The sequence below is a fragment of the Pinus tabuliformis genome, chromosome X, assembly GCF_031772625.1.
Source record: "Pinus tabuliformis cultivar Carrire ecotype Pingquan chromosome X, CPIR1, whole genome shotgun sequence".
Classification (NCBI taxonomy): Eukaryota; Viridiplantae; Streptophyta; class Pinopsida; order Pinales; family Pinaceae; genus Pinus; species Pinus tabuliformis.
The window spans coordinates 467,763,345-467,835,433 of NC_142308.1; the positions used below are offsets into that span (position 1 = coordinate 467,763,345).

Here is a 72,089-nt window from a genome sequence, read left to right on the forward strand (position 1 = left end):
GAATAGCATGATCAAGATCACAAATATGTGGGAGACATTTGGAAGTCTTAAATACCTTGGAATGACTTTCTACGACTCTTCAAAGATATATAGAAATGGATGATTTTTATGTGTGAACATCCAGTGAGCATAATTTATAAATTACACCTCATTGTCCTTTCTTAAAATTATTTTCATTCCATTAGAGTTTATTATCTTCCCTAGTTTCCCTACAATACTCCTTAAATCAATTTACTTTCTTTCCTAGAAAAATTTCAAGAAACTTTCTTGAGAATTAAATGTTATACTCCACGAATATTGTAACCATTGGACTCCTAATACAACATCAACACCACCCATTGGAATGGAAAGCATTGGACTATTCAATATATATTCCCCCTTGGTTAGCTTAATATTATGGCACTTCCCTACACAAGTTATAGTTCCTCCATTTGAAACCATCACTTAACACTCTAGTGCTATATATAAAAATAAAGTCAATTCCTTGGTTATGTTACAATGAATAAAGTTATGGGTATTATCTGAATCAATCAACACTATTACCTTTTTGTTCTTCCTATGTCCTTCCATATTGAGAGTTTGAGGAGTGGTGATTCCCACTAATGAATTACAAGGTACTGTTGAACTAGTTTCTTCTTTATCTGGGGTTGGTTCCTTGTGTATATCATCTTCTTTTGATTTTCCTTATTCCTTTCCTTCCTCCTCTTCACAATCCATTTATTCTCAGCATACTTATGACCTTTAGTGTATTTACTATCACAACTATAACAAAGAATTTTTTCTCTTTCTTCCTCCATTTTTTATGGTTTCACCCTTGTAGGTTGTGGGAGGTTAGGAGTAGCAACAATTTCATCATTATAGTTGTGACTCGTAGACCTCCTTGTTGCCATAATTTTTCTTTCAACTTTTCTTGCCACCCTGAATGAATTTTGTAATGAACTTGGTTCCTAAAGACGAACCTCATGTTGGATATTATCCTTTAAATTCCCCATGAAGACATCAATAATATGATCCTTTGGAATATTAGTTACATTGATATTCCATCTTAGGAAGTCATCAATGTGCTTCGCCATTAAACCCCTTTGTTTAAGAGTTATCAATTGGATAAACAAGGTATTTCTCTTTTTATCCTCATAATTTGCTACCAAATTTTCAATAAAAATGATCCAAGTGATAATTGATTTATGATAACAAATCCATCGATACCATACAAACTGATGGGATTTCAAATATAAATATGCAATGTGCACCTATTGTTTGTGTGGCACATCATTTTAGATCAAAGAATTTCTCCATCTGTAATCCATTTTACCAAATCCTCGCCTTCAAAAATATTCATATCAATATTTGGAATATGGTGTGCCTTCAACTGAAATTTATAATCTCTAAAATCATGATTCACATTTCTTCTATTCTCCTCATGATTTTCATGGACTAACTTATCACCATTAGGAAGCATTTCTTGTAGCAACTTTGCCAAACCTGCCTTCAATCCTTCTAATTCCACTTTTAAAGCACCCCTCAAACCTTCCATGTCTACTTTTATTTTTCTTCTAAACCATCTATTTTAACATTCATCATTTCTTCTAATTCATTTTTGTTTTCTCTTTGTGAGAGTGAAAATTGTGCACTTGTTCCTTTAATTTTGATATATCATGTTGCATTTATTCTTCATGCGTTATAATAGAGATTTCTGACAGATTAGTGGGTGTATACGTTTTTTTCTTGGGAGGAATTTGGGAATCAATTAATGGTATCTATGCTTCACTATTCCATTTGAATCACTTCAAATTTATTTTTCAAACAAAATTTATGCGAGTTTATTAATACATACCTTTTAAGAGTTAGATTTGAGCTTGATGATAAGGCTAACATTGCAATTATTCTATACATATGAATTTTTCTCTCTGAAGTCTAAAATTGCATTATGTGTTATCCCTCTATGTCTTCCTTTCAACCCCACTAGTTAGACCAAGATTGGATTTTTCAAAATAAATCTATGCCAATTCTCCCAAGATCGTCTGATTATGGACTGGTTTAGTAGAGAAAAGTTGTATGGGATGCCACGTGTTACTGTTCCAAACTTAGACATTGATAATTATACAAGAGAAAGTACAGCCTATGAAATTTCATTCACTTTTTATGAAATTTAATTCCAATTGATGAAGCAGAAGTTATGACGATTTTCCTTGGAACACATGGTTGAGACAAAATTCTAGACCATGTAGAAACCCCAGCTTCGTTGGACCATATCTGTGAAAATGTAGGGAACCAAGCTATAAATGTTGTACATGATGTTTAGCAATATTGTTTCTCCATATGGTCAAAATTTCAACTTTTGAAGCCTCGCAAAAAGAAATTATAGAGAAAGTTCCAAGATGACATGTTTGAAGAAGAGGAACCCTAGTGTCCAGAGCTCTAATACCAGATGTTACGTAACCATATCCCAAAACACAATAAAATATACATCAAAAGCTTGAAAATAAGCTTATTCTAGGGGGAAACCTCCTTTTGCATCTCGTAAGTGAAGAATTCTTGGATGATAGAAATGACAAGACCTCCTTGGTATATATAATGGTTTAAAGGGTCACATTCTAATCAGGGCCTACATAAAAATAATAATGTAAGGGAACAAGAAAATAATTGTGGGCTTCCATGGGGAATAACGATAATAATATGGGGGTTGCATGGGGCAAAAAAGTAACAATATGGGAGCTACACTAGTATTATAGGGACCAAACAATTGATTTGTTGGGGTGTTTTCCTCTCAGAACATCTAACTAATTGACCTCAACCTTTTGACCATGCTCCTTGGCTCAATAAATTTCCATATTGTTTCCTTCAAGTTCATTTTTTTAAGCATTCAATTATTCATCTTGAGTTATGAGCAAGGCTTGTAACTACTTCACATCTTTAGACATTGTTAGGGATTCTACCCGCCCTATTAATATATCAGAGTTTGTTGAGACTTAATGGTCTCATATTCCTTCTCTTTTAGCCCTTTGATATGCATTTCTAGTAGAGTGATACAATCCTGATATTCTTTCTTCCTCGTGAGGACCTAATGTAGTTTTACTTTTAATTCTTGAATTTTCTTTTCTATTGCTACTAGCTCTACCATTTGCACACGACATGTTTATGGGATATAAAGTTGATTTTTCATTGAGGAAATTTTGCATTTTATTTTCTTCTATTAGCTCCTTATATTTTAAAAAATATTTAGGATATATGGCCAAATGTATGATTTTATCTTCCATGTGATTTATCTTTATAGTATTATCCTTATCAATTGTATTACAATATTTCAGTTGAGCACTAGCCGTGGTATACATATCTTGGAGCTTCTTTATTGTGTCATTTATTTACTGCATCTACCCCTCCATGAAGTGTGTCACTTGTAGATTCAAGTTTGTGACGTCAGTATATGTGATATTGTCTGCATGTAAAGACATATGATGTACCTGGTAATATTCCATTCACATTGTGTTCTCTACTTTGGATTGTAACACTGCCATATTGAAAATTCCCTTCTCATAATCCAAAGAGCTCTTGACTTGTGTGGGAGGGAGAGGTTGATTTTCTGCTATCCTACTATCCTTTTCCCTTTTATTAGAGGCTTGTTTGGCTATCCTTATAAATTTGTCTACAATTGACACGTTTCCAAGCTTCAACACCTCTCTTGATTTTGTTGCCTCCTATTCTAAAATGGTGGAAGGTTAGGTTTCCACTGTAAATGTTTGTTTCAATGGGTGGCTAGTTGGTTGTTATATAAAATTAAAGTTTGGGACTATTTTTCTTCAACATCTTCATTTTTTCATCCCCAAGTGCATTACCTATGCTGGATTTCTTTAAGCCTAGCTCTTCTCCTCCATCCACCTCCATGGGCTTGGAAGTGCCTCGCTTCTATAGAGAGAGATGAGAAAAATACTAATCAATAAAATGTATAATTTCCTTTACCTCTTCCCATGTTTCCTTGTTCGCACAATCTTGTACCATAGGATTTGGATCATTCTTATGAATTTCTCGATCCTTATCGTTTCTCAACTCATAGATAATTTTCAACTTTCGGGAAGTTGAAAATTTTTAATATATTCTTGATGGTCTCTAGATCATTTGTTGAATTCACACAAAAAGGTCCCTCATTTAAAAAAATGGAATGTAACACCACTTTATTTGAGAAGAAGTGCACCTTGTTGCTGGTCAATATCTGTTGGATGTATTCCAAATCAAAGATGAGAGCTATGAGGAATGCAGTAATTTGATATGATTTTCCTTCAAATCCATATACTCTAATGGTTGTGTAGTCCTTGAAAAGGTACTAGCCACCAACTTTAGTATTTGGGGTGAACTGCAACATCTCCCTAAGGAAGGGAGAGACTATAATCATAGTTTGACCATGTGGAAGGGTGTATACAAATTACATGAAGAGATGTAGTAAAAGTGGCCTTGGTTACCTTCCATATTACGGACCATGGGTAACCATTCATGAGTTTGTTATATGGATTTATGTTCATCAACCATCTTGGGCTTAAGATGTTCAAGGTATGGATATTTCCAATGAATTTATAGGTGGACTAAGTAGGTTTAGTAATGGAAGGATTTCCCTTATAGCATGAGCTCTATCATTTGGGAATGTATTTCTTTCGAAAAGAACTAAGGAAACTCAAATTGGGTAGAAGCCTTTGTAGATAGGTGATCCAAGGTTACCAAGAGACCTATGCTTGCTTCAATCACAAATATATCAATATAGAGACCCAAAAAATGGGAAATCATGTAGAAAGATACTACAAACATAGGTTAAAAATTTGAGATGTAATAAAGAGGTTGACTAGAAGGAGACACCATTCTTGGGACAATTAATGGCCACTTGTCGCTGGACATCTCATGCTAAGCTAGTATGTTTCTCTTCTATCTCTCATCTATTTAACCTTTGTAACTCAGTCATGTTAAGAAATGATAACATAGCCAAAATGGATTTAAGAGTCACTCTAATTATTTCTTTTCCATCTTGGGATGAAGCATTAATTATCCTTTTGTATGGTATCTTTTAGCACACAAGGTCACCATTTCTGTGAAACGGAAAAAGTATCGAAGAAGGATGAAGAATAAACTAGATGCATCCATGTTTTTGGCATCTTCTAACACTTCACTGGTGCTCAAAACTACCTAAATAATACCCTTCATATCCTGTGTGGTTAATAGTGGATCCTGAAAATTTACTTGTTCATCCATGAGGTATGGTTCTTTGGCTTTCGCTTTAGCCAGGATATCAACAAAACGTTTGGTTGATGATGATGACATTGGAAAAGATGAAATTAATAAAACAATTCACAGACTAAAAAGGGATGGAAAGGCTAAATGCAATACCCTTAGGTGATTTTAAAATCCATCAAGGGTGGGCCACATGGAAGAAGGGGATTGGATAGTGATTGCAAGGAGTACCTTTCAAATTTATGGAGGTTTAGAGAAGCCAACACATATAGGGAGTGTCATTTAGGGTTGCGTAGATAAATTTGAGCTCAAATTATAAGTATTTAAATGGGATTCCACTCCACAATCACAAAAGAATAATGAATTTGGAATAAACATGGAATTTAACCACTATAATTTGGGTTTTACAAATCAAAGGTACGCGTTTTTGGAAGGACACAATGGGTTGACCATGAGTGCCAAAATCTAGAATTTCACAAGACGAATGGCTTCAAAGAGTTTAATATGCCACAGATAATCAAACAATGGCATAAATTATGAAATTTATCTACAAAAATTGGTCAAATTGAGTAGGGTAATTAAATGGGAATGCAAAGGAACTATAGAGTGACCAGAGAAGAATAATGAGAAAATGGATTCTTTGGATTTTTTATAATATTTTGGCTTGGACACTTGGTGTAGTTTCATTGTGCAATGTATGGGCCATGTAATGCAAACACCAATAAGACGTGTGACTAACTACATGAAGAGATAACTGGGACTAATGGGATGATGTGTCAGATAGATAGATAGATGGGGTAGGCGTAGCAATTATGCATGTGTAGCTTACGTGGAGGGACACATGACACTCTTCTACACATTTGAGAGGCTACTCTTTGAAAATGCCAGTGACATACAAAGTGTAGAAGGAAGGGATATGTAGGACCTGTTGCACCCCTACATTGTGTTAATCTTTGTTCAACTCCATAGCATGGAGCTCCCGCAACCATTGAATGACATGCCTTCATTGTCCTTGGATCTGTTATTTTGCAAGTTGGTAAAGATATTCAATGATCTCATTCTGGCATCAACAAGAGGTGGTGCCAAACACATGGAGGTTCACTAGGCATATGTTGCAGACATGTGGCACATGACCGAGAGGGGGATTTCACTACATGTGGAGTTGATGACTCTATAACTAACTAGTTATTAGGATGCAATTAATGTGGCATGGCGATGTGGGTGGCTTACGTGAGGTAGAGGTCACGTGGAAACGTTTTTTTTTTGTTAGGGCTACAAAATTTGAACCTTGCAGAGTGGTGTGGAGGGCATGAGCGGTTGACATGTAGACCCTTCTACACCCCTCCATTGGGTTGTCTACCAATAAACTTTATGTAATAGAGGGATATACACTATCATATGATTAGTCCTCCCAAATGTTGGATCTACCATTGTGTAGGTTCTAAATGTTGGTGCCTCTATCACCCTTAGTGTGGTGCGTTGGCACCATTGTGCTAGTGGTTTTGCACCTGTGACACCATGTCTATGCACATATCGCAATGTTAGTAGCATATTGTGGTGCAATGATCTGATATGGTGACAAGAACCTATTATGGAACCCTCCCATTAGCTAATGAATTTTGAAGACACTTGCTATTTAATGGTGTGGGCATTATTTTATGGAGAAGATTTGAGCCTTACATCCCACCATTGCTAATTATAGATGGACCCTTTAGAGAAAATGGAAGGAATTCTAGAGGTGTCATGATCTGGTGTTAACATCACCTCCATGGGGGACAACACACCCTTGCCATCTGTTGAGAATTTGAAATTCCATTTCCTTCTTCCATTGGGTTATGGAGTTTGATCAAAAGGTGTATGCCACTTCTTATGATTTTATTGAAAACTAAAAACTATTATAGTACTAGAAAATAAGACTTCATAAAATTTCCTCTGAAAAAAAAAAAGAAAAAAGAAAAACAATTATCATTCCTTACTTTTCCTTTTTTCCATGGAAATACAAAATTCAGTTGAATAACTTCTTTAGAAACGTGTCACTGACAGGGTGCTCGAGTGTTAGAAAGTTATATATTACAGAGCAATGTAACACATAAAATATTGCAAAAATATAAACAAAGAAAACAAATAAAACAAGAGAGACACATATATACATGATTCACCCAATTTGGGCTACGTCTATGGATAAACAACCAGTCTTTCCTTTTATATTATGCAGGAAAATGAAGAGATATAACCTACAACAGATCCGTTGTAATTTCCTCTTCGCTCTCACACAATCTCCTCTCTCTTTCTTGCTCAGAATACACATACACATATCTACAATACAATTCCCTCATATAGAGTGACAGGTTGTCTTCTAGGGAAAAAAATCGTAAATTAAAAATAAATTCTACTGTCAGATCATTCGCCTAATGAACGACTCAGACTGACTACAAAATTACAGTATTTTACAAGGAAATTTTACATCTATTTTTAGCTTTGGGGGGTGCTACCCTCGAACCCCCGTCATGGGGGGATCATAAAAATCACCTTCCCCCCACTTGGTCCCCTCTAGTGGAGAACAAAGAGGTGGAATTTCCACCCTATTATGAACTGGGGTCCAATGTGGAAATACCTCTGAATAAAGAAGATAATCAGCATTTACACCCAACATCGAGGAATCTCCATGAAGTCTTTGTATATGATATGTATTATTATCCAGAAACTCATAGACCTAGAATGGGCCAATCCAAAGACCTGTTATGATTTCCTTTATCGGCTCAGATTGAATCCTATTTTAGTACCAAATCCACAGCTCACAGGTCACATTTCTTTGCTCTTTTACCAAAGATAACTATCATCTTCTACTGGTGGGATTTGCTTTTACTCAAAGCCTCTTCCCTTTTCTAATAAACTTCTATCACCTGATAAATTCTCCTCTAAATTGGGCTAATATATGATGCCTCCTATTATAGTAGCTTCATCACTATCAAGGTAAGATTCATAGGACAAACAACATCCGTACCATACACCAACTGATAAGGTAAGGTGTCGATAGCTCTTTTGGTGTTAATTTTATCTACCCATAATGCATATATGAGATTTTCATCTTAGCACTTTTTGTTTTCGTCCAACATCCTCTTGATGATTCTCATCAGGTTCTTGTTTGATGATTCCACCAATTCATTTCCTAAGGATAGTATGACATGGAATGTACCAAATCTACGTTGTCATCTTGACAAAACTACATCATCTTAAAAGACTTGAATTCTTGAGAATTATCTATGATTTCTTCATGGGGCATCAATATCGGGAGAGAATATTATATTCTAGGAAGTCTATGACAAATTTATCATTGGCCTTGCAGGTTGGAATGAATTCTACCCGCTTAGTGAAATAGTTAGTGGTTCTGAGATGTATTTGTGTTTCCCACATGAGATCAGTAGTATCCCTCCAATGAAATCAGATCTCCATTTTTGAAAGGGATCTTGATTCTTGATTGGTTATAATGGTAAAGATATGATTTTTTTTTTCCTGCAAACATATGACATTTTGGGAAAGCCTTGATGTAAACATTTGTGTCTCTGAATAGGAAAGGCCAATAATGTCCTTGTTTAAATATTTTGTAGGCCATGGCCTTCAATGTTTGATGTCCTCCACGTATGCCTCGATGGAACTTTGTGGTGATTTCTTGCACTTGACATTTACACAAGTAAAAAATGACTAATTAATTATTAGCAAAACAACTAAAATTTGCATATAAATAACCATTGTTCAATCGGTGACCAATAATGGTTAATTTAAAGTATCTTATAACACAACCAACTTTTAGTCGTATTTGGATTAATCATTAATTGGTTGTCTCAATTTTATCATCTAGTAGTATATTTAGTCATAAATTTGGTCATTAATTTAGTCATTAATTGCCACAATCAATGACCAAATACAAAACAAAATATATTATTACATGAACTCCCAAGAAAACCAATTATTGACCAAAGATATATGACAAAAATATTGGTCACATTATAAGATACTATAAATTAACTACTAATAATAATATATATGCAAATTTTACTCATCGTTTGAAACCAATTAATGACCAAAGAAATATGACTAGATTTTAGTCATGTTATAAGATACTGTAAATTAGCTATTAATAGTTGTATATACGCAAAATTTAGTCATAATTTGTAATAAAAAAAATTATCATTTACAATAGTCATTTATCTTTTTTTGGTAGTTTCATATTCCTTATATAAATGATTGATTTAATAGTTTATATTCATTTCATTTACTTTATTTAATAACCAATAAAAATGACTAATTTAGTCATTGTATATTCATTTTATTTATGTCCATAATTTATCAATATAAACTACTAATTTAATAGTTTTAGATTAATTTTGTGTGTTCACTATTAATCTACATAAATTAATTAGTATGATTTTTCAACTATATTAGAAAATTGTCATACAATGTGCATGCTCATCTAATATGAAAATGCAATGTTACATATGTTAATTACAATACTAAATAATACCAAGTACAACTATTAATAATTTCAACCATAAAAATTATATTATATGAAATCTCAAACATTACAATATGAGTTTCTAGCTTAATATTGGTTGGACTACAATTTACACATGAAATATTGTTTCATCACTTCAAAACATTATCACTATTTTTCCAAGGCACTGTGTGAATTCACCAACTCTAAATATACAAACCACATTTACTAAGGAAGATCTCATCCAATCAAGCAAAACTCAATTTCCATTCAACATTAAGACTGAAATAGCAAAATTGAAAATATCAATTCCTTTGACTGAGCTAGTAAAAAATGAATCATATAGAGGATAAATCGCTGAAACATTAAATAGAGGTGAAGGAGAGGATGTTGTAAACTCGAATGATGATAAAATTGAGTTATTTTTTGGTCCTGAAGTAAATGGCACACATTAGCAAGGGGGTATCCCTCCTTTCTACATTAGCTTGAATGTTCATGACAAAATTTTGCGTAATTCTATGCTAGACTCAGGGGCATCCCATAACTTAATGTCAAAAGCAATCATGGAGAGACTAAACTTAGATATCACTAGACCATACAAGGACCTATTTTCATTTGATTCTAGCCAAGTTAAATGCCTAGGCCTGATTAAAGCTTTGTGTGTAACTCTAGTCTAGTGTCTAATAAAGATTATTGTCATTGACATATTAGCTGTTGATATCCCACCCAAGTATGGAATGCTGTTGTCTCGCTCATGGGGAGCAGAATTACAAGGATCTTTACAGTTAGATATGTCATATTCCACTATTTTTATTTTTGGTCAACAAAGAAAACTTTATAGAGAAACATTGATGAAATACATGGTGAGTAGTGTAGAAAAACCAAATAATTTCCGTATATACCCATGCATTCTGATATGGACTCTTTTATCTTGTACAATTCAGAACATGACAAAAATTAAATCACAACTGTCGAAAAAAAATACAAAACACCTAATAGTGAAAACATTTTTCATGAGTCCCTATGGCATCTAGATTTTGATGGCTTTGTGAATAGATTAGGAACAGGTGCGGGAGTTTGGATTCACAACATGGAAAACAATAATTCTGAAGGTCATGCCTTTAGATTAAACTTACAATGCACAAATAACATGGAAAAATATGAAGCTCTAATTTGAGGACTATAAATGGTTAGAAAACTTGGAGCCAAGAGAGTTTCTATCATGGGAGACTCATAATTGATTATAAAACAAATCAAAGGTGAATACTCTGTAAATAATCCTAGACTTATCCAATATAGAGAGATTGTCCTAGATTTGATCAAGGACCTTCTAGAAACTGACTTTGTTGTCATTCCTAGGAAACAGAATATGCAAGCTCACAGTCTTGCCACTTTTGCTAGTACCTGCAAATTTCCTTTTCAGCCCAACCACCAGTACACTGCAGAAGTGAGACATAGGCCTGTTATACCTGAAAATTTGAAATATTGGCAAATTTTCTCACAAGATTCTCAAATTTATGATTTCATGAATGTTGAAGGTGAGTTTCAAAACTGTAATATAGATACAGATTGTGCAATAGACAATGACATAGATAGTGAAATAGATATAAATTCTTTAAATCTGAATAAACCCACTAATTTCATTAAAGTAGAAATAGATAACTTAGAAAATGTAGAAATAGAAGAAATAATGATTGAAGATCCTGAAATTTTAAACCTTAAAGATAACTTTTTGCCCAAGGGATTAGTCCCAGTAGAAGACTTGTTTGATTCAAATGATGTAGCTAGGAAACAAAAAATGGAGCCTTTATGAGCAGAGATAGAAGAATTTAACATAGGAACTGAAGAAGAACCTAAGCTCATTAAAATATCAAAAGCCTTACCTCTAGATGAAAAGGTTAAATATATAAATCTGTTCAAAGAATTTCAAGATGTCTTTGCCTGGAGTTATGAAGACCTTAAGTCTTATGACGCCAGCATAATTCAACATAAGATACCTATCAAAGAAGACCATAAACCCTTTAAACATAAGCTTAGGAGAATTAATCCAGTTCTTATGCAACTCATTGAAAAGGAATTAAAAAGGATGTATGATGCACAGATCATAGCACCCATTAGATATTCAGATTAGGTCTCAAACTTAGTCACTACTAGGAAAAAAACAGGAGAAATAAGACTCTGTGTTGATTTCAGAAATTTGAACAAAGTCTCATTAAAAAACAACTATCCTCTCCCAAAAATGGACCATATTCTTTAGAGGGTAGTAGGCTCATCAATAATTTCATAACTTGATGGATTCTCTGGATATAACCAGATCTTAGAGGATCAAGCAAAAACTACATTTAATACTCCTTGGGTTACTTTCATGTATTTGAAAATGCCTTTTGGATTAATGAATGCAGGTGCTACATTCCAAAGAGCTATGGATATATCCTTTCCCAAATAAATTCATGAATTTCTAGTAGTCTACCAGGAAGATATTATAGTGTTTTCAAAATTAGATAATGAACATCTGGATCACCTAAGAAGAGTTTTCATTAAATGCAGAAAATTTGGTATTCCTTTAAATCCCAAAAAGGCACTCTTTGGTCTAGAAGAAGGTAAACTCTTGGGACACATAATATACAAATATGGAATTAGAATAGATCCAGTAAGAATAGAGGAAATCCTGACCATCTCTCATCCTAGAAACATCAAAGAATTACAATCATTTTTAGGCAAAATAAATTTTCTTAGGAGATTCATTTCAAACTTGGCAGAATTAATTAGAGAACTAAACAACATGTTAAAGAAAGATTCAATACTTAAGTGAATAGTAGAGGCTAAACAATCTTTTGAAGCCATTATAGAAGCCCTTACCAAAACTCTAGTACTCATAAGTCCAGATTTCCAAAAAGATTTTATAATTTTTTCTTTTGCTTTAGAACATACTATTGCAGCAGTCTTGTTGCAAAAGAATGATCAAGGTTATGAGCAACCAACCGTATTTTTCAACAAATCTTTGAGAGATGCTACACTAAAGTACAAAATAATGGAAAAATAAGCACTTCCTTTAGTGAAAGCTATTAAATATTTCAGGGCATACATCTTGTATTCACACATCATTGCTTATGTTCCAAATTCAGTAGTAAAGGACATTTTGAGACAAAATGGGTATGCAGGAAAGAGAGGCAAACAGATTGCCACAATTTTGGAATATGACATAGAAATAAAGCCTACAAAACCTATCAAAGGCCAAGGTTTAGCTAAACTCATGGTTGAATCAAACTATGAGGCCTTAGATATAAATTTCATTGGTGCCCTAAATGATCAGGAAGAAATGGCAACTCCACAGATCAATGAACCTTTTACAGATTCACCTTGGTATGAAGATATCATATTTGTCTTACTAAACTTACAAGCTCCTCCTGGTTTATCTAGAACTAAAGCTAGATTTTTAAAAATGAAATCAATGAAATATTGTATCATAGATAATGCTTTATTTTGGAAAGATAATGGTGACATTCTATTAAATTTCTTATTGAAAGATGAAGCTCACAAAATTATGCAAGAATTTCATGCACGAGATTGTGGAGGACACCTATATTGGAAAACAACTACTGACAAGATTGCGAGGGCAGGTTTTTACTGGCCCACCCTTTTGCAGATGTTAAGAAACATGTGACCTCCTGTCACAAGTGCCAGATATTTGAGGGCAAAGGGAAGATCTTACCTTTACATCTCAAACCCTTATCCACAGAAGTGCCATTTCAACAATGGGGTTTAGACTTCATTGGGGAAATTCACCCATCCTCCTCAGCCCAACATAAATGGATTTTGACAGCCACTGATTACTTTACTAAATGGATAGAATCCATCCCTTCTAGACAAGCCATAGATTCTATCATTATCTCATTCCTTGAAAACAATATCCTATCAATATTTGGATGCCCCTAAAAGCTCATTACTGATAATGCAACTGATTTTAAATCCAAGAAAATGGTAGACTTTTGTAACAAATATCACATTACCCTTGGCCATTCCACTACCTATTACCCTCAAGGTAATGGATTTGCAGAATCCTCAAACAAAAGCCTTGTCAATAGCATCAAGAAACTGCTAGAAGACAACAAGAAGACATGGAACAAAAATTTGGTCAATGCCTTATCGGCAAACAGACTAACTACGAAAAAGCCCATTGATACATCTCCTTATCAACTACTATATGGTATGGATGTTGTTTTTCCATCATCTTTAGGAGTACGAGTGATGAAGATCATCCAAGAGTTGTGGGTAGAACCAAATGATATCCAAAGAAGGATAAATCAAACAATACACTTGCAACAAACCAGAGAAGAAGTCTATGTCAAATCATAAGTGATCTAGGATAAAATCAAAAATATTTTTGATGATTTTTACATAGGTGATAAAGTTCTCAAATGGGATTCTAGAAGAGAAGACAAAGGTAAACATGGAAAATGTGATTTCGTATGGCAAGGCCCTTATATCATTTATGGTTACAGAGGTAATAATGCATTTTTCTTGAAATAGTTAGATGGAACAGATCTACCAGGAGGACTAGTCAATGGTAGGATGTTGAAGCATTACTTATCCATAAATTAACAGTAGTTCATTTTAATTTGCTCATTGTATATAACATTGCAGAGTTTAGATTGGATTGGATTGTAATCTTTTGAGGTTGAATCCTGGAGAGAAGGCCCTAAGCTTTGAAAGGTTTACCATCATAAGTAGGAATAAAGTAGAATCACAGAAGAGAAGTTTACAAGATAATTACAGTCACAATTTCAAAGGCTATTGATCTTAAAGTTCTTGACATTTCACCAGGAAATGCCATCCCCATGTGGAGCCACTATTAGGGTCCTATAATAATAGGATTCATAATTTTGAATTGGCTATGGTCAGTCTTGTAATATTGTACATACTTTTTCTTTCTGCAAAATGTTTTCCATATTAAAAATTAAAAAATGTAAAGAGGGTATGTCCTAAAAGAATAAACAAAGGACAAAAAGAAAAGAAAAAAAGATAAAAAAAAAAGAAGTGAAAAATATGAACCCCAAAAAGAAATAAACAGATCATGAAAGTGTGCAGATTCAAATGCCACTGCTTTTTACTTTACTATGAAAATAAGGTTGTGTGCAACTTGTCAAAAATGCCACAATCCATGATGGTCAAATAGCTTAATCTTGATCCATTCATGTTTTAAATTTCATGTTAGTAGATAGAGAATAAAGATCTAGCCAAACAATTTAACCTTGGCAGATCAGTAGTCAGGTAGAGAATAAAAATGACCTCATCAGTTGTAATCTGAGTCATTGGAAGTTATAAGGTTAGAATTAGATAGTTTGCTTGTCAAAAGAAAAGGAAATAAAGGGTTAGCAAGCATAAATGCACCCAATAAGTGAAGAGAAAATGTTAGGATAAATAAAGGGTAGGTAGAAGAAAGGTTGCAAATACACAAGGTTACTAAGTCAAAAGCACATTTATCATGCTTAATCATATGTCTCATGTGCAAGAGGATTTATGAGAAAGCAAAGGATATCCACCAAGCTTGTTTAACTAATTTCCCCTCATTTCACTATACCCCCACATACTTATTTTCTAATTTCCCCATTATCCCTTCATTACTTATAAAATACCCTTTTTCCCTTCATTTTGATCTTTACCCCTTGGTTTCACACATTCCCTAGAAATTACCCTTCAAAACTCATCCTCCCTTCCTGAAACCCCTTTCCCTAGTGTGAAACGCATTCCCCATTACAAATATCACTTTCTCCCTTGTTAATTTCCATTCTTTCCCCTGAAAAACACATAAAAACCCCCTTATCCTAAGTTTTTATGCCCCCGCTTTATCTAATTAACTTCCTCGCTTCATATTTCGCCAACAAACCCTTTTTAACCCACCAACCCTTGGTGCAGTTAGAAAACCCCCACCACATAACCCATGGTCCCACTTTATTAACCCGCTGCTTATATTAAAAAACACGACAATTATGCGCTAATTAATTACATTTCTATGTAATTAAACCTCGGGCCCTGCAAATCACTTTCTCGATTCCCTTCGTGCAACTCAACTGCACGATAGCCCTCCAATCTGCTAACCCCAAATCCAACAGTGTACATCCATATCGCGTGGGTTCATCGTTCGATTGATAACAACCCGAGAGCACGTGAGATTCACATTTTGCCTGGGCACTGTTTTTCTATGTGGTGATACCAGGGTAGATCACGTGCTCATGAAAAATACTACCCACCCTCCAAAAGCGGTGAGATGGACCAGAAAACCACCTCCCTGCCCAAACCAAAAACTGCCCACTGTTCATTGATTATTTCCACACCAAAATGTGACCGTTACCCGTTAAAAGGCCGAAAATGCCCCAATTCGCTCTTTTCTTGCATTTTCACTATAAACTGTTGTTGAGCCATTTGCGACACCCTGATCCTTTACGACCAATTTGACCACCCTCTGCCACCTAAAGAAGTTTCGGATACCAATTGAAGCAACTAGTTGATAGTTGAAAGCTGCAGTACCTTCTGCATTCACCACTGAACCCAGTCTGCACGTCAAACCATCAATTTCCAGGTATTCTTGGAAAAAACCAGAATGACCTTTGAAATTAGAAAACATACAGTTTAAATTGAAAGGTTAATTGACTAAATTAATTAAACAAACTTTCCTGAATTGAGAAGAAAAACTTATTTGTATACCCCAAACCCTTCTTTTACAGACTGTAACTACCCTCCCACTACCAGAGCTTCTAAACCTCACTCCTGAATCTACTACAAGCCTAATTCATATCTGTATACCCAATTATGGCTTCCTAAACCTCTCTAGACGTGAGACCTATAGAAACCCCTCACCTGGACATTGACCACCTTGCATTAGTAGACATAGATTCCAAAAAAAGGACACAACTTCCCTTGCCTACCTTATAAAGCTCCACTGCTGGAGTAAGGACAAATTCTTTGACCAGAATGATGGCATTCACCTTTGGGAATCTAATTTGCCCAAGTATTTGTTCCCAAAAGTGCACCCATTCCCAGAAATCATCCACTTTTGTTATGCTTGCTACATTCTCAGCCAAAGAGCCATTGTCACCCCTAACTGGCAAGTTTTATTCACCATCACTGCAGAATCCATTAACCAAATTCTGCAAGTCCAACCAAGCCCAAATCAGACCCCCCTTTCTATTAAAGGCTTGCTTGACCTCTATACCAAGTTAGACCGTCCTAGGATAGCCCACATCTTTCAAACTTTCATCATAGAGGAGTTTCATACTCCTACAGAAACTCCTCCATATGTTGCCACCATTTTTTAGAGAGAGGTAGACAAATCATAACCATGCTCTCCTGCATTCTAGGATACACTACAGATGAACATGTGGATGAGTTTTTCCTTGCTTTCCATTCCATATTTAGCCCAAGTAAGCCTCCTGCTGTAATTTAAAACTATGCTCAGTTCATAGCAGATAGGATGCATGAACAATTCACCAGAATACCAACTGAGAGAGTTTTCAAGTATTCTTTAGTTTTATTTCATATGTTCTTATACTACCAATGAAATAAATTCCCTGTCAACATTCAGAAGTTGGATACCAAAGGAAACCCAAGATCAGTTATATATTGGACACCCTTGATCCAAAAGTACTCCACTATATTCACTTACAAGGACTTCATTGATTCATTTGTCCATCCAGTTATGAATATGCTAACCAGTAGCCCTCAACCTAGAATCAGTCAAGAGATCAAAAGGGTGTTACAGTTGGCAAAGAACAGTAAGGTGGGAGACTGGTATTTGTACCAGAACCACACAAAGATAAGAATATATGGATGCCAACTTTCCCCTTACAAACTGCCCAAATACCTCCCCATGAGGATATTTGCACTAGAATACTTTAGGCAGATTATAAATTTTGATGAAGTAAATTTCCTATCAGCTAGGAAGAAGACCCAATTCAAAATAAAAAATCAATTGGGCCCCTTCATTTGTAATACTAGAGAAGCTAGACCAGAGGTAGATAGGATTTTGCAAGAAATGAATTTCAAGAACAACTTTATGTGGTAGTATGACCCTCATGGAGTCATAAACAAGCTAAGGATAAAGGTCAAATTGGGACCTTTCATCCATCATCCCAGACCAGACATTGAGAGGTTTTCCAACCAATCAGAATGGTTGGAAAACACTCTAATAGACATGGAAAATATTGTAGTTTATGTAGAAAATACATTTATTGTTGTAGAGAAACAAATTGATACAAGTTCCTTCCTGAAGGTTCCAAAACTAGGAGAACCAATGACTCGTATTTTACAGACTCCAGCAAATGAGGATAGAAACGAAAAGAGAACCAGGGAGGAGGGTTCCAATTCAGCCATGGAAACCATGGGTGAATAGTTTGAGATCAGTTACAGGAGGAGGCCAAGCTTAATCATGTAACTAAATAGGAAGATACCATTGACTCAGTGGAAATCACTGACACTGATACAATGGTGGAAAGAATCAAAGGCATGGCAGCTTCGGGAGAAACTCACTAGCCCTCAACATCAAACACTTAACTTATTAAGAGACAGCTCAGTGTTGAGGTTTCTTCATTCACTAGGCCTGTGGATAAAGAAAAGGATATCAAGGACAGATACAAGGAAATCAAGTTTAGGAATGAGAAGTTGAAGGCTGAAACTTATGCCTAATACATCAAGCAGACACCATCAAATCAAAGCAAGTTGATGTCAGCCTTTGACATCAAAACAGGAAAAATGTAGATGTCATTCATGCAACCTACAGTCCAGTAGCTGAAAACATCAACTGACTATAGGAAAATGGATTTTGAGGTTTTGGCCAGGGATGTTCATCCCATTGACCAAATTGAGTTCCAGAAGCAGGCAGGTGAGATGATCTATTCCACCTTGACAGGTAAAGCTATGGTTGCACATAATCTGCAAAGTTCATTGGAAACATAGTACAAATTGGAGAAGGCCTCCTCACGGGCCAAGGACAAAAGGATCAAGTCACTAGAATACTTGGTGATTGAGTTGGGACATGATCCCAATGATATCAAGGCTACTCAGAAGTTAATAAAGAAAAAGAATGAGGACATTGCTGTTCTCAAAAAACAACTGAAACTTCCTCATTTAGAGCATCCATATACAGAAGGGGCCCTTGAGATCTAAACTCATCGGGAGGAGATGATGGACCTTCTTCTCCAACTTAATGGTCAACTAAAGGAAATGGAGAAGGAGTTAGACAACTTGATATAGTTAAAACAAGCTAGTCTTGAGACTTCCCCTGCCACTGTCATTCCAACAGTTACCACAGCAGTACCATCCACTTTGGCAGCATCATTGGCTCCTACAACTCCAATGGCTATAGCACTACCAGCTGCCACAAATCTGCATCAGCAATAGGTTTGAAAATAGCAGCAGCTCAGCCAGGTGATGGGGCAAGTAAGTTGGTCAAGGAAATGGAAGACATGTCCATTCAGACCACATAAATAAACAAGCTTAAGGAAAAGATAACCAGTCTAGAGAATGATAACAAGCTTGCCCAGATTATGCACAAAGAAGAAGTACAAAAGTAAACAAAAATGAATGAAAGGATAAAGAGATTAGAGAAAGAGTTGACATTAAAGGAGCCACTTGGCCAAGCCAAGGAATAGTTATGGGCCAATATCATTGACTCTGTCAATGATATTTGTCCATCCATTCAAGTAATCTTTGAGTAAAAAGACTTAGTGAAATAGGTTATAGAAGCCATACAGAGAGTTAAAGCAGAACTGGGATATATGCCAGAGGAAGCCACTAGAATAATTCATTTCCTCAACTCCAAGAACAAATATGAATTACAGGAGATCGAAATCCCTGATAGGACTGGCACAATACTAGAGGTAAAAAAGGTCCTCACCAAGATGAATTTAATGATGAACCTTGAAGATAAATGCCAAACCATGCATCTGGCTATAGACAAGTTCATGGTTAAGTTTGATGTTTTAAGGAAGAAAGGTCTGCCAAATCCCTTGGTAATAAATGACAAATTGATGCCACATGAAGACTACAACAGAAGAATTAGAGAAGTGGCAAGGGATGGGGTAAACACTTCCTCTATGAAGGGGATTCCTACTGGAAAGGTCCTATATCAGACCTTTGAAAACTTGTTTTACCTCCAACATGAGGTAAAACACCTTTTTGTAAATAAACCCACTTTTTCCAAATACACTGAAGCAGAAGAAATATACAGGAAAATGGTAAATATCCAACTACCAAATGTAGACACATGGGATAAATTGAATGACTTACTTTAAAGATACACAATCAAAATGTAAAAATGTACAGTAAGGGTGAAAATGACACAGTAAAAGGAAAATGACAGATCAGCCAGGTAAAAGAGTATCAGTTGGAAGGTCAAAGTAAAAAGAAGAGCCAGCATGAAGACAAACAACAAGGCAGAGAATAAAAAACAAAATATCAGAGCATAAAGAAAAACACAACCTAATAAACAGGGACAACATACAACAATTGAACATTTGTCTCTATCTTCTTGCATGAAGATATTTCTTTCTCCTAGATTAATTCCCAAGATAGTTTGGGATATTTTGTAAACTACTTTAGTATAAATACTTCATAATTCGAAGTATTGAGTGTGGATTGCTATACATTTGTAGAGTTGTATTGATCATAAACCTGAGGGTTAATGTACCAATTTTTCAAGTCAGCAAACTAGACTGAGGAATAAAAATATTGCATTACAGAATTCATGTGTTGAGATATTACAGTGAAGTATTTTCTTTGTCAAATTTTTTATCTTCTTATGTATTTCAAAAACATACATGTTATCTAAAGTAAATGAATTAACTGGAAATTTATCTCAGAAGTTGTTTAAGTACACTATGTTTTGAAAAGTTGATCATTTCTATGTTTTCTTCTAATATCTGGATCTGAGAATCCTTAATTTCTCTCCCATCCCGGTTAACCTCTTTCACTTTTTTCATAGTCCGGCCTAAGGAACCCTTAATTTCTCTTTGGATCCGATTGAAACCAACTTCACCATCCAACCTTAAGATCTGAAATAACTCAACTACCTTGACCTATAGACACTATTTTTAGAACTTGATCCAGACTTGTTTGCTTGACATTTGACCCCATAACCCAATGGTAAACAACATCCCTCTATCCATCTAAGTAAGTTTTTGGGTTGTGTTATATTCTTTCCACAACTAGCCCACATAGTTAACTGGGGGGTTAGAGGGGGGGTCACAGGGGGTTTGAGGGGTACCTGTAACCCCACTCTATGGGATCCAGGGTAGCGCCCCAGAAAATTTTGGTTTTGGACCCTATGTTAGGTTGGGCGGACCCACCTTTGGTTTTGTGCATGATTTTCACACATGGTTTTGGACGCAATGGTTTTCGGTCCATGGTTTTAAATGCGATGTTTTTTCGGTCCATGGTATTGGATGCTTCAGCATGTATGAATATGTATCGTAACATTGAAAGGAATATAATGAAAAAATTGAGCTGGTAGTCCCAGTTTTGGGATCCAGGGAAAATCTCTATGTATATGTGTTCTATGTGTTATGCTCTCGCATTGTTTATTTTCTGTGTTTTAGAATTCATATGCAGGTAATTTTTGTACGGGGTTAAAACCTACATTTGGTATCAGAGCTATTTTGGCTTCAAGGGGACGCCTTTGTTGCTGAGGGTTTTCGCTTGGGCCTGTGGTAGATCTTGTTCAGTGGGAGATCTGCGAGATCAATTATGTTGGTGAAAGAAGATGGCGAGCAGTGGAAAGATAGAGATCGAGAAATTTAATGGTCAAAGTTTTGAGTTGTGGAAACTCAAGATGGAGGATCTGTTGGTGGATAAAGATCAGTGGATCGTTGTAGATCTGAGTACTAAACCAATGGGAGTGTCCGATGAAGAATGGAAGAAGTTGGAACGGAAGGCAAAGAGCACAATAAGATAGTGTGTTTCAAATTCCGTATTGTTGAATGTATTAGGGGAAGCTACGATGAAGGCTTTGTGGGACAAGTTAGGGACTTTGTACCAATCTAAGTCTCTGGTGAATAAATTGTTCCTGGGGAAAAAGATGTATAACCTGAGGATGAAAGATGGAGACTTGGTGACAGAGCATCTAAATGCATTTAATACTATGGTAAGTTAGTTAGCATCTGTTGATATTAAAATTTCAGATGAAGATAAGTGCATCAGTTTGTTGTGTTCTCTACAAAATTCGTGGGACAGTCTGGTTATTGCAATAGGTAGCAATGCAACTGCCTTATAGTTTGATGAAATAGTCTCAGCCTTGCTGGTGGAGGAGATGAGACAGAAAAATACGGAGAGCCAAAATGTTGATGCCTTGTCTGTACAAGGATGGTCCTAGAATAGAAACAAAAATAAGTCATTGAGTGGGATATCTAAATCTAGAGGGAGATCTAAATCTCCAGGAAAACGTGTAAAGGTTGTGTGTTGGAAATGCGGAAAGGAAGGGCACTACAAAAGGGACTATAAATCTAAAGCTCCTGATAAAGGAAAGGGATCTGATGATGCTCCTTCTGTAGAGGCAAAAACCGCCTCAGATGAAGGTGGGGATGTGTACTTGGCTTCTTCAAGTACACATGTAGATCATGAGGCATGGTTGATTGACTCAGGTGCATCCTTTCACTTCACTCCCCATAGAGAGTGGTTCTGCGAGTATGAGAAATATGATGGTGGTGATGTCTTCCTGGGGGATGATAGGAAGGATAGAATCATTGGTCGTGGAAAAGCAAAGTTGAAATTGCAAGGTGGAAGGGTTAGAACACTTCTGGGTGTTTTGCATATTCCTACGTTGGCCAGAAATCTGATTTCTGTAAGAAAGTTGGATGATGCAGGTGTAAAAATAGTGTTCGAGAAGGATACCTGCAAGATGGTTCGGGGAGCACTGGTATTGATGCGGGAGTTCGGATTGGAACTCTGTACAAGCTGCAAGGTAGCACGATTGTTGATGGGTGCAATAGTTCAGTGGTTCCTAGAAGTGGAGCAGAAAAGATAGTGGTCTCTTGAGAGAAGACCATGTTGTGGCATCAAAGTCTTGGACATATTGGAGAGAAGGGCCTTCAAATATTTCATGGTAAAGGTATGGTAGAAGGTATGAGTAATATCTCTCTAGATTTTGATTTCTGTGAAAATTATGTATATGGGAAGCAGAATCAGGTGAGCTTCCCCTCTGGGGGTAAGAGGGTGAAACAAATATTAGAGCTTGTGCACAGTGATGTGTTTGGACCTGTGAAGGTTCCATCACTGGGTAAGTCTGTGTACTATGGATCATTTATAAATGACTTCTCAAGGAATACATGGATATAGAAATCTGAAGTCTTTGACAGGTTTAAATAATTTAAGGCTCTCGTGGAAAATCAGACAGAGAAGAAGATAAAGGTGTTGAGGACAGATAATGGTGGAGAGTTTTGCAGCAAGGAATTTGAAGAATTATGTAAGAAGTGTGGTATATCACGGTAGAAGACTACTCCATATACACCTCAGTAAAATGGAGTTGCAGAAAGAATGAACAAGACATTGATGGAAAGGGCAAGAAGCATGCTCAGTGGTGCAAGGGTTAGGAGAGGAATTCTGGGCAGAGGCAGTGGATACTACATGTTACCTAGTCAACAGGTCACCTTCATCAGCATTGGAGGATAAGACTCCACAAGAGGTATGGACTGGTAAGAAACCATTTCTTTCACATCTAAGGGTATTTGGATGTGATGCATATGTACATGTTCCAAAGGAGAAAGGAACCAAGTTGGATAGTAAATATGAAAAGTGCATCTTTATTGGGTATAAGGATGGTTTAAAGGGTTATAAGCTTTGGAACCCAGTAACAAGGAAGGTTGTGTACAGTTGAGGTGTGGTGTTTAGAGAGGTGAAAGATGTTATTAAAAATGAAGTCCAACTAAAATAACCTGAGAAGATAGATTTTGAGATAAAGGAGGAAGAATCAGACTCTACAGAAGAGGAGGAATCAGAAGATGAAGAGCCACAAACTCCGGTTGTGAGAAGATTAGTTTGAGAAAGAAGGCAGCTAGAAAGGTATAGTCCTTCTACTTTCTGTTCAAATTTTTCTTTGTTTGTTGCTGATGATGATCCCAGAACTGCGAAGGAGGCAATGGATTCAGAGGATGGAAAACTCTGGAAAGAGGCCATGGTTTATGAAATGGCATCTTTGCACAAAAATGAGGCTTAGGATCTGGTGGAGTTGTCGGCTGGAAGGAAACCCATTGGCAGCAAATGGGTGTTAAAAAAGAAGACAAATTCAAAAGGAAAAGTGGAGAAATACAAAGCTCGGTTGGTAGCAAAAGGTTATTCCCAGGTGCTGGGAATTGATTTTGGTGATATTTTTTCTCCTATTGCCAAGGTAACTTCTATTAGATTGTTCTTATCTATTGCTGCTGCTTTTGATTTTGAGGTAGAACAGATGGATGTGAAGACAACATTTCTTCATGGGGATCTGGAAGAGGAGATCTACATGAAGCAACCTGAAGGCTTTACGGTGAAGGGTAAGAAAGAACTAGTATGTAAGTTAAAGAAGTCTCTGTATGGGTTAAACTAGTCACCAAGGATGTGGTATTAGAAATTTGATACATTTATACGAGGACTTGGCTTCACCAGAAGCAAAGCAGATCACTATGTGTATTTTAAATTAATTGGTGACCGTGTTATTTATCTGGTCTTTGTATGTGGATGATATGTTGTGGGTTGGAAATGACAAAGAAATTATCCAAGATTTAAAGACCCATTTTTCCTCCAAATTCGACATGAAATATCTTGGTGTTGCAAACTATATTTTGGGCATGGAAATTAAAAGAGATCGGACAAAGAGGAAGCTCTGGTTAAACCATAGGACGTATGTCGAGACAATATTGCAGAGGTTTAATATGCAGGATAGTAAACCAGTGAAGGTTCCTATTCCTGTAGGTGCAAGGTTATCTACTGAACAGTGTCCTAAGACACAAGAAGATGAAGAGGACATGTCCCATGTTCCATATGCAAGTGTAGTCAGTAGCCTGATGTATGCAATGCTCTATATTAGACCAGAAATTTCACATGCAGTGGGAGTATTGAGCGGGTTTATTTCAAAACCAAGGAAGGAGCATTGGATAGCAGTGAAGCGGGTTTTCAGGTATTTGCGTGGCACTAGTGATTATGGTTTGTGCTACCAAGGAAGACCAGGATTAGACAGAGTGTTGGATATTCATGGCTTTGTTGATGTAGACTGGGCTGGAGATCTGGATCAAAGAAGATCTACAAGTGGGTATGTGTTTAACCTATTTGGGGGTGAAGTTAGTTGGATGAGTAAGAAACAATCTGTAGTGGCACTATCAACTACAGAGGCAGAATACATGGCAGCCACTCATGCAAGCAAGGAAGCAGTTTGGTTACAGAGATTGTGTTCAAGTATGGGGTTAGTACAGGAAGTTATAAGGATAGACTGTGACAGCTAAAGTGCAATTTTCTTGGCAAAGAACCCTGCATATCATTCAAAGACAAAGCACATTGATGTTCAGTATCACTTTGTCTTTGTTAATTTCCTTCACCATAATAAATCAAATGAACACCCACATTAGGATGTTTTGCCTAACATTCATCTTGGAATACATGTCCCATGAACTTGGTTATTATTTTTCCTTTTTTAACTTTATTACATGGAATTTTAACGAGGGTTGTTACAAAACCCTCCCCTTGGGGGAACACTGCCCTTGGTGTTCAATGACACCTTTAAACCAAAAAACATGTTGAAAACAAAACATATTGCCTATGGAGCTTTATAACATAGCTCATTGCAATAGTTACATTAAACCACTACTGAGAAAAATGACATATATAACGTTTACTGGAGATTTATAACACAGTTCATTATGGTATTTATAATAAAGACCACATATACTTATGCACATTTGCTTCAACCAAAAACTAACCATATATTTCATGTATCTTTATAAATACAACTCAATGCAATATTTATAGTAATATACACATATACACATATGAAGATTTGCTCAACAGACAAATAAAAGGATGCGATGCCTCCATTCGCAAGAAGGGAATCTAGAGGCTTACACCTCCACCCTCAAAAGTAGTACTATGATTCACCTTCTTCCCAGGAATTCCAGAACCCATTACCAAAGCCAAAGCTACATCCAATGTCTAGTGCTACAGTCTTGTGCCACTTGTCCTCTCAATGAATAGTTACCAGCTGATTGTTCCAAGGCACACTCCCAATGTGCATCTGATTCCATCTAGAAATGCTAAAGACCAAAAACCAATACATCCAAAAACTTTCCCTTTTCTGCTACACAGTCCCTTAGGAAATTTGGTCATCCCCTTGCATGCAGTCACTCACCTTCCAATTTCCCCAACATCCCTTATCCCGGGTGACCCATCCCTTGGCAAGGTTTCCTCGCATTAGAAGGTACAAAGACCAAGGCATATCCCTACCTCAAAACCATCATATTGGTCATATCATGTTCATGGAAATCAATGGATTCTATTGGGTACCAGTGTCCCACAATGGCCCTACCTTTGAAGTGCTTTATCAACATACTTCTACTTGTTCCAATTCCTTTTTTTGTTGCTACTAATTCTTGCAATAATTTTTAACCACCCAAACCGAGCATTTTCATGCTTTCCTATACTAAGCACATAAGTGCTATTAGATTCAAAACGAATTGAAATAAACTCAAATAATACCTCGTTCATGGCCTATCAATAAGGGACACTTGTAATTTTTCTCACTTCCTATCACAACAAGTCAAACTAGTTGTTTGATTGAATCATCATGTATAAACATATCGCATCTGGTTAGCTCAAAATGAAACCATCATAATCAAAATCGTAGATCACATGTCATCATTATAAATCAGAGTCATTGATCCCATGCATAATAAATAAATAAATTCCAATATTTATCGTTTAATTGGTATTTTTCTTTTTCGTACACACACCATATCAGTTGCCACACTCACAAAAACATCCAATGCCTTATTTTCAACCACGTACGCATACACATAGTGTGTATCAGACATATATAACCACACACGACATAAAACACCATAGAATACATGCACCTACACATGACATACAACACATACACCTACACCTGGTGTACAACACAACACATAAACTTGCATCTGTTGTATGACACAACACATACTCCTACACCCCATGTACAACACAACACAATAGATATGTAAAGTACAACAACAAAAAATACACATGTCACAATACTGTGACTACGCAATGCACATACACATCACCATATGTACACAAAACAACATGTACAACATGCACACAATACCACATGCGCACAACACAACATGTATGACATGCACACAATACCACATGTATAACATGCACATAATAACACATGCACACAACACAACCTGTACTACATGCACACAATACCACATGTACAACAGTATCATAGGTACAACATGTACACTTTACCACCTGTACGTAGCACCACCTGCACAACATGTACAAAACACCACCTGCATAATGTGTACACAACACCACATGTACACAAAACCACCTGCACAACGTGTACATAGCACCACATGTACACAAAACCACATGCACGACATGTACACAACACCTCCTTCACACAACACCCCATGTACAACATGTACATGGAACCACATGCCCACAACACCACATGTACAATCATATACACAACACCACATGTACATAGGACCATATGTACAACATGCACACAATGCCATATGTACACAATGCCATATGTACACAACACCACATATACAACATGCACAAAGCACCTTATGTATACAACATTACATATCCAACATGTAAACAACACCATATGTACACAATACTACTTATCCAACATGCGCACAACACCATATGTATACAACACTGCATATCCAACATGCACACAACAACATCTCCAAGCAACACTGCATAAAAAACATGTACACAATGATATCTATACATAGAATTGCATAAAAAATATGGACACAACACCATATATTCAACAAGCACACAACATCATATGTACACAATACTACATATGCTACATGTACTCAACACATAACTGCACATCCTAAGACCACGTTGTCCTTACCAAATGAAGTTGGTTCTAGTGTTTTATCCATGCTTATCCTAGCATGCCGCAAACCACATTGTTTTCATTCCACTTATGTATCCCACAAAATAACCTGTGCATAACATTGACATAGTATAATCCCATAAAATAAATTCATAACCACATGATATTGACCTTGTATATTTGTCAGGACTACTCTTCCCACTCGATTCCTTATAAACCAAGAATCTCTTCATGCCATTCACCTCCATAAGCAATCATTCCTCCACAAGAATGATTCTTGATGACTCTGTTAGACAACAACATACATAAATACATATATACATATAAACATGAGCACAAAACAATCATGATCCATGGTGACCTTGTCATACAACATCATACGTACATAAATAAATACATATATAGACATCATCATAATCATAATCACAACATATTACAAAATATCATAAGGTTAAGGTTAAGAGAAATCCCTTTATCTGTGCACAACATGCACAACATTGAGAACTGTAGGAATTTACAAGGTAAGTTCGTTAGATAGAACATCAAAGGACACTTCTCACAAACAGATCACAGATCATTAAACCAGTATTTTTGACGTGGTTAAAACCCTCAAGGAGGGAAACAGTGCACAGCTTGAGCCAACGCGGCCACTTCAGGCAATTTATTAGTGTAAAAGAAAGAAAATTTACAGAAGCTTCTCTCATGAATGGTCACCTAACAAATGACCCTCCATGCACTTTAAATAAAGATCATGGACCAATCGGGTGTTAAGCCATGGATCAAGCATCGGTAATACCGAGGAGAGAATGAATCATCAGATTACTTCATGCCTAGAACATATCGTGATCGTCGGATTGTAAGTTACAAAAATTACATACTAAAGAAACAAACTTTACCTAACTATACACTAGACCAAGTTATACTTAATTATTTCCTATGTGTCAGAATATCCTAACATCCCCCGTTAAGAACAACTTGGGATAGGATTGAAGGATGTACAAACATAACACAATGGGAGAAGGAAAGAGGCATTAGAGCCTATCCCCTCTTAGTGAAAACTTCCTGAACTCCAACTATAAATCAAAGTTTAGTAAACTTCACCTTTGTCAGAGCCTTTCCAAAGATGTCTGCAACTTGATCATTGATTGAACAATAGTGCACTTCAAGAACATGGTCATGATTGTACTTTTTGATGAAGTGCATGTGTAGTTCAATGTGACCTCTGCACTAATGTTGGAATGGATCTTTGCATAGTTGAAAGGTACTTTGATTATCACACCAAAGTGTAGTCGGATGTTTCTGCTGAAAACCAAACTCTGACAGGATCTAACGAAGCCACAAGGCTTCCTTACTAGCTTCAATGGCACCACGATACTCTACTTCTACTAAAGAAAGAGAAATGGCACTTTGTCTCTTGCAAGCCCATGTAATAGGTCTAGAACCAAGAGTGAAGACATAACCTGCAGTAGACTTCTGATCATCAGGGTCACCAGCCCAATGAGAATCAGTGAAACCAACCAATAGAGGAGATGCTTCTGCATGGTAATGAATCCCAAACTAAATTGTACCTCGAACATAATGAAGTATTCTTCTATCTGCTTTCCAATGATTTTCATGCCGGTTTTGCATAAACTTAGCAACAAGGCAAACAACAAAGGAAAGGTTAGGACACGTATGGGTCAAATACAAAAAATTCCGACAAGCTGGTGGTATAAGGTAGCATCAATGTTAGGGGAAGTACAAGTGACTGAGATTTTGGCTCCATACTAAAAGGGAGAAGGGGCTAGCATACAGTCTTCAATGTGAAAGTGGCGTAGAAGATCACATACATACTTGGACTGGGAAAGGGAAATACCTTCTTTGGATTGCAAGACTTGAAGACCAAGAAAATAATGAAAGTGTCCTAATTCTGTCATTTCAAGCTACCTTTTAAGGCTAGACTTCACATGGTTTATAAGGTTGGGATCACTACTAGTAAGGATAAGATCATCAACATAAAGAACAAGAATGATAAGAGACTTATCCAATTTCTTGGTGTAGGCAGTATTGTGAGAATGACACATAGAAAAGCCAATATCTAAAAGAACACTATCCATTTTGGCATACCAAGCCCGAGGGGCTTGCTTGAGACCATAAAGGGATTTCTTAAGCTGACATACAAGGCTAGAGTCTATTTGTATAAATCCAGGAGGTTTTTCCATATAGATTTCTTCATGCAAGTCCCCATGAAAGAAGGTGAATTTAATATCCATCTGATGGAATTCCCATTTGAAAGAGGCAACAAGGGAAAGAACAAGGCCGATAGAGCTCATTTTTGCAATAGGGGAGAAGGTTTCAGTATAGTCAATGCCTTCAACTTGTGAAAAACCCTTAGCAACAAGACAAGTTGTATGTTTATTAACTTTTCCATTTGGTCCAAAATTGGTTCTTTAAACCCATTTGCATCTAACAAGTTTTTGTCTCTTTGGAAGAGGAACAATGTCCCATGTATTGTTTGCCAATAATGAATGACATTCTTCATTCATATTTGTGTCCCAATATGGATGGCCTGAAGCTTCTGCAAAGATGTCAGGATCATAATTTGTTGAAGCTTGATCCACTAAAGAAGAGGCTCTATCAAACTAATAATGTGTACGATGTTGATCAGTAGGATCACCTGCAAGAGCACCTGTTGCATCCCGAGTAGCGCGGACCCATTTTGGAAGTTGAGGAGATGAAGGGGGATCCAAAGAAGGTGGGGGAGGATTGTCATCCTCGTTTTCATCATATAAAGAAGGAATATTTTTAGAAGTAGAAGGGATAGGGAGAGGTGGCACATCTACCAAACTGGGCTCATAGATATATTTTCAGTGAACTTTAGATCTCTAATGATAACATTTTTGGATTTAGGTTGAAGAAGTATATATCCTTTGACATCTTCAGAATATCCAAAAAAAATACATTTTCACTCTTAGGTTCTAAGGCTTTATGTTTCTCATCTGGAATATGGACCCATGCTTCACTTCCAAAAACATGAAAGTGACTTACATATGGTTTAATTGAGCTCCATGCTTCTTCTGGAGTGATATTCTTTAAAAAATTAGTAGGAGTGCGATTTACTATGTAATTTGCATAGTTAATTCCTTTTGCCCAAAAATTAAGACTAATTCCTTTATATTGAAGAATACAATTAGCAATTTCCTTTAAGGTGTGATTCTTCCTTTCAGCTACACCATTTTGTTGTGGAGTATATGGAACAGTATGTTACAATTGAATTCCATGCTCAGTACAAAAGTTGATGAATTTTTTGTTAACATATTCTCCACCATTATCATATCTTAGCTTAAGAATTTTATGTCCATATTGTTTCTCAACAAAGGCCTTAAAGGCTAAGAACATGTTGAAGACTTCACTCTTGAGTTTTAAGAAGTATACCCAAGTGCATCTGGAGAAATAATCAATGAAATTTAAGAAATACTTGTAGCCAGAGAATGAAACAACTGGAAGTGGACCACATAAATCACTATCCAAAAGATGTAAAGGGGTTGAGGCATGCCAAGAGGCACGTTTTTCAAAACTATCCTGATGATGTTTTTCGAGTACACATCTAGAACAAACACCATCTCTGCAAGATACAATAGGAAGACCTATCACCATATTTTCTTTAGGTATATTTTTAAGGGAGTGATAGCTTAAGTGACCAAATCAGTCAGGCCAAAGTTTTCTCACTTCATCATTATGAGCAACAAATACCGAGGGAAGATTTGATGACCCAATGTTATTAAACTTATACAACCTTGTAGAATCATCAACAATGTCAGTAGCTAAAATATGTCTAGGATCTCTTAGGTCCTTAATTACAACATCATGAGGTGAAAATTCAACGATTTTACCTTCACTTGAATGAGTTATCTGATATACAGATAGAAGGTTGCAGGATAAGGTAGGAACTTTGGAAGTAATGCTTCCATGTAATGTGTAGTTGTCATTGTGAGTCCTTAGGAATTATTCTAAAAGTTGTTGATTCTTATGTAATGAGTTGAGTGAGATGTCGAAGTCAATGTGTAATCTCCTATATATGTAATTGTTGAAATAAATAATATATAGTGTGAGATTCATGTTGTGAAATAACACTCTCTGCTCTCTCTTCTATTTTTCTAATATGGTATGAGAGCCTGTTCTGGGATGACTCCTTCACAGGAGGGCCAGGAATGTGAGGGATCCTGAGACTTATTATTTTTTTACATATTAGTATAGAATATGTGAGATCAGAGATTAAATTAGTATGAAATTATTTGTGTTCTTTATGTTGGTGTGTTTTCTGAACTTGTATATCTAAGTGTAGTGCAACACATTTTTTTCACTCTTTGCTCAAAGGAGACCTTCCCAAACGTGTAACTCAGATCCAACATTATTGTTGGCCTTGGCCATGCTTGGTTCTGGATTCGACTGCGCCATCCGGGTGGAAATCGAAGCCATCCTAAAGCTCGACATCTTGCCTGATCATGTGAATCTGTACAAGGAAAACACACACCTCAAATACGCAGCAAGTGACGACATGAATTTAACCATGTTTGATTCCAATCCACTATGTCGAATGACGACATATATCCACTTTTATGAAGCGGTTGAGAGTGCAAAAGCACCGAGCGCGGAGACCAACATCAATGCTGCGGATCAGAAATTTGCAGAAATATTTCAAAATAAGGACCGTGCTTGCAAAATAGTGATTAGATCTTGAGCCATTTTAGAATTTTTGAAAGGCCAACGGATCGTACCTAAGGTGAAATCGACCTAACGCGATGTGAAACCATTGATCTGGATCTGATAATTGGTTGATAATTGGTTGTTGGATCTAAGAACTAGTTGTTGTGGAAAGATAAAGAGCATCTGAAGCATCGGTATTTGTGGAGGAAGGTGTTAACCGTAACATTGTCAACCCACAATGGTCAAAGTATAAGAGTTTAATGACATAGAGCGAAAGTCCGAGAATTGGAAAGTGAGAGGACTGTTTTTATGCCATGGTATCTTTTTTCCAACATTTGTGGTGAATCCAATTAATGTTAAATTTATTCCAAAAGAGCTCCATGTTGAAGAGAATATGCTTCCCATGGACAAAGATGTGATCTATTGCGGTAATTTGGAAGGCTTGTGTTCATATTTTAAATCTGAAGTCATAAAATATTTGTTTATCTAGTTTGTATGTTTGTGGTGTGGGTTTGATATATAGTTGTGTGTAAATTCAGATTAAAAAGGATTGATGGTTCTTAAACTGGAAGCCTCGATGTCTTAAATGTCAATTCTTGCGTGTTAATAATTTTGGTTATAAAAAGGGTTGGTGTTTCTTAAACTAGAAGCCCCAGTGTCCAAAACATAAATTCTTGTATAAGGTGAAGTTGTTTGATCAACTCTTGAGCACATTCAATATTCAAACCTCCATCCTATCAACTGATGGATAACCGAAAGTGAAATATCTGACAGATGGTGGTTGGTCCATAGGATGGTTCATTACTTGATGTATCTTATTGCAGAAGCCCCAGTGAGCCAATTTGTCAATATTATTGATCCTGCAAAGTTCATAAATGATGGTCAGTGGTGGTTACGATTCAAATGAAGGTCAAGTAATAGCTCAAAGATGTGGTGGTGAAAGAGCGGAGTTTGCAAGATTCCAAAGTGGATGTGGGTGATGATAAAGACCAGTTAGATAAAGATTTATTTGTTGTTGTAATATGTTTTCCATGTAAGCATTAAGGGAGGGTGTTGGAAGTAATTCTTCCATGTAATGTGTAGTTGTCATTGTGAGTCCCTAGGCATTATTCTATAAGTTGTTGATTCTTATGTAATGAGTTGGAGTGAGGTGTCGAAGTCAGTATGTAATTTCCTATATATGTAATTATTGAAATGAATAATATACAATGTGATATTTGTGTTATGAAAAATCACTCCCTGCTCTCTCTTCTATTTTTCTAATAAGGAACACATAATACATCATTAAATTGGCCATTGTCTAGATGAAAATTTCCAATCCCTACAATGCTAAGCGATCTATCATCACCAACATATATTTTTTTGGTGTTACAATAATTTAAAGAAGAAAAAATGGCTTTGTTTTTAGCCATGTGATAAGAAACTCCAGAATCAATGAGCCACTCATGAGAAGGAGAAGAAGAAGATACATTTAGCGCATAACCAAACCGAGATGCTTGAAAACCACATGCAGAAAGTGTTATTCCTGAAGATGAAGTTGAAGTTGAAGAGTGCTCCAAATGGATGTTATGTTTCTTCATTGTTTCTTCCAAGGCTTCCATATTCTTAAAGCATTTGGATTCTAAGTGGTCATCATGATTACAAAAGTTGCAATGTCTATCAGTCTTCTTCCCTTTGTTTTTAGTTACCTTATCATTTTGTTGAGTTGATTTTTCATTGTGAGACTGAAATTTCTTAGGACCCTTGTTTGTTTTAGGACCATTCTTTTTAGGATGTTGCTTCTTAGGATTCTTTGAACTTGGTTGCTACTGGGATGCTAAGGTTTTATTAGAAGATTTTCCAGTATTAAGAAGACCAATATGTAAGAGTTTTTCTTGCTCTCTTATTAAAGAATTAGAAAAGGCATCAAAATTGGGGGACTTGTAGTCTTGTCCTTGAGAAATAAAGGCTTCTCTAGTAGAATGGAAGGTGGAAAAAAACACAGAGTATGCTGGTCCTAACTTAGCAAGAATGGAATAGATAAGGCTACCATATTCTTTCTTAACCTTAACACCTTCCAAGAGAAGTCTGAGGGTCTTGAACTTGGACAAAAAATCTTCAATGGAAGAAAAAGTATTGGGGTCCAATGTAAGCAACTCATTTTCGACTTGATGGGATCTAATTTCATTTTTAATTCCAAAAACTTTATTGAGTTGTTTCATTGCTTCATCGAGGGTATCAATTTCTACGATATATAATATAAGGTCTGGATAAATAGACATCCTTATCAACCCACGTGCTTGATCTTGCTTATTTTCCCATTTCTATTTCTTATCTTCACCTTTAGGTTTAGACTGTTGACCTGAGGCTATTCTATAAAGACCTTTACTTCTAAGTAAATCTTTGATGTAGGATAACCATTGGAAGTAGTTGGTGTTGTCAAGAATAACTAGGCATGCACTTTCCATTCTAAAAGAAACAAAAGCTGCATATGCTGAAACTAAGTGTTCCAACGGAAAGATCTTGAAAAATTAGGCCGATTAAAAAAAACCGCTTCTGAATGAAGAAGTTATGGCTTTTTGAAGAAAAGTTGTTGAAGATGTCAACAAACCACGTGAATGTTTGGAAGTGGATGATAATGTTATATTTAAAAAAATTCCCCCCCTTTCCAAACTTAATCTAATTAGATCACTTTAAGAAAAAGATTACTTTATGTGACCCACTATTATAAATAAGTGAAAGTCACTTTTTCAATGGTATGTTATGAACTATCCACTAAATTATAACTTAAATAAAAGACAAAGTGACTTTAGAATTATCACTGGATCACTTTTATAATGGGTGAGAACACTTTTACATAAAGTAACTTTAAAACATAAGTTACATGTGCTTTTGAAAAAGTAACTCAACAAAAAGAAAGACTTGAACCTAAGACCTATATTGTCATAAAGTAACTTTAGGCTAAGTGAGCTAGTTTAAAAGGTTAGTAATTTTTTGAAATGAAGAACGAGTTTTTTTTTTTTTTTTTGCTGAAGCTTTGGGATGTTTGCTTACTTGAAAACCCCCTTTTTCCCTCCAGATCTTAAAAATCACGTAGCTAGGGCTACCAGAAGCATTTTCATGTGAAATGAAAGGGGTTACTCACTAGAACAGATGCTCCTAACACAATAGAGTAGTCCTCTTAGCCCAAAAGAGGTCAGAAGCAGTAGATTTAGGAAATGGCAGGCAGATGCAGTTGTACCAGCTTCGAATTTGGATCACCAATGGATGCAGCCCTTGAATAGCTCTGATACCATGTAGGAATTTACAGGGTAAGTTACTTAGATAGAACACCAAAGGAAACCTCTCACAAACAGATAAGAGATCATTACACCAGTATTCTTGACGTGGTTAAAACCCTCAAAGAGGGAAACATTCCACACCCTGAGCCAATGTGACCAGTTCAGGAAATCTATTAATGTAAAAAAAAAAAATTGCATAAGCTTCTCTCATGAACGGTCACCTAACAAATGACCCTCCATGCTCTTTAAATAGAGATCATGGACCAATTGGGTGTTAATCCACAGATCAAGTGTCGGTAATACCGAGTAGAGAATGAACCGTCAGATCACTTCATGTCTATAGCATATCGTGATCGTCAGATTATAAGTTGAAAAAGTACATACTAAATAAACACACTTTACCTAACTATACACTAGACCAAGTTATACTTAATTATTTCCTATGTGTCGGAATATCTTAACAAGAAAAATAGTTCCCAACAAGGCATCTAATACCTCAGATCCATTTACTTTACCTTTCATTTTACCTTTCTCATGACTTTCCTACAATTGTCCTTTTATCCCAATGGACCCAATAGTCCAATTGGCTATCATATTCTTACCTTCAACTTCCTTTACTTGTGCACCGAACTTCATCCAAGTCTTACATTACCTACTGGGTTTCATCTAGCTCCCCCCGAGCTCCATTAGCTTTCCTCTTTCTCAAAGAATTCCCAAGACCCTCAAAACATAAAAGGAAAGAACAAGAAATAAATAATAAGAAAACCAATAGCAGTACAACATCACAAACAAAGTGGTATGACCATACACTAGACATAAACAAAACTGCAAATCAAGTAAAAAAAATCGCAAAAGACTAAAGGCACAAAACTAGCAATAGACACTATGAATCAATCCCCATGGTTGCGAAGGAAAGCTCAACCCGAGCCTTTTTCCAGATTTCATGAAAATCCCTTTTTCCATGTAATACCCTTCATCATACTACCATAAACACATAATTCTCAGTTCATAAACATAATAATGTACATGTTACCTTACCTTTTTGTACCTAGCACACTGACCTGTAACTGAACTCATACATATATAATCTCTCAAGGGATTCCATTCCATTGACAAATCCATCCATAACTAAAAACTAGTTGTTATAACTGTTAAATACATATTTAGGAATATAACATATATTCACATAATGTCAGACAAAATCTAGGTTAAGAGGACCTTTTGTATTCATACAAGCACTCATTCATTTGGAATTGTGGTTTCCAAACATATTCAAAGTAATTCTCACCTAATTCCTTTCTTTTACCTTTTACCTTGTTGTAATTGAGTCTTATTATCTACTATCACATCACCCAGTTGTTACTTATGTAAAAAAAATCAAATACTACCTTGTCATGCTAATACCAAACATGTTCACACATGTAAGTCACACATTCCAAGGATCAAGAAATTATGTTTACTAATTTGAAATCAACATTTACCAAGAATAGCAACCATGCCATAATCAACTAATAGTCATAAGACATAATGATACAACTATCACCTACTTACACTCAAGTACATATCAGTTGTCTCAAGACATATAATGCATGGGGGCTTCACTGGGGGATCAATATCATACCACGTGTTCATATTGGGGGATATATATTGAGGAAAGAATGACACAATATATTGGTGGATATATAGGGGGTAAAGGGTTTTTATATTGGAAAATATAAAATATGGAGCTTAAAGTTAATGAAAAAATATAAAGGGGTATAAAAAATGATAATGGAAAAATGGATACCTACAATATCTAGTGAAAATAGGGGTTTTTCAAATTGGGAAGCTATATTGGGTTCATACTGGTAGGGGGTTAAATAATGTGATTTTTAGAGGGATTTTCCAATATGTAGTCAAATTAAGGGTATTGTTTAATATGCCACAAATGCACATGATATGTTAGAGGTTCACTAAGTGAATATACCTTGTGATATAATGTTAGCACAATCATCTTAAAATGAGATCATTTCTTCATGCAATCTTATAGACACATACTCATATCATGTTGTTAATCAAACATTCAAAGAACATATAGATGACATAATATACTCCAAACACTCAAACACCAAATAAACTACATAACCAAACATTCAAACACCAAGTAGACAACATAAGAGAACACATACCTTAATGTATCTAAGGGGAGGTTATCTTGTCTGCACAATTAATATAGATTAGCATGATATAACTTCACAATATATCAAATCAAACATAAAGAAGGTCATGATATCCATAACAATAACTAGATAACATATTCACATCATAAACTCATAAACAATTGTCATTCATGCATAACAATCACATATGCACAATTACTCTGGATTAGTACAACAAAATATCACAAATATGTATACTCATACCTGAATGTCATAACCCTAACCATCTACATAAGCCAATAAAAATTAGCATGATACATATTGTTAGGACTCTGGACACCACATATCTCCACAATGGTATGATATTGTCCACTTTGGGCCTAAGCCTTCATGGATTTGTTTTTGGGCTTTACCCCAAAAGGCCTCATACCAATGGAGATATTTGTCCATCCTTATATATCCATGATCCTCCCCACCTCTAGTCAATGTGGGACTTTGGTCGTATACCCAACAATCCTCCCCTCAAACAAAGGACCATCGAGCCTCCCCTCAAACGATTATCCATCCGTCCACTCTCTACCAACCAGGGTTCTCTGCTCCAATGCGTTGGAAGCACACACCTTACATGGAGCACCACCTGCGTCGAGAGCTTGCTCTATCCCAGGTCAACTCCTCTTCACCGTGTTGGGACCAGGACACGTCCATGAAGAATCCAGAGCACACCGCCTGTCTAACCGAGCTCATCCACGGATCCCATCGTGATATTACTGGGGCCCACCACCTTCATTCGGTATTCCGAGGATTCATCCACTTGGCTAACTTTGGGGCATGGCTTTGATACCACTTGTAAGGACTCTGGACACCACATATCTCCACAATGGTATGATATTGTCCACTTTGGGCCTAAGCCTTCATGGATTTGTTTTTGGGCTTTACCCCAAAAGGCCTCATACCAATGGAGATATTTGTCCATCCTTATATATCCATGATCCTCCCCACCTCTAGTCAATGTGGGACTTTGGTCGTATACCCAACACATATAACATCAAGATCTTAGCTGAAATGATTGTAACCATCATGCATATGACCACAATGCATATAACAACAAGTTAACCACCATACATGACTATCCGACGAACATGCATATGGCCACACTCATTCACTAGCATCTATCGTACACGTAACCACAACAACAATAGAATGAAAATCACGTATATAACCCTAATTCATATAATAATCATTAACCAACATACATGTATGCCCAACATACAAACATGTACGATGATATTCTCTTACTCTGAGATCCAATGGTGCAACTTCACTCTAATAATCTTCGTCTCCTGCTCTATCTTAGTCAACATATCAACATCATATCTTATCAACAACATCATGATGAAATAACTACATACAATGACCTCATGATGCATATCTAACTTGTTATGCATGCATAACCCTAACCATAACAATGCATGCAGAACAACCTATAGACACTGACATGCATAACAAATGTATATAGAGCTGACATGCATTCATGACAAGAACATCCCAACAAAAACATCATCAACTCCTACATATCAACACAACTTTAACAATGACTACCGCCATGCATACATAACAAGCATATATGCATACATGAAAACCACATTCCACCCATCCAGTCCATGGGTTGAACCATGCTCTGATACCACTCTGCAACACCCCTCCTCTCGCATTTACCCAAGCTAACAGGTACACTAGGGTAAACATGTGATGAAGAGTTACCATGATGTGATTCAACTCCCCATGTATAGTTAAGGAAGTGGAACTGACAAAATAAAACCAATTTGACCTTTCTTGGGATCTACAGAACCTTTAGGATACAACCAACCCTTCCAAGTGCCCAACCTTTCAGACAACTTGTCAATTTTTTGAGCTAGACCCCTAGTCGCTCCCATGACAAGTCATGCATGTGAATGAGACCCTCCAATAACTCCCACAATAAGGTATGCATGCGACTGTGGCATTTTTCAAGCAATTCTGAGCCAAAAGCCTCAGATCTTGTGCCACTTTTTCAGGGATAGATCTTAGGCCTCTTCCCATAACTTCATGAAACTTCTAAAAACGATAAAGAACAATGAATTAAATATATACAAGGAATTGACCTAACCCCTAGCCATGAAAGTCATTTTGTCAAAAATTCATAAACATTTAATCTACAGGTCATAACCACAGGTCTGAGAATAGGCATCTCATATTTATCTGCGAATCGTCAAGAAGAATCGACAGCTTATCAAAATAGATCCATTATCATCTATAAGGTATTATATTCATTCACATTTATTGTAATAATAAAATCATGATTAGAGCCATAACCAAAGTCTGTCATGAACCATGATTATAACCAACATATAACCAACAAAATAACAAGAGTAGAATAACCATAAAAACTACATATTAACAAGTGCATTTACACATGAAATACAAAATGAAAAGGAGTTCTTATTAATGTATGCATAAGCCAACCAAATCAAGGAATTCCATGAACCACCCAATCATAGATTGGGATGAACCAAATCTTTGTTTTATCCAATCACCCCTGTGCCATATTCCATGCATGAATATGGGACTCACAAAAAAACCAATGAGGACTTCCTCATGCTTTACCGTATATCCCAACAAGGGATTCCTAGGCCTGAAACCCTCATTAATATAACCAGGATTTACCACAATATCACCGGATCATTGGGCCCTAAACAAGCATGGATGCCTTCAGATCTCTCCACCTAAACCATAAGGAATTTGTCTATATCCACCTCTCAGCTTTACCGTGTATCTTACCATTACCGGTCAAGAGATTCCTATGCATAATCAAGAGTACTCACAACCAAGATTTACTATATATCCCACCTCGGGATTCCTAGGCCTTGTAATTAATCCTGAGACCACCCCACTCAACTTTGAATCCATCTGGAAATCCATAAACCAAAACAAGAGATCCCCATCACACCATGGCTATCCAGAAATGGTAAGGCAAGGGTGAAAAACACTATTAGACCTGGCAAGTCCCATGCCAATGATAAAAATAGAACCAAATACAGACATTTATGTACCATGCATGCCAAAACTATCAAGTATATCATACATGAAACTCAATACCTATAAGTAATCCCACTGTAGCTGCTTGAATCCCGCCCTTCCTTGCTTGATCCTTGCTTCCTCTTTCATTATTTTCCTTCCTTTGCTTTCTTTTCCCCAAGATAGAATGCTCCAAGAATACTCTAAGTACAAGATTATTAGAGAGACAAATAATAGAGAGAGAGCTCCAAAACTGAATATAAAAAACTCTATGAACTAATCCTTATAATCATTTTTATAAATGAGGCCTCTAGTCTCTTCAATTTCCATTATTTTCCTTAATTTTCACCCTCACACATGTAACATGTGACCTTTTACCTTCCTTTTCTATTAATTTCCATTACTTTCATAAATTAAATGCCAATTAATTCCACTTTGTCTTTCCAAATCCTTTTCCATTGCCTTTTCCAATCTCCTTAGCCATAATAAACCAAATGAACATCCAAACTAGGATGTTTTGCCCAACATTTAGCTTCAAATACATGTCCCATGACCTTCGTTATTATTTTTCCTTTATTAACTTTATTGCATGGATTTTTAACTAGGGATGTTGCACTATCACAACTAATATCTTCATATATCTCTCCTAAATATCATCTATATGTTTCCATGTAGTGGATCATATCAGATATTAGTTCATTGAAATAAACTGCAAATTTAACATCCTCCTAAAAATAACTACTGAAAATCTTATCCTCACCTTAATGATAATGTTTGAATGCTCAACTCTTAATGGAAATGTCTGAATGTCCACTTTTCATTGATGATAGTTATACATAAATCCCCTTTAACTCGCATAGCCATTGTCGAATAATGTAGTATGAAACAATCTAGTATATATTGGCTTAAGCAACTCCACCTTATCAAACTTTTGAAAATGGCATGTGATTGGTGATGGTTATATATAAACATCTAAATATTTATCCATCTTCAATTAACTTGGCAATTCAAGTTGTTTTGTCAATTTCCTTTAGGAATTATTCAATACGTGAAAAAAAATGTGTGTATTTCTTTTAGAATATCAACCTTACAACTTTTCTAAGGGGTAGTTTCTTTGTAATCATTAGCACAAACTTAGATGCCCCCTTCTCATCAATGGCCTCAAATGACTTGTCCTTCAAGAAAAAAGTTGTTTTTTTTGTCCGTGAACAAATGGTTTCCCCCAAAAGATAGGGGCAAGATATTAAAAGTTACAATGATGTTCAAAAGTGGATGATTTCAGGTGTCTATCCAAACATCACAATAGAACATCCATTAATTATTCATGACGCCTTTAAAGGGTCCATAACCTTTTTAATGCATGCTTTCTTCTTATTAACCAAGTCTACTCAAAGATTTTCATAGATATGTGTTTTAACCATACAAAAACATCATCAATGACAAAGACCATTTTCTCAGGCCATGGGGAATGCCCTGCATTAAATGGGATATAACATGCAAGGAAAAACCTTGCTATAGCAAGACCAGCACCCACCGCACCCTGCAATATTGTTTCAACCAATGTTATAGTGGGATGCATTCCATATGGTAGGGAATGTGCTCCCCATGATCTGATGGTGTGGTTATTCTGAGGGAGGGAAGGGGATAATTTCCCAACATAAAAAAAATAAGACACTCTAATGCTCCCTTTTGAACGAGGAATAAAACGACAAAAATAGTAAAAAGTAAAACAAATGTAAACCTAATGCATAGTAGTGTTTTTTAGAATGAAAATGATTGTAATTTAGTTAGTGACATGCTCATGGTTGTTCCTTAATCATTGCTATAACTTAATGCGTAGGTAGATGAGAGGGAACCTAATAAGACAACTTGAGTTGGTTGGCATGTCAATGAGTATCCTAGAGAATGCAAATGATTTTGATTCAAAGAGTGGCATGCTTATGTTTGGTCCTTATTCCTTCAAGAAATAGTTGGATATAACGAAGTTTTTGAGGCATTATGTTAAGCAATTGATTCTCATTTTTCAATTGGCATGTGCTTATATTAGTTATCTTAAAATAAATATATATACATATTCTATAATTTTTAAGTATACTAAGAAATAAAATAGTGATAGATAATTTGTGAATCATAATTAGTTACATCATTACATATATATTTTATGATTTATTATGTTATATGTAATGATGTATGTCATTGGTGCATTGTTATTGCACCTAGAGTAGCAAGGAGCATCAGCAACATCTATAGCCAAAGAGAAAGTGTCACATCTCTAATTTTAATAAATTAAATTGAAAAACATTTAAGTCCATAAAAACAAGATAGATCCAACATACTTCTATCTTATCCCCTAATCCTTTAATCGGGAAGGGATTTATGTTTCTATTTATGTTGATTCTTCATGGTGCTTATTACATCTAAGGTTAATATGGTTATATACTCGTGTATAAGATCATATTTCAATGATTTATGCTTAAATTTTCATATATCTAGATATTAACTTTTTAGTATTTGAAGTGAGGTGCCCTATGTTGGAGACCTAACATCCCCTATGACGTTATTGAATGTTTCCACACATCCCCAAGATGTCTTTACCCACTTCTACATCCTCACAACTCAAAAAATTGGTGGAACATTGGTTTAAACATACCCATTTCATATTTTGACTCTACTTACTTTTCTTTTAGATGTTAGTCTATCCAACAACTTAGGATAAACACAACCAATTTTCAAGCAACTCTTTTACAAGTTTAAGTGCAATTCTAACAGTACAAAACAACAAATATAGAAGAAAAAAACCATCCACATTGATATTTGAATGACTTACCACACCAATGGTAGCAGGTGCTTTTAACTCCTCAATAATTATATTTGCAGTTTCATTCATGTAGTGTTTACCTTTTTTGAGAAAGGCTTAAAAACAACTTGGATTTTCATCCGAGGAATGGAATACCACCTAAAAGAAAAGAACAATATATTTTAGACTGTATGATCAAGAAATTTTTAATAATTACTCAAATATGCTTCAAAACATAATGTCAACACTATAGAGATGATTGTCTATTCTGCCTATTGGGTTGTATCTTTTCCTATCAACAACCAAAATTTGACCAAACACCGTCAACATCATTTTATCCCTTACTAGCATCCAGTGAAGTTAGAACTGATGCATAAGAAGATAATCCTCCTCGAATACCATATCTGCATTCTTAGTGCAACAACTTCTTACACAAAAAAGTTGTATACCTGAGCAAAACTTCCAAGTGTTGTGATGGGATTGTTCCTACACGGAAGGAAAGTTTCAACTTTAACAAAAAAATTCTCACTCAAGTAAATTTTGTTCAGGGACACAAGCACTTTCAAATTCAAATATTTTAAACCATGGTACACGTTCAATGTGAAGGTGATCAAGAGTTTCTAAATTAAAAGATATACTGATATTACAAATGGATAAATCGATCACCTTTGTTCTAAAGATGTTGCAAAGGAATCAAGATGAATTCAACAAATGATAGAATAATTCTAAGTCAAACATTTAGATTGCATATTCCAACCTCTTAATTGAAATTCTTGAATGGAAATGAAATCCTTACCATGTCATTTTCCTTTGGCTTATCAGAAGGATAATCTCCTCCAGAACTTGGCACTGTTGGAATAATTTCTATTCTCTGCAAAAATTTAAATGTTTCTCCAGCATTTAAATAATCGATATTTGGGATATTCTCGTGAAGCCCATTTTCTAATTCCTTTATTTCATTAATTAGGATTGCTGATCATATAAGATTGTAGGTATAAGTCCATGTGAAGATACTGCCAATATAGAAAGCCAATTTGAAACAATCTAAAAATGAACTTTATTCATCATCTACAGAAAATGATACAACCTGCTTGGATTCATCATCTACAGAAAATGAACTTTATTCGAAGGAAGAAAACTTATGAAGTGTGGAAATAATGACATTTGGGTTACTAATAATAAATAATCATCACCAATGCTATGTTTAAAGTCCAGAAAATTAGTTTAAATCATACCACGATAGAAAGCGAAGCATATGCTCTGTCATTTAATTCACAAATTCTAGGCTCTCCGAGAGTATGATAAGAAGATTTCGCATGTTTCCTATCTACAATCAGAATTTGACAATTTTATTTGGGATGCAGTTCCTTCTGTTTCAAAATTCAACATTGTTAATTTAAAAATGTAATTTGTTTCTCCATCAACTTAACTATCTTGAAAAAAAAAAAAAAAAACTTAATTTGGGTTAAGAATCGCATTTCATGTTCCTTCACACATAGATGAATATAACTCAAGAAGCTATTTTAAAAAAAAAAAAACTTAATTTGGGTTAAGAATCGCATTTCATGTTCCTTCACACATAGATGAATATAACTCAAGAAGCTATTTTTAAAATAAAAAGATTACATCAATAGACCAAAGATCAACCTAGTTTTTAATCTCCTTTTGATATTAGCATAACATGCATTTAGTTGCTTGTTGCTTTGTTGTCTTTCCTTATGTTACTTCTAAAATCAGTTATAGAATAAATATTCAAAATTACACAAGCTATAATATAAATGTTCAAAATTGTAGAATGGAATAAGTATGAGTACACATACCTCCAAACTGCACAAGCTATATTATAAATGTTCAAAACTGCACAATGGAATAGGTATAAGTACACATACCTCCATAACAGTTTGCAACAACTATGCCATTTAAATATTTTGGAGGCTTGGTTATTTTAACAATAATCCATTCGAGGATAGCTCCAATGAAAAATGTAAGAAAAACAATGAATGGCATAGACCACTTGAAAAAGAAAAATGTAGCCAGCTTAAGGAAAAAGAAATATAGAAAAAATGGACAGGGCATTTTGAGTAAGAATATGATATGAAGCAAATGTTAATGAAAAATATTATGTTTCATAAATAAAGGCTAGAAGCAAACGCTCTCCCGTGGCCTTTAAAATATTTTTAATTTTATATGGTTTAAGAAGGCAAGGCATAGGAATGCCAATCAATTATGACTTCATAGTAGAATCTCCAAAAGATATTAGAAGAAAACAACATCTATTTTCCAAGGAAATGCCCAATTTTCAAAGCATAGTGCCTTTAGAAGCTTTGTGATTTTACATGGTTTAAGAAGGTGGGGAATAGGAATACCAATAAATTATGACTTCATAGTAGAATCTCCAAGGAATATTAGAAGAAAACAACATCTATTTTCCAAGGAAATGCCCAATTTTCTAGGCATGGCTAAAGAACAATTTCTACAAGAATTTGATTCTCATCAAGGCGTATCCAACTGAAACTAGTAAGTGAAGAAATCGGTAATCAAGTCAGCACTTACAAGATTAGCATTCTTGGATATTGTCCAATGCCTTTAGCAAATTGTGTTAAACACAAAATTTTCTCTATGACCAATTATAATAAACTTTCTTGGAAAAAACTTGAACTAGCATCTTCTAAAACTCCCATTTGTGAATTACCAATGTTTCAATCGTAATCTAAAGGTCAAAGTAATATTGATTCTCTTAATTCCATGATAGCATACCAACCAACTATTTGAGACAACTCAAGTTTATACCAAGGTCTTTGGGAACCATCTTTCAATGCTTTTCAGAAGGAATTTTTTTTCAACATGTTAAATTAGATTCATCCTTCTGATTAAGTCACTTGGATGTTGATTTTTGTAACTATGGTCAGTATTCATAAAGTATATTTGAGTCATTGATATATTTTTAAAGAATATTTTAAATGATAAGACTCAAAATAAAAATATTTTGTGTCAAGTCCCATTTGGACTTTCAAAAGAAAGAAATTCGAAATTTTAAAATTGAAGTTTTTGGGTCCAAAAGCGAAGTTGGCCTCCTCCTAATCAAGCTGACCTCTTCAAATGGTTAGGAGGGATCCAAGTAAATATGCACCCATTCGACTAAATAAAAGGCTATATAAAGGCATGGAATTCATCCACATTTTGGAAATCAATTTGATCTCCTATCTTCTTTGTTTTCGGCCTACTCTAAGGTAGTGAATTGGCATCTTCTAAGGCATAGAAATATGAGGAATTCACATCTCTCTGCAGCTCACATATATCTAAGACTAGATTGAAGTCTGGGGCAGGAGCAAAAATATGAGGCCAACGAAGTACATGAGAAGTTAGAAAATTCTATTTGAGGCCATTGAAGTATATTTGAGGCATATCAAAGGACAACAGAAGAATTAAGGCTAAGGAAGGCTAGTGAGAATCAAGGAAGCATGTCTGAGGTAGATCTAGATGATCACCTTTATGGATAGCCGATAACTTGACTAGGAGGATGGACCATGGACCAATTTTGACCTAGTTGTTGACTTAGATGTGTCTTTACTAAATTGAAGAATTATCTATTAAAAAGGTTGTTGGGTTTTTCCACATGTGCGTTTTGTCAGGATAAATATTTGTGTTCTTTGTATGGTTGTCTATTTATGATCCTATTATCTTAATTATTATATGGTTGATGTCTTCTATATATTTTTTCTTAATGATGAAATCATTAATAAGATTTTAAAAAATAATTAAATCATCAAAAGAAATTATCAGTAAAGAAGACTCTTAAAAAATCAACATCAAAAGCATGCAATCAATTTTGCAATTATTTCATTATTCATATATAGGTGTAGGAAATTGGAATTATAATAAGTTGACCAATTGATATTCCATCTTATAGCCTACTTTTTTAGTTAAATAACCTCTTCTTAGGGATAGTTTATATTTTTTTGTTTGTTTATGATGCCTATGATTTTGAAAAAGACAATTATACCAACAACTTTCTCTATTAGGAGGCTCACTCATTCTTCTAGGTATCTTCCAATAGAACTATTACTTGAACATACTTCCTTGAAGGAAACAAGCTTGATTGAATTTGTATTAAATAAGTAACAACCTCATATTTTTAATGTGATTTCTTTTCTTCTATAATTCTAAAAGTTTTGACATTTTGACATGAGAATATAAAAGCCACAAGGAAAATTAATAATATGGCTTCTTAATATCTTTGTGAACTATAGGATTACATTTTTTTTCATCAAAACTTAAGTCATTGCTACTCCAAAAAACCTCTCATAATTCAAATTCCATGTATAATAATTCAACCATGGCTAGTTTCTTTGTTTCATGTTTACAATTTGCTCCATTTGCATCATTAGTGTAAATTCTTGTTTCATATCCTATAAAAAAAAGGTGTTTGGACAATTCAATATTTACTAAGTAGGAGCTGATAAAATTATCTTTGTCTATACAGGAACTATAGATTTTACATCCAATGATACTTATGTCTGTTTATACTTTATCATGGGTATTCATAGGGAATCTATACCTACTAGCCCTCATTATCGTATTATTTCCTCTAATTGCATAGTCAACCTATTCTATGATTATGGCTATGTAACATTTGTTACTCAAGGTACTTACATAATATACTATGAAGTTATTGTTTTCCTAATAACCTTTCATCAAGGCTATTTAAGAATTTAATGAATAATCCAAGCAAACCATGTGCCATGCTTAAATATTTAGAGGCTTCAAAGGTAAACAATTATTCTTGAACTAGTTCAAGTTATAAATCCTAGTAATAGGTATATTGTATTCCTCATGTTAGTTGGAAGAATTGTTTTTTGTGTAGGCATGTTGCAACATGATGGCTTATCTAATCACATGTTGTGATTCCCTCTCATGCACAAAGAGGATGTTATTTCAATTTGTGGAATAAACTACCATGGTAGGTATGGATGTGGTAAAGGAAGAAGCAGAAAGTTCAAGGATGAAGGCCAAAATGAAGAAATCAAATTGAGTTGTAGTTTTGAGACCAAGCAAACAGAAACCATCGATGATAGAGGGTGAAAGGAAGACCATAAGAGAAGCCTTGTTGGAAAATCAAGAAGAGATCATACTATGTATTGTACATATTTCTCAATAAAGTTGGCAATGTTAAAAATAATTAGGAAATAGAGTTGTCTGCAACGTAACTATAACTCTTTTGTAGACAACTCTATTTCCCAATTATTTATCACATCTTGATGTTCTCCTAGTTTTCCTTTTTCCAATTTGATCTAATATTTTTTGACAATGTTACCATAATTTATTAAAATTTAATATTAAAAAACTCTATGGTACACTCTTGAAGGTTCCCTTTTCACTAATTTCATCTAAGAGGAAATATTTACTATATCACTATTTCTTAGTAAAATTTCATATCAAAATATTGTCTATGATACAATTCCATTCTCATTGAAAAACAAATTTGATTAAAATCACAAAGAACTTAAAAATAAAATAAATCCCTCCTTGAAATCACTACACTAGAAATAAAAAATATTACATGCCAGGAAATGAGCTCACTGAATATCTTCGACTGTTCCATGTTTGAAAACATAAGAGCTAGTCTAAATACTATGAATATGACCTGTTGAGAAACAAAAACACAAAAATTCCATGATTATGCAAGTAAAAAATATCATAGCCCACAGAACTTATGTGGTCTTGAATGAATTAAATTATTATGTAATCAATCCTTCCTCCAGATTTTTATCTCTCATCACCATATCTTATTGGCATGAGTACCTCTCTCTCTTTTTATTCCTTCATTTAATTTTTTTTCTTTCATAAGTATATTATACCAAACGATCTCATGAAATAGATCTATACAGTGTAAAATCCTAACAACATTATACTAGTTGAAGGTGACATTGTGATTCAAACAACACTAAAATATGCAAACCCAGTTCACAGTTAACAACTATGGAGAAATTAGAAAAGTTTTTTTTATATGCCAAACTTATAGGTAGACATTAGTATATTTACACAATAGGTTATATTTAAAAAAAATTATAGAACCTTCTATTAAGAGCAATTCTATCGAATTGGTCACAAATCCTACTTATGGCATATAATCCTAATTCAATATGATTGCACGAATGTAATATGGATCTTGGATATGTCAGAGCCTTTGATCCTTTACCTTATTTAAACTTCTTTGAATTTCTTCAGTTAGCACTCCTGCATATTGAGTTGACAAAACAACCCCAACACCACTTATCAAAGGAACATTGAAAATGCACATGCATGCCACAGTTACAAGATCCCAAAATGTCATAATGTCTTCTTAGTTATGTTTCCTTGGGTTTTTAATGAAGAATTTGGTCACTACTTAGAATCAATGCCTCTCTATGCCTTGATCCACTCGTTATAACCCCATATAAAATGAAATCCTTATGTATATTTGGTTAAGCCTTTAGCTAAGGCACTCTATTAAATCCAGGAGAAGGAAAGATGATCCCTAAAAAAATGGAAGAACTAAGAAAATAACTTTTTCATTCCATTGAGGAATAAAGAAATGAAAAATTTAGTCCTTATAATCTAGAGATAACAACAACAACATAAAATGACATAAATTACATGGCCCTTCAGTTTCACATAGCCAAACAATTACAAAATTTAGATTAAGGTCTAACATTTGTAGACATTTACTTTAATCATTGTTTCCTGTAGGCTACATCTTTAAGTCAAATTAAAATCCACAAAGAGCATACTAGAGCTAAAGAAAGATTGATGCCCCTATTCCATTCTTTTGGGATTCTCCTCTAGGGACCCTGATATCCTTTAATTTCTTTTGCCATTATGCCCCCCTGTACTATGTGGAGAGCACTCAGAAACTGAGTATCATGGTCTTAATTAGTTTTCAAACCTAGTGAGCCTAGTTATAAGAATATATAAATATTTTTCTTTGAAATTTAGTAAACCTATTTCTGAGAGCCTTGAAAAGCTACAAAGAGAATTGTAGAAGGTTGAATGGGTAGTGGCAGTCAATTGAAACTACTAGGCTAAGGTAAAGACTCAAGAGTAAAGAGGCTCAAACATCTCTAATGTGGAAAAGTATAAATATATGAAGTGACAAGACAAAATTGGTATTGTTTATCACAAATTCAAACAAATGAAAAATTTTCAAGCATGAAGCATATTGGCAGACAACTTACAGATCCATTGAAACTATTATCTCTGTGACTTACAATTTTGATATTGGAACTGACTACTTTGCAATGTTGGAAAATGCATGTAGAAATAAACGACTTTAGAGCCAAGTGCTGAAAAATTCCTAAGTCATCCAATTCTTTCACACTTTCACACTTCCAAAGTCATAGAGCTTAAGCTGATGATAAATAATGGAAACAAGCCACAAGTTCTTAAGTGATAAAATAAAATATTTTGTGGTTTTATGTCCCTATGACATACTCCAATAGCACCATGAATATAGGCCAAGGCCCTATAGATCTGAACCCAAAAAATTCAAATTAAGATATTTCAAAGTATAGAAGAAAATGGCCAAATCATTCTAAAAAAAAAGGGCAAGAAGTGATGATCTCCAAACCTAATAAGTATATAATTTTACATAAGGAAGAGGGATTCATTGATTCATCCTACTGTAGTGCTTTGCTACATGATAAATTGTCTCTGGTACATATTGCAACACAATATTGAGATAGAGCTCATCCTTATGGTGGTTGAAAAAATAAATGCTTTAGAGAGACAATATTTGGATGATCCAAAAGGCACATTGTTTGCAGTTCACGGTTCTTATATCGTTTGTCTTACATAACCTTTTTACTTGCTATAGCCTCCACTGTCTCTAATAATTTATTCTGGGTAAGGAAGAACAACCATAATGAATTTACAATATTCCTATTAAATCATGTAAAATGCACTCTCTATGACTTCTCATTCCTATCATGAAAAAATTAAGACATTGCCATAGGCTAATTTGTTGGAGTTGGGAAAAATCCTTACCTAAAAGATAGTTCTAAAAGATCCAGTTCCTACCACAAGTTCTTCAATGTAACTTATGATATCAACTAGTAAATTTGTAGACCCTTAAGATAGAGGTTTTGTAGAGGAAAGAACATGTCTATTTGGGGACTAGATTGTTCACGACTCAACTATAACCCACTAGGGTAATCTCTCAACAACCTTGCATTTGTGAGATTGCTAAACTTACCCTTATAAATATAAATTACCTCAGTCTTTGATATCATCGGAAAAACCTTAGGAAAGATGCATAATATTTTATAAGCTACAAAACTAAAAAGATAGTTCATGTTTGGATTAGTGGCAACCTAAACCTGGAAAAATGATTACCTTCTTCTCTATATATAAACTTCTACAAATGGAAGTAGGAAGTCAATTATGAAAATAATATCTTTAAAGTAGGCATGGTTTCCACATGGGAACTTGACAAGGAACTTCCCAAAAAGTTTAACCCAGAGGTCCAAAGCTAGCCAACCTAGATTGGAATAGAGCTGAAGCTATAGGAAGTAAGGAGCAAGAAATTTGGATTTAAAAATTTAGAAAGGGAATGAGTGGCTATAGGGAAAATCTAGTGTTACAAACTCATTGGGTTTGACCTACACTCACAATTCAAACCCTATTTGGAACATAAAACATGCCAAGTTGTAAGGTCCCACCTTACCAACCATCAAGAGTGTAGAGAAGTAAAGGTTACATTGAACACTATCACTCAATTTTTATTTATTTATTTATTTATTAATCATAATATGACTAACTTGGTTATCATGAAGATCATTTTGCTTCATCTATTTCAATATAATAATATAACATAAGAATTCAGGGATAAATTTCCCTTAAAACCAATTTAAAAATGCATTTCTCTTCAAGTTTAAAGGAAGATAGCATGTGCTATTTTCATACTTATACATGAGTTCTAAGTAAGAGTGGAAATAAATTCCATTGTAATGCCCTGTGTAGGAATCAAGCTTAGTCAACCTATTTGACCCCCTAGATTATGCTAAATAGTTTCCACTTGTTGACTTTTTACATTATAACCACAAAGTATGCCACAAGAACCTAAAATATCTTGCTTCTATTACAAAAATCACATATAAGGGCATGATTATTAACATACCTTTAACAAGGTAACTGAAGAAGGAATATGCCTCTATTCATTAGAAAATATAATGATATGTTTATGAAATGGAAAAATGGAATCACAAAATATATTAACCCAACAATGTTTCTAAATTCATAAACTAAAAATTCTCATTCCCAAGTATTAAGTAAAAAAAATTATTTATATAATAGCATTGCTTCAATCATGAGACTTGTATAATGAATGTTACAACAAGATTAGCTACTGTTACAAATTCAGAAGCATATAATTCTTTGAAAAGTGTCAAGTAAAACAATGGAATTTCCAAAATTAGGCACAATTAGTTTTTTTCAATAGCCACCCAAGCATAAGATTTCACCCATTAATACATGAAACTTGGACAAAATATTATGCTCACTTGCAAAAGTAATTAAATCCTATAGAATTGGTTACTGTAAAATCGTTTCCAACAACAACCTACCTTTTTTCATGATCTATTCAGATAATAAAAATAACAATTTTCCTATTCTCTATTCACACTTCAACAACTTATTGAACTCATTTTCACATTCATACAAAATCTTGCAGACATAGGAATCTATTCATAAATTTCTAGTACATAAAAACTACGGTAATTAAGACTTTTACTCTAACAATTTATATGCACAAAATCTACAACCATTCGAGCCTTTTGACAAAACACTTTACAAAAATGCAATATATAGCCATTGAGGCATTTTGACAAACACTTTGCAAACATGAAATCTACAACCATTGAGGAATTTTTTCAAACACTTTGCAAGCATGCAATCTACAACCATTGAGGCATTTTGTCAAACACTTGGCAAAAATGAATTTGAGATTCTTCTTCAAGCTATTTATCTCATAAAATTCATAAAATGAAATTAAATTGTTGTTATATTAAAACATGGATTTTCACCCCAAAAAAAACTCGACAACAAGCAAAAAGGTTGGCTAAAGCAATATAAAAAATTGCTCAGATTTACGAATCAGGTTCTAAGTATATTTGTTTTGGAATGAAATCAGGGGTTACATGACCTTTTGGCACGAATACCTCCTGATGTTGCGCTGAACAACAATAAAATCACCAAGAGATTCAATTCTTTAAAACAACAAAACTTAGAATCTCATTTACCACTTTTGTGAAATACATAGCATGCAAACTTTTATCTACAACTCTATAAGAAGGAAGAAAAACCAAAATTATGTTACTATGATTTGTTCTTTGAATTTACAAATTTCTATGTTCACTATATGAATTCTTGATACAAATAATTAATTAAACACTTTACAACATGCAAAACTACTTCCCTTTACATAAGTTGACAAACTTATTGCAACCACTGCTACAATTTGGAAAACACATGGCATCCCTGAATGCTATAGTCATTAATGCTTTCTATCAATTAATTTGCAACGAAACAACAATAAAAACTTACATACATTAAACTACAACCTTTGAGTTTCTTCAAACATTTAGTGTGCAACCTTTTTTTTAGATAGATCTAAGTTTCAACCAACAACCCAATTCAAATGAAGCAAGAACTGTGTAAAAAGGGACAATGAAATGCTATAAAACATAGAATATTAGCTTTAGATAGTAGACATGACCTGCTATGGACAAAATTTCATTATAAGCAGAATTTGAAATCCTTGGCAACACATTCTTCTTTTAATTCCCTGCATGTAAATTCTCATACATAGCTACCATGAAATTGTTAACTCATTGTGGGTTAGCTCAGAAATAAATTTCTAAATATTTCATAAATATTCATAATTTTGTAATAATTTAAAGTAGCAATAATAAATTTAAAATCTCAACACTTTAAAACTAATAAGAAACCAGAATTTCAAGAGAATTTATAGATATACCTGAAAATATGTATATATATAACTCGAAAAAGATGAGAGTATGCCCCAGCTCCAATGCCCTTACCAACTCATTGTGAACCATCCGATTTTCCACGCAACCATATCCAGGGAGAACTTCTTCCCTTGGCACCCTCAAGTTGTAAGAGCTCCCAAGAAGTACCAAAATATAGCAGTAGAGAGATATACAAGGCAAACTGAAGAAGATAATTTTCACTTCCTCTCCATAGCACTCATGGACAAATCCACCAGGTAGAAATAACTAATAATTTATTTTAGGAATTTCATATACATTTCAACAACATTTGGATACTCTTCAAGGATCTCCCTCTCACAATCCTCTTCAAGTCTCTCCAACTCTTGGTATTACAATGCACCCCCTTCCAAGTGAGAATACATGAGACATATATATAGAAGGAGCAACAAATTCTTGTCATAAAGGAGGATTAATATGCATGCCTTGTATTCCATTGAGAGGAGTGTAACTCATGCCATTAACAAGAGGTATGCATGCCTTATTTAAGGAGAGTGTAACTTATGCATTAAAGAGAGCGTAAAAGGAATATTTTATGACACATCTTAAATGAGTGTAAGAGGAATATGCCATTCTTTGATAAGTGCATAAAAGATAGTGTAATGTATTATTAAAAGAGAGATATATTTACATAGAGCCATGAGAGTCATCAAGGAGAGAGGAGATGAAGGTGACTTGTAATTCCCTTTTAATAATAATATAATAGTCTCATAAAAGATAATAATAATATTAATAATATTGAGGATTAAGATGAGATTGAACTATTAGGATTGATTAATGATAAGTTAAGTGATTTTCCTTCAACTTTACTTGATTACCCATTGATTCAAGGTGATTTAATATTTTTGGAAAGTCATACCTGAGATGGTAGACATGACTTTCTATTTTTAGAAAGTCGGTCCATAATTGTCAAAAATGGGATTTTATTAAGGAAATTCATATGTTACTTGCCCATGAGTGGTATTTGTCTTCTGTAGAATAGGGATTCCACATCCCTATTGCATACATCTCCGTGTCTTAGTGGATTGAGGACTTCGCACCCTGATCCACTCTAAGGATACGAAATTCCACACCTTGATCTTTTTAAATATTCAGTACTTTTCACCCTAAACATTTTATTATAGATCCAAGACTCCACGTCTTTATATTTCAAGGATTTAGGACTCCATGCCCTAATTTCCATGGCTTCTCATATACTCTTCTTTAAAAATTTGTGCTTCACCTTAAGGTATTGATTGTGAGGTCATACCCATCTAATGGTTCATTGGTAAGGCCTTGTTCCAAGACTTGCACACATCACAATCTCATATATCAAAGGAATCAATTGAATTTCATAATTAACTTATTCACATTTTACCAAAGATTTTGCATGACTTCCACAGTCATTTATAATTTGAGCATCCTTTTTTGCAAATAACCATGTCCCCTGCAACATCCTGCTTAGTACAATATTATGCATATATAATAATACAAATCATATATAATCCATAAATCATAATTAACCATTTGTTCCACATAACCATGATTATCCATGGATCTATGTGTCTCAACTCTGGATCACCATCCATGTCATACACCTATATCCAAACTAGGATACCAAAGAGAAAACATCAATAATATGCACTTAACAAAAATAAGTATCATAAGCACGTAGCAATCGTGTGACATAAACAAGGTCTATAGCATACAAGAATATACATAATTCTAACATGCATAATCTTTATATCATTGCATGAAAATCACCCTCTCTAAGTGTCATCAAAGCTATCTGACCAAGAAGGGACACTATATAAGTTAAGTTAGAAATGAGATTGATCACATCAGTATTTGTGCATCATCTCAGTTTTTGAGGAGTTTTCCTAAATGGCGTGATAAGATTTTAATTTTTTTATCTGAATTTTACCAAGTCTAGGTCAAACTCTTACTCTTTGGGCCCACTAGATTTTTCTCCATGACATGTTTAGTAACACTCGAGAACTCACCTTTAAAACCTTGCAAAAGAGGAAGTGGAAGAGAGTAAAAGAATGAATAGAATGGTCCTCATTCTGAAGGAAAATAGAAGGAGCTTATAGTAGGAACTTCCAAATAAAACAGGATAAAGGGATAGGAGAAATTACAACCAAGATTTAAGAGAATATGTGAAAAATCATTACAGTTTAGATGTTGGGCTGATTGGATGAGGAAGTTACCTTATGCTTAATAAATCATTTTCTAACTTGTTTTGTTGATAATGATGTATATTTCCATATGGTTGAATTGATAATTACATGAGAGAGTATGTATGAAAAAAAAATATTGCAAATATATTTATAATAGTCTTTCTGAATATTATTATCTAGAAAACTTATGGGATTTCATTATGTATGTTTGCAATGGAAATATTTAAAAAAAAATATGTGGGTACATGTAATTCATAAACCTAAAATTATCTATATATACTTGGATGGGATTAATGCCAAAATTATGGAAATGGTACTTTTCATTTGATAATCTATTAGTTTTTGGATTGGAGATAACTTGCAACCATATAAGTCATTAAATCTATGTTAATAGTGTAGATGCTATCATGTCTCATGAATGAGATATGTATGCATTAGTGATTTTTTATTACGTTTATTGTTAATTAAGAATCTATATTAGATGTGTTGTAGCATGGTCTATGAAGTTTATTTAGATATGGAAATCATTTATTCTCGAGTTTTAATTTTCTTTAAGTTCATGCTACAACTATATCATGTTGTAGAGTTTTATTTAATTATAAATCAAAATATATGATCTAGGTAATGGTGATTTTGGGTATACAACAACTTTATAGTTAGATGAATATGTACACCAAAAATTATAGATACCTAGTATGTACTTTCGAAACTATAAGTCATTTATCATATCTGATATGTAGGTGTAGCTACAAATCTTTTAGAACTTGATTTAACTATAAATCAAAATATAGGATTTGGGTAATAGTGATTTTTAGTATACAACAGCTTTATAATTAGATGAATATGGTCACCAAAAATTGTAGATACCTAGTTTGTACTTAAAACCTATAAGCCATTTATTAAACCTGTAGGTGAAGCTGTAGATTCTATAGGATTGGTTGTGGAACTTGTAGGCATTGCTATGGGAAGTTTTATATTTGCTAATTTCCCAATAACTAAAAATTGGTGATCTAGATCAATATGGATTTTTGTATATAGAATCTTTAGCTTAGGAAGATTATGCACATAAAAAATTATAAGTACCATACTATAATTTTGATACATTGGAATTGTAGCATTGTTGTGGATCATTAGTAGTCTAAGATACATAAACCTATATAGCTGCTACAAATTAGACAATGGCTTTAAGCCATCTTAGAGAAAGTGAATAAGTTCTCTAGTTAGTAGATTTCATATCAATGTTTTTGGAAATGCTTTATAATTATATAATTTGGTTTACTTGATTTATATACTACTACCAGTGATGATAATTGTAGATTAGGCAGCTTTAGTTTTATTTTTTGACTATGGATATATGTTACAAACTTTGTATTAATACTAATCATTATACTAGTGAAGTAAAATATTTATAACCCATAGCCTCAATTAGGAACAAATGGGACTAGTTAAGTGATCAAGTGTGGTAAAAAAAGAAATCAAACAATAGACTATTATGGGCTAGGAAATAGAGTTAAGTGGTGGAAAATATTTGTATTAGGTTGGTTAAAATATTAAACAATGAAATGAATGTCACATGATAAATAAGACTAAGATGATAATATTTTTATTTTTGATGACAAACATAAAACTGAAGTTAAGATTTAATGTGACTAGTGATAATCAATTATTTAGGATGGGAGAAGTATTGCATGACCAATAGATAAATCAAATGCAAGGAGGTATGTCAAGACTCTGTGAGATCCACTGTTTAATATTGACTCATTATAAATAATTGTAATTATTTAAAAGGTTGAGAGAAAGGGACATGGATTCCAGTTGCTTGGGGAGGAAGATTGCTTGAGGAATTGTTTAATTTAAATGGATCAATCATGGGTTGGCTAAGAAGTTAATGGGCCGACTGGGAAATACATTTAACTAAAAATACAAATACAAGCACATGTGTATGTTGGCTTTAAAAACAAGCAACAGAGGAAAAAAACATTAAGGAAGGAATGGGTTGCATTGTCCATAAGTTGACTACATGGAACTTTGTAAAAGGACAGGTGATTGGTCCATTAGGAAAGCACGAAATGAAGTATGCGGGAGAAGGGGATAAAAAGAAAACATTCACGCATATGCTAGGAGAGGACACACACACTCACTCTCATACACATGAGCAATGGAGAGAATGCAGGAAGTGCGCATATGCAATGAAGCAAAGAACTCACTCTCAAAAACACATGTGTAGTGCAGCAAAAAGGAATAGAGATGAGCCTTGGTAAAAATTCCTCCAAGGATCAGAGTTGTTAGGAAGAGAAATGGTTAGGACACAGTGATCAATCTATGGAAAATATGTACCAACTGATGAAACATTGAGAGGTTTGCTAGGTGGAAGCATTATAAAGAGTAATGGCTTGCATGTAAGGCTAAGGAACCCACCGGAAGATTTTGGATTCATGAAACTACTGGACTAGGAAGAGTCGCTTAAGTACTTGTGAGGGTTGATGAACCACCAGGAGTTACCTTGGGACTAACGCTTTGGTGCATCTGCCTCTATAAATTCAATTTCTTTGCCTCAAATTCAGCGGCTAATCCGAATCGGGTCGTTGAGGTGAGGAAAAAATTAAATTTTGAAATCTAAAACCACATAGCTTTCCCGCTTGGACATTGTAAATTGGATAAAAATTTATGGTCACAGTCCTATATCATCCTATTCTCATGGAGGTTCATTGAAGCTGAGCTAGGTGGCAATCAACACAGGCAAACCTCTATACCATACTCTTCCACTACTTTGTAAACATTTCTCACCATCATGGACTCTATGACAATGAACTAATATGGAATTGTACAATATTCTACCACTATCTTAAATATGAGGTTATGAGGTGGAGCGCAGAGTTTCAGGATTCTTCCATATATAGAAGTTACGCATAGATGAAGTATGCACAAATATGGAATTTGTGCATATAGAATAGATGTGCATACATAGAATGTGTGCATATATGAAATCTATTCTTATATGAAAGTTTCGGGTATATATAATTCACACAACTTCTATATATGTGCATCTTTTGTATCGCATATCTTCTATATATACGCATATACGAAAGTTGTGCATATAAAGAAGATATGGGCATATACAGAATATGTACACATATATGGAAGCTGCGCATATATGGAGGCTACATATATATGGAGGTTGAAGTTGTATATAATTTTTTTATATCTGCACTTATGGAAGTTGTATATATATGAAAGTTGCATATATAAGATATATGCACATATACGGAAGTTGCCCATATATGGAAGTTGCACATATAAGGAAGATGTGCATATCTTCCGTATATGCACAATTTCTATATATGTGCATATCTTCCATCTATGCACAAATATTTTGTATATGTGCAACTTCTATATCTTCGCATATCTTTTGTATATGTGCAACTTCTATATATGCACATATATAGAAGTTTTGCATATACAAGAGTTGTGTGCAACTTATGTAATATGCATATATGGTAGTCTCTAGATACGCATAGCTTCTATATATATGCATATCTTCTATATATGCACAACTTTTGTATGTATTCATACCTACCATATATGCACAACTTTTGTATATGTGCATATACGGAAGATGCACATATATGGATGATATGTGCATATATAAAAGATGTACAAATATAGAAGTTGCATAGCTTATATATACGTGCATCTTATGTATTGCATATCTTTCATATATGTGTTTCTTTTGTATATGCACATATTTCACATATGCACATGTATTATGTATATGCGCATATCTTTTGTATATGTGCTTCTTCTATATATGAACATATCTTCTAGAATTTGCACATATATAGTAGATTCACATATACGATAGATGCACATATACATAAGATATGCCCATATATGGAAGTTACACATATACGGAGGATATGTACATATACAAAAGTTACACATATACAGAGGATATGCACATATATGGAAGTTGTGAATATACTGAAAGTGTGCATATTTGGAGACTAGTGTATATGAATATTATGGAAGTTTTGCATATGTAGAAGTTGCACAATCATGTTTTTAGATGCATTTCACATTTTTTGTATAGTAGTGTCCATAGAAAGTATGCAACATGGGTACTCATTGGATGAAAAATTAAAGTATGCATCCAACGAATGCTCCCACTCAAAATTTGAGTAAAATCGTAGGGCAATAAATTGAAAATACGAGTTGAAATGTAGATTTTTTAATTTTTTATCTTCTTACCTTTTTACTCCATAAATAGTGAATCATCCCCCATGGTTGACATCATCATATTGAATCTTATTGGTTCTTATAAATTTAATTTTTATTGTACATTTTTGTTTTGAGGCCCATTTTTTTCCTCAAAATTTCTTTAATGATTCTCGTTTGAAGATTTCACATATGTTCTTGTTAAGATGTTTGTAGTGGTTATACTTCTATATATGAAACACTTTAATTTCAAATTGTTGGCTATTATACTAATTCCCTAAGGTGGTTGTACATGCATCTAAGTGGGATTGATTCAATAATGAAGCATCAATCTTAGCATACTTTTTATAACATGGGTGCACTGGGCATACTATGACGGCCCGTAACAAGGGAGTATTTCCAAGGAAGACTAACTTTAATGTTGGACTCAAGAACAATAAATTCTGAAGGCCAATTAACTCTCCGTATTAGACTACAATGAATTCTTAAGAAAAATGAAAACAAGACAGAAAAACCAATGGAAATAACTTGAATTCATCCTCCTTACATCCAACTCAAAATTATTCCTAATGGAAGATGCATATATGTGTGCACTTGCATTATGTATATGTGTAAGATATATATATATATATATGTGTGTGTGTGTGTGTGTGTGTGGAAGATGCACATATATGTTCATTTGCATTATGTGGAAGATGCGCATATATGTGTACTTTCATTTTGTATATGTGTAAGAGGCACATATATGGAAACTTCCATATATGCGTAGTTTCCATATATGTGCATATATAGAAGTTGTGCATTTATGGAAGTTATATATATATATATGGAAGCCAATTTTTGTATATGTGCATATATATATGGAAGCTTTCGTATATGTGTGCATATACAACTATTCACATTTATGAAATCTTCCATGTATATGCACGTATATGGAAATTGTGCATATATGAAAGCTTCCATATATGTGCTCATATATAGAAAATTCCATGTATGTGCATCTTCCATGTATACGTAAGCTTAAATAACATCTTCATACTCAAAATTACAATGATATATGGATCATATATTAATAAGCCACAAACTCAAGATTTAGGTATAAGTTGTTCATATACAGAAGAAAAACTTCTTATTTGAAAGCCGCACATATACAAAATGCAATTACATATATGGAAGCACATATATAAAAATGCAATTGCATATAGAGAAGTGACACATATTCTTGTACTTCCATATATGTGAGCATATACAGATGTTGTCCATATACAAAAGTCGTATTTTGTATATGTGTGTTTATATAGCTTCCATATATGTGTACATATATGAAAGCTACACATATACAACTATTCGCATATACAAAATTTGTGTATTTATGGAAGGTTCCATATATATCCACATATATAGAAGTTGCATATCTATAGAAGGTTCTATATATATGTGCATATGGAAGTTGCACATATATGAAAAATTCCATAAATGTGCACACATATGGAAGTTGCACATATTTGGAAGCTTCCATATATGTGTATCTTACACATATATAGAATTCCAATGCACATATATGTCCATCTTCCATATATCACTACAACAAAACCCTGTGTTTGGCATCCCTTTTTGCTTCCTTTTTTGCATCTAGAGCCCATTTTTGGTGCTATTTTCATCCATTTATCAAATATGGTTCAAAATGTGATGCAAAATTTGTATCAATTTTTGCACCAAGCCTTGCACCAAGTTTAGCACCAAGTGTTGCACCAAATTTTGCACCAGGTTTACACCAAGTTTTATGTCAGGTTTTGCATCAAGTTTGGCACCTAATTTTGTTTCACCTACTTTTGCATCCTCTATTGCATCCACATTTTGGCACCTACACTTGCGTCAAATTTTGAATCATTTTTTGCATCCTCTTTTGCGTCGTTTTTTCCATCATCTTTTGCATCCCCCTTTGGGCCAAGTTTTCCATCAAGGTTTGTGCCTAACTTTTCATCTATTTTTGCATCTACTTTTTTTGCATCCACATTTGCATCTTGTTTTTCATCCACAGTTGCATCCTCTATTGGATCCATTTTTTTTGTGCCAAAATCTGTGCCTAGTTTTGTGCCTACCTTTGCACCCACTTTTTCTTCTAATTTTGAATCAATGTTTGCATCCTCATTTGCATCTAGGTTTTCATTTACTTTTGCATCTATTTTTGCATCCCTTTTTGTATCCAATTTTGCATCATATTTTCCATAAGGTTTTGTGTCTCATTTTGCATCTACTTTTGCATCAACTTTTATTTCATCCAGTTTTTCATCCAATTTTTCATCCACTATTGCACCTATGTTTACATCCACTTTTGCATCCCTTTTGACATTTTCTTTTGCATCGAATCTGCTTTTTTTTTTTTTATCATTGCATTCACTTTTAAATCCACCTTTTTTGTGCCACAATTTGTGCCATGTTTTTCACCTACTATTGTGCCCACATTTTCTTCCACTTTTGCATCCACATTTCCATCCTCTTTTACGTCCAAATTTGCATCAAATATTGCATCCTTTTTTGCATCCACTTTTGTGTTGGGTTTATGCATCAAGTTTTGTGTCTTGTTTTGTATCTACTTTTGTTGCATCCATTTTTGCATCAAATTTTGTGTCCACAGTTTCACCCATGTTTGTGTCCACTTTTGATTCCTTTTTTGCATCCAAGTTTGCATCTTTTTTTTGCCTACTATTGCATCTACCTTTTCATCCACTTTTGTTGCGCCACAATTTGTGGCGTGTTTTGCGCCTACCATTGCACCCACATTTGGTTCTACTTTTGCATCTACATTTGCATCATATTTTGTGTCCAAGTTTGCATCAAATATTGTGTATGTTTTTCATCCACTTTTATGTTAGGTTTTGCATCAGCTTTTGTGTCTAATTTTACATCTACTTTGCACCTACTTCTATTGCATCCACTTTTGCATCTAATTTTGTGTCCATAGTTTCACCCATGTTTGCGTCCATGTTTACATCATTTGTTGCTTCTTATTTTTCATCCAAGTTTGTCTCCTTTTTGCATCCAAGTTTGTGTCCTTTTTTGCATCCATAGTTGCATCCACTTTTGTTTCACCACAATTTGCACCAAGTTTTGCACCTAATATTGCAACCATGTTTGTTTCCACTTTTGCATCCGCGTTTACATTGTATTTTATGTCCAATTTTCTATTGACTGTTGCATCTATTTTTTCATCCACTTTTGTAGCCAATTTTATGTCCATTCACTACAACAAAAAAGGTCATTGGTGAGGGTCATGCTTGTGACGGACCTTTAAGGTCCATCACCAATGTCGCATATGGTGACGTTCCTTAAAAATGCATTGTTGTAAGTGTCTATAGTGATGGTCCTTTAAGGTTTGTCACCATAGCCATTTTCAATGACACTTTTGGTGAGGGTCATTAAAGGCCCATCACTAATTCTATCTTTGGTGACACTTCTAGTGATGATATTTTATTGATCCTCACCAATGCTCTTTTTGGTTACTTTTAGTGATGGTCAAAATTTTTTCGTCATCATTGATTATTCCAATGAGTTTTTGATGACATTGTGTGCCTGTTACTATATTTTTTGTCAAAAGATAACGATGTAAGACCATTATTATGGAGTATTTTTCATTATGTGTCCAAGGCCATAGTGGTTAGAGTTAGTCAATTTGTTAAGAAGTAATCAATGTGTATCATTTCCCCTAAGTAATGAGAATAAATTTTTCCTATGAGTCAACAAATGAATCATCTATATTAGGTTTATTATCTAGAATATTCCCTTTAGATAAATTTCCACTAGTGTTTGTACGAAATATGTTATTTAATACATAATCAAGCTGTGTTAATTCTATCAATGAGAGAGACATAAAACTCCTCAACAATCCTTGCACACCTTAAAATGCTTTGGCACACACTAACATTTCTTGGAACCTCACATGTCTTGGAGCATATTTGTACCTAGAACATCTTTCCATGACTAGGATGCCCAAGCACATGTTGGCATGCCCTAGCACAACATAACACTCTCCTAGCATGTGTCAACATTCCCTGTAGTCCCTAGCATGCCCTAGAACACCTTGGCATGCATTGACATACATTAGTACTTGGCACACATTTGCACTTGGCATGTATTGGAACCTATTATTATAGTGCCTAGAATGCCTCTTTTGAAAAAGATAAAGTCTCGAGTTATTGAACCTTTTATGTGTTCATTTCCTTACATTTTAGCTTGGTTCTTCCTTTTGTTGCCTTAACACATATTTACGTACCCTAGGGCCCTTCACATCCTAGCATGCCTTAGCACCTGACATGTTTTGGCATACCTTAGCACATGTTAGCACACCCTCAAATTCCCTAGCACACTTTGGCACTTCTTGACATTCCCTAGCATGCCTTACTAGTGCTTAACATACCTTGTCACTCCCTCCTTGGCATGAAATCTAGCACTCACTGACACTCCCTGAAACACCCTCATATTCATTCACTTCCATGAATTATGACCTAGTGCTCCATTGTGTTGTCCTAGTACTCCCTAACACTTCTCAACATGCATTAGCACTCTCTAGCACACCTTAGCACTCTTCGACATGCCCTGCGACTTCATAACATGCATAACACACCTTGACACATATTGGAACTTGGCAAGTCTTAGCATGTATGGAATGCATTGAGATTCCTTGGTATCATTTGGAATCTTTTAATATTAAATTTATTTTAGATGAATTATTGGAAAGTAGATGAGAAGCAGCAAAGGAAGATTTGGCACTTAGAATGCACTAAAACTTAGCACTTGGCACCTAGTGTTGGTGTGCCTAGCATGCCCCTCTTGGAAAAGGTAAATTTATGACTTATTAACCCTCTTATGTGTTCATTTCCTTGTAGTTTAACTTATTTATCCCTTTTGTTGCCTTGAAAATCCCTGGCATGCATTGTCACACCCTTGCACATCTTTGAATGACTTATCACTTGGAAAATATCAGCATGTTTAACATGCCTTCACGGTATCTAGTACATATTAAAATTCCATAGCACGCCTTGGCATGCATGCCCTCGCATCTAGCCTTACACTTTTTCATGACTTGGGAACCCAATTAAGTCCTTAGCTATTGTAGTTCATGTGACATTTGTCTGCTTCAACCACAACAAATTGACTAATTGCACCTAATACAAGTAGATTGTGCCTTGTTCACCTAAGAACTGCCTATAACTCATCTTAGGCCACTCATGTCCAAGATCAACTTTTCTCACTTAACTAGTTACCAACACAAGGATGACATCTGACCATGGCCATAAAACAACTAAGAAACATAGCTTACACAGGCAATATTTCACACGTATGTTCAGTTCATATATACCATAGAGCATTAACTAAGAGTTTTCAAGAACCACAAGATGCACAAGACACATAAGATAAAAGCTGACACAAGTTGAGTGCCCCAAAACTTACACACAACAATGTACAATATGAAACTATCTAGAATAGTTTAAAACATGAGCATGCGGCCAAAGTGTGCCACATATCATATACAAATAATAGCTAAATCTAAAATAGTGTTGTTCCCAACACAAAGTCTCCCTTTGTCTAAAACTGCTATGTCGAGCCCCTTTATCGCAACTGTAGGCTTGCCTCCTATAAATCCTATTATGAACTTATCCTAACACACTTTGTCCTTGCCACACTTGAATTCACTGACACTCCCTGGCACACACTTTTATTCGTTTATTTTCATGCATTTTGACCTAGTTCTCCCTTGTGATGCCTCGACACTCCCTAACGCTCCTCAGCATGCATTAACATTGTCCAAAATGTGTTAGCATGCCTTTTCATTCCTTGGCATGCCCTAACCCTCCCTAGATGTCATGCCCTCACAACTACCCTTACTTAATTTGCAACTTGGGAACCCAACCAAGTCCTCGCTTGACTACAAGAGCTTCTAAACACTCCTTGGCATGCATTGGCACACCCTAGCACTTGACACATCTTGGCATGTCACCCTGGCACTCTAGAATTCCTTAGAACTACCTAGAATACCTTTTCACTCCCTCCTTAGCACACCTAAAACTCACTAACACTCCCCGTCACACACTCTTCTTCATTCATTTCCATGCATTTTAAACTAGTACTCCCTTGTGTTTCCTTGACACTCCATAATATTCCCTACGACGCACTGGCACACCCTAGAAGTTGTCACATATTGGCATGTTGCTTTGGCCTCTAGCATGCCTTAGAACTACCTAGCATACCTTGTCACTCCCTCCTTAGCACACCTGGAACTCATTGACACTTCCTATCACAAACTCTTATTCATTCATTTGCATGCATTAATTTTACCTAGTTCTCCCTTGTGTTTCCTTAGCACTCCCTAACACTTCCTAGCACATGTTGGCATACCTTGGCACCTAATACATCTGGTCTGCATGTCGCCCTAACATTCTAGCATGACTTAGCGCTACCTAACATACCATGTCACTCCCTCCTTAGGACACTTAGAACTCACTAACCTTCCCTGTCACATGCTTATTCATTCATTTCCATGCATTTTGACCTAGTGCTCCCTTGTGTTTCCCTAGCACTCCCTAACACTTCCTAGCACATGTTGGCACACCCTAGCACATCTTGGACACATGGCGCCCTGACACTATCATGACTTAACGCTGCCTAGCATACCATGTCACTCCCTCCTTAGCACACTTAGAACTTGGTGACACTTCCTGTCACACACTCTTATTCATTCATTTCCATGCATTTTGACCTAGCACTCCCTTTTGTTTATGTTACGCAACCAGCTCACAAAATAGAAGAAAAGATAGATCAACACCTTCAAAATCAACCTCTTCGAGGGGGAAACCTCCTTTACATTACACAAATGAACAATTCTTGGATGATACAAATGAAAAAACCTCCTTTCTATATATAGGAGTCTAAGGGGCCACAATATAATCAAAGCCAACATAACAATAATAATATAAGGGCACAACAATAACAATAGTGGGCTTCTATGGGGCACAATAATAACAATATGGGGACAATAGGAGCACAACAATAATAATAAGGGCTACAATGACAATAGTAATGGGGGAATCACTAGTATTATAGGGACCTAACATGCCCCTCTCATTCAAAAAAGTGGTGTCCTCAATGCTTGAGTAGTTCCGAATGCTTCTTTATAAAATTCTCACCCTCCCATGTGGAATCTTCAGTGGGTAGGTTCTTCCACTTGATGAGGTACTCTGAAATTGATCGATTTCGTAGTTGTCAAGTTCTTGTTTTTGTGACTACTTTAGGTTCCAATATGATTTTTCCTTCCTCGTCAAGTTTTGGCAGTATTGTTTGAACTGGGAGTTTGTCACCTATAACCTTCTTTAAGCATGAAACATGGAAAACTGGGTGCACTCGGGACATTGCAGGAAGCTCCAATTTGTATGCCATTGTACCAATCTTTTGCAACACCTTGTATGGACCACGATACTTTGGTGATAATTTATTATATTTCTTAGCTTGCTTGAGGTATATTTTTTTATATGGTTGTAGTTGTAGGAATACCCAGTTACCTACATCAAAACTTATTTCACTTTGATGTTGATCTACTTGTTGTTTCATTCTATTCTGCGCCAAAGTGAGATTATCCTTTAAGAGTTGGAGAACTTGTTGTTGATGCTTGATGTGACCTTCCACTACTTGAACCTTAGAATTTTCTCCTAAATATGATGTGATGGATGGTACATGGTATCCATAAAGTGCCATAAATGGGTTCACTTTTGTTGCAGTATGGAAGGAAGTGTTATACCACCATTCAGCCAAAGGCAACCATTTGACCCATTGTGTTTGTTTATCAGATACAAAGCAATGAATATATCCTTCCAAACAATTTTTTACTATCTCAGTTTTCTTATCAGATTAAGGAGCGCACCCACCTGCACGGGTCAATGCTCTTTTGGAGGTACTGTTTCTAGCTTTATTAGAGAACGAATATGGTAAATCAATATAGTATAGTCTCTATAAACCTGGGCATAACCTCCGGCCTGAAACCAAATATCTAAAGTGACATCCAAGGCATTGGTCTATGGATAGAGATGGATGGTGGGGATCCGTAACGAACTATGAGCTAACTGAGTACTAAGGAAAGAAAATAATTATGTCCAAAAATTTCCCATGAAAATTGGATCTCTATCACTTATAATAATCTTTGGGTTTCCATGTAGCTTTTGAATTGTTTCCATAAATGTAGTAGAAACTGTACTGGCTTCAAATGGATGTGATAGTGCACAAAAGTGTGCATACTTGGTAAGTATGTCAACTACCACCATGATGACACCCTTTCCTTGGGAGTTTGGTAATCCTGTGATAAAATCCATTGAAACCTCCTCCCAACATTGGCTTGGAATGGATAAAGGTCGTAATAGACCTGGGATCTTAATTGTTTCAACTTTATTTTGTTGGAAAACCAAACATTCTGCCAAAAAATTTTGAATATACGATTTAAGGCCATCCCAAAAAAAATTCTTCTTAGTGGTAAGTTTTTAAAAACCCTGAGTGCCCTCCTAAGGGAGAGGTGTGCAATTCCATAAGAAGATTTTGTTAAATTTGGGAATTCTTACATAGGTATAAGCAATATTTGTACTATAACGAATCATTTTTCTAGCTAATTGTATCATATGTATTGGGATCTTGTTGTAACTTTTGAATGAGTTCCCACACTTCTTCATCATTCTCTCATTCATCCCTTGCTTCATTTATCCAATATGGTTGGATAATAGAAATGGCACAAATCAATGCCTCCACATCCTCATCCTTTCTTGATAGTGCATCTGCCGCAACATTTTGCTTCCCTTTTTTGTAGATAATTTCAAAGTCATAACCCAACATCTTTGTGACCCATTTTTTATGCTCTTCTGAAGATAATCTTTGTTCTAAAAATTATTTAAGACTATCATGATCTATTTTTACCTTGAATTGTCTTCCCATTAGGTAGGGTTGTCATTTCTTAAGTGCATGTAGTATTGTCAACATTTCCTTCTCATAAATAGCTTTGTGTAAATACTTTCCTTTGATTGGACAACTTTCAAAAGCAATGGGTCTTTCTTCTTGCATTAAAACAACACCAATTCCATTTCCTGAGGAATCACATTCCACAATAAATGTTTTTGTGAAGTCCGGCATAGCTAAGACTGGTCCTTGGCACATTGCCTCTTTAAGATGTTCAAAGGCCTTCGTTTCTTCTGGAGTCCATGAAAATGCATCTTTATTCAATAATGTTGTTAGAGGTGCTGCTATTCACCCATAATTCTTAACAAACTTGTGATAATACCCTATCAACCTGAAAAATCCTCATAGATGCTTTATGGATGTGGGGATTTTCCATTCCTTAATGGCTTTAATTTGGTAGGGTCTACCTTCACACCTTCATGAGATACAATATGACCCAGATATTCCACCTCTTGTACTCCAAAGAAACATTTGGATCTTTTTGCATATAATTGTTTATCCTCTAATAGTTTGAGCACCCTGTCAATATTTTGAACATGATCCTTCCAAGACTTGCTATAGATTAGTATATCATCAAAAAATACTGACACAAATTTTCTAAGAGTTTGAAAATGGAATTCATCAAACCTTGAAATGTAGAAGGTGCATTGGTAAGGCCAAAAGGCATGGGAAAAAATTCATAATGACCCTCATGAGTTCTAAATGTTGTTTTGGGAATGTCTTCAATCTTCATTCTGATTTGATGATATCCTGAACAAAGATCCAACTTGGTGAAGTAAATTGATCCATGCAATTCATCCAATAATTCATCAAATATGTTGAGCTCCCTGTAATCCGGACACATGCGCCATGACCCATCCTTCTTGTGCACCAATCAAAGAAAGAAATATTCTAGGTTGAATTATACTAGACTCTAGCATTTTTGCAACAATACATTCAATTTCACTCTTTTGGGAATAGGGATATATGTAAGGCCTAATGTTTGGAGCAACACTTCTTGTAATCAAATGAATAGCATGATCATGATCACGAATAGGTGGGAGGCCTTTGGGAGTCTCAAACACCTTGGAATGATTGTCCAAGACTTTTTGGAGACATGGAGAAATAGATGATTTCGATGTGGGAACCTCTAGCGAACATAATTGTGCAATTACGCCTCATCGTTCTTTATTTAGAAGTTTTGTCATTCTGTTAGAGCTGATTATATTTCATGGCTTACCTGTGATACCCCTTAATTCAACTTCCTTACCTTTCGAAGAAAATTTCATGAAAAGTTCTTGAAAATTAAAAGTCATTGTACCCAAGGATTGTATCCATTGGACTCCTAGTATAACATCGGCACCACCCATTGGAATGGAATGCATTGGGATATTCAATACATATTCTCCCATGGATAGCTTGATATTATGGCACTTAGAAATTTATGGTTCCTCCACTTGCAACCATCACTTGACACTCTGGTGCTGGATATAGGAAGCAATTCAATTCCTTGGCTATCTTACAATGAATAAAATTATGGGTACTTCCCAAATCAACCAGCACTATTACCCTTTTCTTCTTGGCATGTCCTTCTATCTTAATAGTTTGAGGAGTGGTAATTCCGACCAATGCATTACAAGATAAGGTCGGATTCATTTCTTATTTCTCTAGGATTTGTTCCTGGTGTATATCCTCTTCTTTTGATGCTTATTGTTCCTTCTCTTCCTCCTCTTCATAATCTATGTAAAATAATTTCTTCTTAGCACACTTATAACCTTTAGTGTATTTTTTATCACAATTGTAACAAAGCTGTTTTTCCCTTTTCTCTTCCAATTTGTGTGGTGTTAACCTTGTAGGTTGTGGAAGTCTAGGGGAAACAACACTTCCATCTTTATAGTTTTGAGTGGTAGGCTTCCTTGTGGCCATAATTTTGCTTTCCATTTTTCTTTCCAACCTGAATGTCTTCTCCAATGAATCAGGTTC

At 34.9% G+C, this 72,089-nt stretch overlaps 1 pseudogene; it reads right to left on the reverse strand.

Moving 5' to 3' along the window:
• Positions 1-16,058: 16,058 nt before the first annotated feature.
• On the reverse strand, positions 16,059-50,054 carry LOC149140693 (protein PIN-LIKES 5-like; annotated as a pseudogene).
• Positions 50,055-72,089: the final 22,035 nt, after the last annotated feature.